The 72,089-nt window shown below is 43.7% G+C and overlaps 1 protein-coding gene across 1 annotated transcript; it reads left to right on the top strand.

Moving 5' to 3' along the window:
• The first annotated feature begins 27,323 nt into the window (after positions 1-27,323).
• On the top strand, positions 27,324-51,854 carry LOC133105502 (nuclear GTPase SLIP-GC-like). The gene is made up of 15 exons (XM_061215682.1): positions 27,324-27,675; positions 30,706-30,771; positions 31,296-31,409; positions 32,442-32,550; positions 32,925-33,150; positions 33,392-33,619; positions 33,742-33,945; positions 34,062-34,240; positions 34,360-34,402; positions 40,736-40,896; positions 41,113-41,248; positions 41,425-41,533; positions 41,622-41,755; positions 50,010-50,103; positions 51,727-51,854. The coding sequence occupies exons 3-15, from the start codon at positions 31,352-31,354 to the stop codon at positions 51,852-51,854; spliced, it is 1,809 nt and encodes a 602-aa protein (XP_061071666.1). The 5' UTR covers positions 27,324-27,675; positions 30,706-30,771; positions 31,296-31,351.
• Positions 51,855-72,089: the final 20,235 nt, after the last annotated feature.

The following is a 72,089-nucleotide window of genomic DNA, read 5'->3' as shown; positions in this document are numbered from 1 at the left end:
ATAACAAAGACCAGTTAATGTAACAATAAACATAAATCAAAACATGACACAACGCGAAACTAAGACGATAACCACTAAACATAACCAGGAATATAATCGTACGAAAACATAACTAGACATGACAAGAAAATAAATCGTAACGAGACATAACTAAACATGACAAGAAAATAAATCGTAATGAAACATAACTAAACAACATGACGAACCTAGACTAACATAATACATGAAGACACTACGTGACTAAGACAACATGAATAAACATAAAACATGGCGAGACAGACCTGAAACGTGACACAACCAACCTCTGCCTTTGGTACCTGCTCCTGCCTGCACAAAGCAGGGGTCAGTGCAAAGTCCTCCAGCACAAAGCCTGAGACATGGAGACCTGACCTCTCCTAACGGGGAATATAATTCATCTGTGATCCTGAGCCAACACAAGTCACATCTGGATACACCCCACAGCACCAAGCACTCATTCACTGAGAAAACATTTTATGTTTTTATGTAAATCCAGACGAGTCAGGTGAATTTCCAAGCGGATAAGTCTGCAAAAATATCATGATAATACTAAATAATAATGAATCTGCACACTGTGCTTTACATTTGTTCACCCCAAAATATAAATGACCCTTTGAGCCTCGTGGAACTTCATCAGACTCCTCCATTTTATGGAGGCCACCTGACTGGGTTTTTGGATGTCTATTCATTGTTATCGTTCCAAAATACTTATCATGTCATGGATATATATAGCTAAGTCCATTCCAGGTTATAAGGCATAGGTAGTTTGGGGTAAAATGCCCAGTTGAGTCAAAACGCCCCCAGCTGTATTTCTCCACAAGACCACCAGGTGTCGCCAGATGTTATTTCAACACATTTCCTGGCGACCACGACTCTTGCTCAACGCAACATCTCTTCAAGGTCAAGTTACTGCACCAAAACGATTTTGAAGTAAGTTGATGTTATTTTTAGTCATCCTGAAAAAGTCGTAGACATGATGTAATGAAATTAGAGTTCTTCATTTATTTTTGGTATGTCATTAGGAAAGGCTTAGGAGAAATAATCCACTTGTTCAGAGAAAAAATCATAATTGTTTTTTAAAAGATAATTTTTTTTTATGTGACTGTGTTTGGGGTTTTGCCCCCTCCGTTGGGGCAAAACATCTCTGGGGCATTTTGCCCCTTTAGCTCTAGTTTTTTTAAATGGTTAGTTAGCCATTAGCGGCGTCTCTGATTCTGGGTGGATTGACAGCAGCCTTTTTGTGCACCTCCTTTGATATATTTGTATGAATCATTAATATATTCTGGCTTAATATGTATATTCTGTCACCTGGCATTTGTTCATCGTTGCAATAGAAAATGATTGATGAATGTCACTTGTATATGTTATGTAATCAATAAAAATAGAAAAGAAAATGCAGAAAATGCAGTGTGCTGGTCAGCTTGCTGGCTTCCTCTGGCAATATGTGGCTGTAAAGTAATTTAACCCCGGAGCATACATCGTTAGCCCCCACCTTTTGGCACCCAGGCCTGTGGGAGTGGGGTTCCTGGAGGAGTCTTCCTGGGCCCCCTGGGGAGCCCCCCTTCTCTCACATTCCTTACAGGGTTAGAGCACAGGAATACTGGAGACGGCATAAAGATGTTTCCTGATAATCCCAGGTCAGAATATAGTAATGTTTGGTGTTATTCTGATTGGTTCAGTGCGGCTGGTGTAATGGTCTAGTTTTTGTAGCAGTCTACCTTAGATATCATAACCGTCCAGGAGCCGAGGGGAAACTGGGCAAAGGCTGTCTCTGTAGAAGCCATTTGTTTTAGCTCCCTGACCAAGGTCTCACTGCCTGGTGGGGGTTTGGCTCTAAATTCCTGATGGTTGATCCATTTTTAGGGTCAAGAACGAAAGCCTGGATTTTGGAGATATGGAGAAGAAACCCAGCAATCTGGGGTTTTGTCTCCTTTCCTTTAATTCACCCAAATCAGGTTTATCCAAAAGGTATATTACCATGAGAGGCACAACACATATTTATTGCATAATACAGTTTTGTTACATAAAACTCTCAAATACATCTCTCTCCAGGTATCTCCAGTAAACTATGATTCGGACTTCCTTTGGGGAATTCAGACCACTGGCTCCCAAGAATCTGGAAAGACTGAGATAAAGGGAAGATGGATCATGATTGGGTGTGTTCTGGGGGCTTTTAGGTCATAGCAGGTCATTCAGCCCTGGGCCGTGACCCACCACCTGGTCATTTACGCTTAATGTATCACGGCGTATAGCACCCGTAGACCTCTGATGGTAAATCACTCGCCTCTGCGTGGTAGTTCATTCATGTCGAGAACAGCCGTATCTTGTTGGTGTTCTTGGATCCCTAGGCTGTTAACAGATATACCCAAAAGTAGCTATTCCTGCAACCTCTGTAATGACTGCAGATATCTAGCCAGCTTGTGAGACATGCACATAACGCCAAAGGTAGATAACTAATCTAAATTATTATTCAAATGAAGGTGAATGTATTGGCCCCATTGTGGAGATTCCTGGTCAGCCCGGACCAGTAAAGAATGGAAGGCACTACTGTCTTTGTATCGTGGTTTATTTATCGGCTGATCTAGATTCTCCGCATAGGGGCCACTAATATTTAAGCCTACTAATATTCTTTCAGCAACATCAGAAGGACAAGCATGCTGATACCTTCGGCCCTCGCTAAATTCCGTTGTTGGGTTAGCGTGGGGTTTTACACCCCCACTGCCCCCTATTCCGCTCCTCCTTGAGGGTGACCCATTTTAGCTTTTCCATATTACATACTACTCGAGATCAACCCTTCCCCCATGGCTTGGAGTCACGACGCCCCAGGCATCAGTCCACCCGGGGGCCCCAAGATCTATCCCTGGGGCCCTGAAAGCCATCCCTCAGGTTCATCCTGGGGCCCCATATATCCTTGCAGAACCCCAAACCACCCGAGCAGGGACTCCACAGGAGCTGCCCCTGCTTCCTGAGCCATTGAAGCCTCAAAGACCATCTCCTCAGTCCCTCCAAGATCCCATACTCCAACCACCACCACCCAGACCTCTCCAAGATCCTATACTCCTGCCCCCACCCAGACCTCTTCAAGATCCTGTACTCCTGTCCCCACCCAGACCTCTCCAAGATCCTGTACTCCTGCCCCCACCCAGACCTCTCCAAGATCCTCTGCTGCAACCCCCAACAAGACCCCTCCAAGATCCCATACTCCAACCCCCAACAAGACCCCTCCAAGATCCCATACTCCAACCCCCAACAAGACCCCTCCCAGATCCCATACTCCAACCCCCACCACCCAGACCTCTCCAAGATCCTATACTGCAACCCGCACCCAGGTCCCTCCCAGACCCAATCCTTCAAGTGCCTTTGGTTCCCTTTGTGGCCCAGTCGGCACCCACCCCCCTGGCAGCGTCTCTTCCCCCTGCCTTCGCCCAGACCTCGCTGACCCTCCCCGCTCGCAGTCACCCCACGTACACCCTGCCATTCCCGCTCCCAGTCGCTGAACTCCACCCCCCTCTCCGCCCTCCAGGGGCTCCCTGCGGTCCCGGAGCCCGCCTGGCTCTCCCAGTTGGAGCCCCCCCCGTCCCCTGCAACCGGTCCCAGGAGGCCCTGCGCTCCTCGCCCAACCCCTTCCTGCCCAGCAGCCAGCCAATCAGCACCAACCCTTTCACCGGCCAGCCCACGGTTGCCAAGCAACGCTCGCTCACACCCGACTTCGCCGCGCAGCAGCAGGCCCTGCCCCCCGTGCCCCTCCTCCAGCCCACCCGGGTAGCGTTCGGCCAGGGTCCGTCCTCATTGGCCACCCCGCCAGGGCCCGCCCCGCCACTCCAGCAGTGGGTGACATTCGATGATGATTCCGCCCTGCCCCCAGAGCGTTCCCCGGCTCTGCACTCGACTCTGACCACACCTGGGCTCCTGCACCCACCTCCGTGTTCCCAGGACCTCCACCTCCTATCCCAGCCAGGGCCAACTCTGGAAACCCCTGGGACCACTGAGCTTCCGCTTCTCCTCAAAGGAGTTGACGGAAAGGTAGATTTTTATTTTCTATGTGAAGTTATAGGATGTATCTCTACGTTTAACTATAACCATGAAATTTGCACACAATCTTGCATCCATTCAGAAAGCGGAATCCAGTTTTCTTGGTGAATTATAAATGGTTGATAACTACTGCAGCATATCGGTCATAAACAGCCCAGGAAAGCACTGATGTCGACATGGCTCAGGCAGTAAGAGCAGTCGTCTGGCAGTCGGAGGGTTGCCGGTTCGATCCCCCGCCCGGGCTGTGTCGAAGTGTCCCTGAGGAAGACACCTAACCCCCAAATGCTCCTGACGAGCTGGGCGGTGCCTTGCATGGCAGCCAATCGCCGTCGGTGTGTGAGTGTGTGTATGAATGGGTGAATGAGAAGCATCAATTGTACAGCGCATTGATAAAGGCGCTATATAAATGCCAACAATTTACCATTTACTCCCCCAGACAAAGCGGAAAGCCAACCGGGTAATTTGCTTACTGGTGGCTTTGTCTGAGGGAAACACCCTCCCCACATAGAGCAGAATGAGTAGGACAAGGGCCACACCACTCCAGCTCCAGATTTTGTTTTGGTCGTGGTGAAGGGCTCCCTCCCAGCTGGTACTCCCTCCTCTCTCGCCTTCCTCTGCCCAACTACCCGAAAGTAGCCCCGCACTTGCTCCTTCACCATCTCCCACCACTCCACCGGGGAGTCAAAGAGATGTTTCAGACTCACCCACTCCAGGTATCTTCTCGAGAAGGAGAGTTGCACCTGGGGGTCTTGGAGGTGGCTCGTGTTCATTCGCCAGAGCCCCTTACCCACGGTTATAGATCTTTCCCCGACCAGGGACACAGTGAAATAAAAGAATATCGTGTCCAAAATAGCATACAATTGTTAATTAAACTAGTGTGATTCATTAAAATAAAGTGTCGGGTGAAGTCAGGTAAGTCATCTGTTGGTTAGTCATCTTTCACACTATGAAAATAGCTATGGACACAATGCTCTCAAATACGTTTCTTATCTATTAAGTCAGGTCTCCGCTATCATTCTGTGTTGGAATTATGTAATAAAAAACAAATGCTTCAGTCCTAGAGCTAGATTTAAGTATCAGATGTTCCCCCCCAAGACAAGGGTACTGTGATCAGGTATAATGGGCCACCTATTCAGCTAAAACATCATTCTGAACAATGAATGTTCTTTCTTTCATTTTTAGTTGAACAAGGCATCATAGAGGTGGATCTGTGGGTGTTTAACAACGGAAAATATTGAAAGACAACAGCAATTACATGAAAACGCATGAATTACATTCAAAAACTAAACTCATTGTCTGAACATGTGTGTGTGCCTGTGTGTGTGAGGAGAGTGAATTTGTGTGTACATCTACACATGTGTGCCTGCATGTGCATGTAGCCTATTTGTGCATGTGTGTGTTTGTATGTGTATATGCATGTTTGTGGCCATATGCATGTGACTGTGTGTATGTGTGTGTGCATGCTGCGTGTGAGTGTGTGTGTGTGTGTACATTTATTTATAAAGGTGTTACGTCTATACAATAGGACTATGACATATCCAAGCTTGAATATTTGGAATAATATTTGAATAGGTTTCAATAAGAGGAACCATCAAAATATCTGCTGAAAGTCAATGCAGAAGGTAACCCATTTTAACTGAAATTACTGGCTAATTTTATCTAACACATTAAGCTACTCTGTATGTGTGTGCATGCTGTGTGTGAGTTTGTGTGTGTGTGTGTGTGTGTGTGTGTGTGGACAATTATTTATAAAGGTGCTTTGTCTACTATTGGACTATGACATATCCAGGCTTGAATCTTTTGAATAATATTTGAATAGGCTTCAATAAGAGGAACCAAACCTGGTTCTTTGTTGTGCAGGTAGCAGTTGAAATTGTACTTCCCTCTAGGGTCTTTCACCACACTTATCCCTGGTTATGGGTATGCACTTTGTTGTATGTCGCTCTGGATAAGAGCGTCTGCCAAATACCATTAATGTAACCATCAACATTTCTGCTAAACGTCAATGCAGAAGATTGCCCATTTTAAATTAAATGACTCATTTTATCTGACACATTAAGGTAAAATGGGCCAGTAACTAAAAGTGCATTTAATAAAATAAATATTGCTATTTTTCTGAAAGAGGCCATCAAGAAACGGATCATAAAACTGTACTTGTCAATGTGCATTTGTTGCTTATACATTTATCAACCTTATCATTGACAGGGCACTCATCATGTTTTTTTCTCCAACAGTCTCTGTATCAAACGTTGCCCCGCCATCTTTAGCAATGTTAGACCAAACAAAACAGCTTCTACATGTCAAATACTATTGTGGCAACCATCAGAGATTATTTGCAGAGATTGACTATTAAATCTTAAAGACACTCCAACCTTATCTGGCCCATTTTAACTGATGGCCAAATGGCCTGACTTCACCCTATGTGATGTATTTCTTATTTTGTTTCACTTCGTTTTTCCATTTCTAGTGTTAGTTTCGTGTTGTTTTAGTTTTTCCATGTATTTTGCATTTATTCTTTTATACACAGAACACAGGGTACACAGAAAACTGAAAATAAATCCTTCTCCCGAAACGGGGAGGAACAGAAACTAACCTGAAGGCGATTTTGAATGAAAACAGAAATAAAGCCAAAACGGCAGTTGAACAAAAAACAACTCTTATAAAACAGGGCGAAACACCAAACCAAACTTAGTGCTTAAAAGGCGAGCACTGACGGTTGCAGACAGAGAAACAAAAGAAAATACAACCTAGCGAAAAATACAAGGCACGAAAAATGAAACTCTTGAGACGCAGCTCAGGAAGAAAAAACAAACCAAAATACATTACCCAGGACAATGTCCCTCTACCACCGGCTCACACGAGCCCAAAATAAAAAGAAAGATACCAAGACCCTTAAGGTAGGCTTCAGTTTACAACCCTTAATACTGGACGCCTTCCTTACCTGTTTTGTTTTGTTTTGTTTCGTAAAGGCACACACCAGCACAGTACCTGACTGACAGAGTCTACCTTGTGCTTATACCGGCTTTGCGCAAGAGCGAACAGTTGGACACAAAAGCGTTGAAAGACTGTCAGTACCGGCCTTAAATACTCTTCCGTAGGAGAATTCCCCTGGCGCTAATGAAGCCCAGGTGAAGAAAATGAGCCCCAGCCCTCTGGTGGTCACACTGGGTCATTACTTCCCACCATGACAGGACCCCCCTACTAAGGAGCGGCCTCAGACGCTCCTTCCGCCCACCGCCTGCGAAGCTCACAAATCAGCTCTGGGTCCAGAATATCCCTCGAGGGGTCCCAACAGCGCTCTTCAGGGCCAAACCCCTCCCAGTCTATGAGAAATTGTTTACCCCTGCCCACGCGACGCTCCGCCAGAATGCGACGCACCATATAGACTGGACCCACGTCAATCGGCCGTGGAGGTGGTGGAGAAACCTCAGCAGGGGCCAACACACTTGTCAACACCGGTTTAAGGCGGGAGACGTGGAATGTGGGGTGGATTCTCATAGAACGGTGTAGTTGGAGGCGCACTGTAACGGGGTTGATCTTTTTGATAATTTTGAATGGCCCTACGTATCGAGGCGCGAGCTTACGTGACTCGACCCGTAAAGGTAAATCACGCGTGGACAACCACACCCGTTGTCCCACCCTATAGCAGGGCGCCGACCGGCGATGCCTGTCGGCCAACCTCGATTGGTTGGCAGTAGCCCTTAAGAGTGCAGCCCGCACCTTACTCCAAGTGTCCCGGCACCGCCGAACAAAGACCTCCGCAGAGGGCACTTCGCCCCCTCTCTCCAATTCCGGGAACAGTGGTGGAGGATACCCGAACTGCACCTCGAAAGGCGAGAGACCTGTGGAAGCATTCTGTACTGAATTATGGGCGTACTCCGCCCACGTGAGTTGGCGGCTCCACAAAGTGGGATTGTCGATTGCCAGGCTCCGGAGTGTGTTTTTGAGTGTTTGATTGGTGCGTTCCGTTCCAGCAGTTTCGCCCATTAGTTTCAGGGTGGAAGCCAGATGAAAGGCTCACCGAAGCTCCCAACAGAGAACAGAACGCCCGCCAGAACCGAGAAGCGAACTGGGGTCTGCGATCGGACACTACGTCCTGAGGCAGACCGTGCAATCTAAATATGTGGTCAACCACCAACCGTGCGGTCTCCACTGCCGATGGTAGTTTCAGCAGTGCCACAAAATGAGGCGCCTTAGAAAAACGATCCACCACCACAAGAATGACCGTTTTACCCTCCGATGGTGGCAATCCTGTAATAAAATCCAATGCTATGTGGCTCCAGGGATGCCTAGGGATAGGTAACGGCCGTAGGCGCCCTGATGGTGGACGGTGGGAGCCCTTACTGCGCGCGCATACCGGACACGCGGCCACAAACTCACGGACATCCTTTTCCATCCCCGGCCACCAGAACCGTCGGGACAACAAATCTTTTGTACGGTGAACCCTGGGATGCCCTGCCAGCCGTGAGGCATGTCCCCACTGTAAGACTTGGGATGCACCTTTTGATCTTGGGGAGACCGTTGAGGTAGACTGGCCCCTACCCCCAGCTCGGATGCCTCAACCTCGACAATAAATGGCAGGAATGGGTTCGGAGTTATCAGGATGGGTTCTGAACAGAACCTACTCTTCAACTCGACGAATGCCGCCTCTGCACGAGGTGTCCACACAAAACACGCCAGGGCATTCTTTCTCGTGAGTGCCGTGATAGGTGCGACTACCGTGCTAAAATTACGAATAAAACGTCGATAAAAATTGGCGAACCCTCGGAATCTCTGCACCTGCTTGATAGATTCCGGGGTGGGCCAATTCTTTACGGCAGCGATTTTTGCCGGGTCCATCTCCGTTTTCCCTGGTGATACGATAAACCCGAGGAAGGAAACCGAGTTTGCATGAAATACGCACTTCTCCGCCTTAACAAAAAGGCGAGCCTCTAAAAGACACGTTAACACCAGTTTCATGTGACGAATGTGCTCAGAGATGGTAGCGGAGAAGATCAGAATACTTCTCCAGCATCTCTCTGAGCACATCGTTGACGAGTCCCTGGAATACAGCGGGGGCGTTGGTAAGGCCGAACGGCATAACTAGATATTCATAATGGCCAGAATGCGTTTTGAAAGTTGTTTTCCACTCGTCGCCTTCTCGTATGCGTACGAGGTTGTACGCATTACGGAGGTCTAATTTAGTGAACACTGATGCCATCTGCAAATGCTCAAACGCAGAGTTCATCAGTGGCAGGGGATATCTATTTTTCACCGTAATAGCATTCAGCCCCCTGTAATCAATGCATGGCCTTAAGCTATGGTCTTTCTTTTTAACAAAGAAAAAACCCGCTCCCGCCGGTGATGACGACGGCCTGATGAACCCATTAACTAAGGCGTCACAAATATATTCTTTCATGGCCCTGCTCTCAGGGACCGCCAAAGAATAAAGTGCACCCCGGGGCGGAACTGTACCGGGATGTAAGTCGATCGCACAATCGTATGACGGATGTGGAGGTAGCGTGGTCGCGCGTTGTGTACGTCCAATTCGGACCCTATGTCAGTCTCTATGGGAGGGACCGAAGAAGTATACATATGATTGGAGTGAGCAGCGCATTGCGGACCCCACCGGGACACCGGATTGCTCCGGTTACCCCAGTTTATATGAGGCTGATGCTTCACTAACCAGACATGGCCTAAAACTATCGGAAAAGCTGGGGATTCCACCAAATAAAAACATATACACTCCCGATGCCCCCGAAACGGGATCCGCATAACCACCCGCTCTGCCTTGTGACATACCACCACGGACCCCAATGGACGACCGTCAAGCGCCGTAATGGACTGGGGCTGTGGCATTGACCGAACCGGCAGGTTTTGTTGTTTAGCCCGCTGACGGTCAATAAAATTATCCACCGCCCCAGAATCGAGAAAGGCGTCCGCCCTCACTACGACCCCCTTCCACGTCAGTTCAACCGAAATCACTGTGCGAAAGCTAATACCCTCAATATGTCCCACTAGTGACTTTCGCTCCTCTAGTGGGACTGTTCTTTTGCTTTAAGGTCGGGGCAGTTTCTTTTCATATGCCCGGATCGTTTGCAGAAGAAACACAGCCCTTCTCTCCAGGGTCGCCTCTTAGGACGCGCCAGAGTAGTACTGTCTAATTGCATCGGCTCCTCCACTTTGTGTACCCCCTGTTTCCCCTCGGCCTCTATAACCCTGCTTAGAGGAGACGGAACAGGCCAATTAAACCCGCCGGTTCTCTCTCTTTCTCGTTCCCGAACCCGGTTATCAATACGGATCGCTGTAGAAATCAGCGACCCTAAATTCCCCGGTGGTTCCAAAGTAGCCAGGGCGTCCCTGACAGGGTCTGATAACGTGCCCGTGAACAGAGTCATCAGTGGTTCGTCAGCCCACCCCGTCTCCCCTGCCAGAGCCTGGAATGCAACGGAGAATTCTGCGACACTCTGGGTTCCCTGCCTCATCCAAGTTAAGCGGGCCGCGGCCTCTTTGCCCGTGACATTATGATCGAACACCTGTGTCATTTCTTGTATGAGGAGCTGGGAGTCACTCATTATGGGCGACTGTGCTCGGATCAGCAGTTCCACCCAGGTCAAAGCTGTCCCGGTCAGTAACGATAAAATAAACGCTACCCGGGAATCCTCAGTCAAGAAACGTGAAGGCTGAGCTTTAAAATAAATCAGACACTGGGAGAGGAATCCCCTACATTTACCCGCCTCTCCACTGGACCTCAGCGGCAACTGTAATTTAGGCTCCCTTACCACTGATGTACTGGGCTGGTCGGTGGACACAGCAGGTTGGGGATGGGTGAGTGATTGAGGGTTGTCAGGGGATGGCGCATTTACATTACATTACAGGCATTTGGCTAGACGCTCTTATCCAGAGCGACGTACAGTTGATTAGACTAAGCAGGAGACAATCCTCCCCTGGAGCAATGCAGGGTTAAGGGCCTTGCTCAAGGGCCCAACGGCTGTGCGGATCTTATTGTGGGATTAGAGCCACTGACCTTGCGTGTCCCAGTCATTTACCTTAACCACTACGCTACAGGCCGCCCCATACAGGCCGGCGCATGTGCTTGCGATGAGCGGAACTCGCTCGCTAATTGCCAAAAACTATCGGCGAGACCCAGCAGCACATCCTGCTGCCTACCTAACCTGGCTAGGATCTCGTCCTGGTGCTGGAACACTAATGTCTGCTGCTTGGCGGTAGTAGCCTGCTGTGCATACAATTCCTGCAGCGCCTGCTCCTGCCTACCTAGAGCAGCCTGCTGGGCGGCTATCACCGCTTCAAGAAGGGAATCTCCCACCTCCATTCCCGCACTCGTCACTGGTCTCTCCATGAAGGCTTTTGTGTTCTGTGAGGTGGGGGCTGGGCGGGGAGCCAGAAGCGACTAAGGGTAAAAACCCTTAAATTCCGGGAGATGAAGGACAGGGGGACACAGAAACGGAAAATAAATCCTTCTCCCGAAACAGGGGGAGGAACAGAAACTAACCTGAAGGCGATTTTGAATGAAAACTGAAATAAAGCCAAAAAAGCTGTTGAACATAAAACAACCCCGGTTGCAGACAAAGAAACGAAAGAAAATACAACCTAGTGGAAATATTAGGCACGAAAAATAAAACCCTTGAGACGCAGCTCAGGAAGAAAAAACAAACCAAAATACATTACCGAATGTATTTTGAGAAAGTGTCAGTGAAAGTGTTAAGAGAGTACTAGAGGTATGGTGACCCATTTGATTTGACTTTGGTGGTGGTGAGGTTGATTAATTTGGGCGAAGAGGGAGGTTGGGCCTGGCTGGGATTTTGGGGGTTTCTTTGGGGTTTGGTTGTACTGTTCTTTTGGCTAGTTTAGTTTGGCGTGATATTGCTGGGTTTGTAGGCTGGGTGGGAAGTTTCTGGGGAACTGTTTCTTTTGGTGAAGACAGTCTTTTGCCCTTTTTTGTTTTAGCTTTTTGTCATGTTGTGATAGTGTCCTCTGAGTCTGTGGTTGGGGAGTCTGACCCCTCCACCATGGTGGGGATGTCGGAGTCAGGCTCCTCCATAATAGTGATGATTGGGGATTGGGTGATCAGGGGAGCTGTGATGTTGGGGGTTGGCTGTGATGTCTTCAAACACCTGGCATGGCTCCTGTTGCCATCCTCCCTCCCCCTCAGGCTAGACCTTAAGAAGATGGAAAAGAAGGACAGACACAATGCTCAGCGGTTGCTGGTGTCCCAAGGGGACCAAAGTGCAACCACAGAAGGAGCTGATCAGAGATCCTCAGCCTCGTCCTTCAAGGAGCCTCCGGTGGACACTGCTGCAGTGCCTGGAAGACCAGAGAGAGAGTGGTGAAGGCCCAGCAAAGGAAGCTGGCGCGGGTCCGGAGAGCAACCCGGTCTGGGGTTCTCTCCAGGCAGCTCTGGAACTCCCCTCTGGTCCTCGGCAAAAGGGCGTTCTGCAGCAGCTATGGCTCCTCCTCCGAATGGCGGGAGACTTCTGGCAGGGGATCCTCGGAGAGCTGTGTTGGCTTCGGCGTTTGGGGTTCAGCAGACCGTGGTCAAGCCACCGGTACCTGCCTAGCCCCAAAATGCTGTCGGTCCACCGAAACCGTGGTCAAGCCACTGGTACTTCAGTTTCCCAACAGAGATAGGGGAGTCGCTTTCTAAGAGATAGGAGACAGGGAGCAAAGAACCAGGTGAGGGCACTGGGTTAATACAAACTGAAGAGAAACCCTACTGCTTAAATGGTTATACAAATAAGTATTTCAATCCAATCTAATGTCATGAGATCTACTGCTTAAATGGTATAACATCTGGCCCATGATGAGGGCCCACATGGATCACGTAGCGGGTCACGTAGTCCAGTATCACAATGATATACCGATGTGCCCGGCTGGGCAAGGGCCCCAGGATGTCCATCACAATCCTCCTGAATGGTACATTGATGACAATCATAACAATCATTTCATAAAAAATAAATTTCAACAAAATCAAGGTTTCAGAATTATTGGCACCCTTCACCTAGTACTTAGTGCAACCACCTCTGGCAAGGATAACAGCATGGAGTCTCTTCCTGTAATTTTTGACAAGATTAAGGAACACATTTGGAGGGATTTTGGCCCATTCCTCTTTGCAAATCCTTTCAAGATCCTTCACGTTCTTGGGGTTTGTGCTTATCAACTGACCTCTTCAACTCAGCCCACAGGTTTTCGATTGGATTGAGTTCTGGTGACTGAGATGGCCATTGCAGAATGTTGATTTTGTTGTCACAGAACCATTTCTGTGTGGATCTTGAGGTGTGTTTTGGGTCATTGTCTTGTCTACGACCAAGTCCCAGACTTCTGGCAGAGGGAACCAGATTTTCAGCCAAAATTGCCTGATACTTGCTGGAATTAATTATGCCATCAATCCTAACCAGTGCTCCTGGACCTCTGGAATTAAAACAGCCCCAAAACATGACTGACCCACCACCATATTTCACTGTGGGTATGAGGTGCTTCTCCTTGTATGCATCTCTGTTCCTACGCCAAACATACCGATGCTGTATCTGACCAAAACGTTCAATTTTGGTCTCATCTGACCAGAGAACCTTGTTCCAGTCATAATGTAAATGACGTTTGGCAAACTCCAAGCGCTTTCTTCTGTGTCTTGTGGTCAGAAAAGGCTTTCTTCTGGCAACACTTCCAATGAGGCTGTGGTTATGGAGGTGGCGTCTGATGGTGCTTTTTGAAACCTGGTGACCCCAAGATGCCACCAAGGCCTGCAATTCTTTCACTGTGATCCTTGGGGATTTTGTTGCTTCTCTCACCATTCTCCTCAGTATCCTGGGGGGGCAAGATGCAGTTGCGTCCTCTACCCATGAGATTTTCAACAGTTCCATATCTTTTGTACTTTTTTATAATTTCTCTGACAGTGCTCAGTGGTATATTCAATCGTTTGTGAATTTTCTTGTAGCCATTACCACGTTTATGAAGGTCTATGACCATCTGCCTCTTTTGAACTGCCAATTCTTTTGTGTTGGATGACAAATGGATATTGCATGTGTGTTACCTCATTTTTATGTAATCAGTCAATACAGTTCCTTAACACATAGATAAACTTAAATAAGTGGAATTTAATACCTGGTTTAATTTTGGTAGGTGTTATTTACAATTATCTTTAAGGGTCCCAATAATTGTGAAACATTGATTTGGAGGCCCTCTGGGACTTTGCCAGTTCGGTGTTGACTGCTTCCATCATCATCCCTCGGGACCCCTCCTCTGGTTCTGCGCCTTGCATCTCGGCCAGGGTTGGTGCAGCAAGTCATCTCCTTCTTCTCTCTTCCTCAGGGGGCATTGCTTCCATTCACTCTCTCAAGCTCAACCGTGTCGGTTGTTCTAACCCGGACTAACTTTCATGGTGTGGCATCAGCTGCCCGCATTCTCCACCATATGTGGGGTGGGTTCTGAGGTGCAGTGGGCGAGTCAGCAAATAGCAGAAAAAATGAATCTTTTTTTTTTTGTTCTTTCTTATGTTTTATTTTTTTTTCACGGGGTATTCGTGATAGCGCCCCCCCAGGGCAAGGAAGCCTCCTTCCTCCTTCCCTCTTGGGCCCTGTCAGGGCTGGGGGAAGCACAGAGGTACAGGGTTAGTGCAAAGTGGGCATTACGAGGCTCACGTGTCCGGCGTCAGCTTCCTGGTTTTTGGGGTTGCCGGCTGGGTCGCGGGGTTGCCTTCAGGATCGGCTCCTAGGGTCCGTACGGCAGGAAGTAGATGAAATAAGATGTAGAGAAAATATTTACTATTTGATTATAGTATATACAATATTTACAATATATAACAATAAGACAGTGACATTCAACAACTGAGGTCAGGGAAAGGAAGGGTTGCCTAAATAATACAGTGGGTGGCAATCCTGTGCTTCTAAACCTAGTGTGTTTAAGCAGATGGTATCAGTGCAGGAGTAAAGAGGCCTCCATCTTACCTAAACCCTGGCGTCAGCGTGTTAACAAACACAATACGTAGACAGACTCGAAGTGACAAACAAAAGACAGGGCAAAACAAACACGAACGGTAAACAATCAGGAGTCGAAAAACAAACCGGGGCAATAAGCAATTGGAGGAGAAAACACAAGATCCGGTCAACAGATGCCAGGGACAGATGCAGTTTAAATAGCAGGAAGTGAAAAATGATTGGTGGATAGAGGGGAGGAGGAGTCTTCAGACAGGTGGAGGCGGAACCAAAGTAACTATGATGGACAGGCGGTGTAGTGAATGGTGTGATGAATGGTGAACCTGGTGATACACAGGGGAAAGGAAGCATACACGAAGGTCGTAACATGCCAATTTAACAAATATGTTATTTAAGTGTTTTGTTGCCAGGTTTAAGCCCTCGTTGTTGCTTGGGGACTGTGTTTGCTGAAAGGTATTCAGCATGCCCTCTATTTCAGCACTGCTCAGTGCTGCCTGGTATTCTGTACTGCTGGTCTGGCCCAACCTGTATGAGGGCTTGTAAGCCAGTCATAAGTAACATTTGACTTCCCGGAGCATACATTGTTAGCCCCCACCTTTTGGCACACATGCCTGTGGGGGAGAGCTAGAGAAGAATTCTTAGAGGCGCCTTCTTGGGCCCTGGGCCCCCCCCTTTTCTCACATTCCTTACAGGTTAGAGCACAGGAATACTGGAGATGGCATAAAGATGTTTCATGATAATCCCAGGTCAGAATACAGTAATGTTTGGTGTTATTCTGATTGGTTCAGTGCGACTGGTGTAATGGTCTAGTTTTTGTAACAGTCTACCTTTGATATCATAACCATTCAGGAGCCGAGGGGAACCTGGGCAAAAGCTGTCTCTGTAGAAGCCATGTGTTTTAGCCCTCTGACCACTGCCTGGTGGGGCTGGCTGTATATGACAGATGGGTGACTCACTTTTAGGGTCAAGAACTAAGGCCTAGATTTTGGAGATAAGGAGAAGAAATCAAGCAATCTGGGGTTGTGTCTCCTTTCCTTTCATTCACCCAAATCAGGTTTATCCAAAAGGTATATTACCATGAGAGGCACAAATAAATATTTACAGCATAATGCAGTTATCATGAAAACTCCCAACTACAGCATTCATAGATATGATGGGGCAGCCTATAGCGTAGTGTTTAAGGTCAGGAAGGGCTGCCATTTGTGAGGGGCTTGAGAGCTGGGGTTTCAATGTTGTTTAAACTAGCTTTGGGGAGTGTCAGGCCAAGGAGATAAGGGGAAGATGTTTTAGTTGAGGGGTCAATAAGTCATGGGAACCGTGACCGACTACCAGGGCACCTCCAAGGGGGAAGACTCCGGACAATGCCACAGTGCCCTCATTTGGGCACTGCTGCCATTACACCGGTGACTGCTCTCCTAGATTAAATATTCAAAACTGCTTTTAAGATAGTAAATAGACCTGGTAAAACCTTGAAAACATTGTCCATGTGATCCTCCGTATTATTGCATTAAGTCTTATGTAATGGTAACAGGGAGTGCATGTAAAATGGATAATCAGGAGGGAAGTTTCATGATAACTGCAATATAATAAAACATAAGGGTAATCTGTTTGGTATGGATGTGATCTGGTAAAATCAAGGAATCGGATGAAATACATTTCATACCAAATGGAGTTTAATAAACCATAGTTTCAGTAACTCAAGGGAAAACCTACACGTCCTCTCTTGGTAATCATCTCATTTTCCCTACTTAACAATCCTCAAAGGTGGGGGTCTAAATTCTAGATTTGACCACCCCTCCCAGGTTGATTTATGGCACTGCCGCCTGGTTCCAAACGTAGGATTTGGCATAAAAGCAAGGGAGACAGACCAATCTGGGAAGATCGTATTCGACTTCCCACACAGCATATTGTACGTGTATGTAAATATCAGGAAGATCGTATTCGACTTCCCACGCAACATGTCTTGGGTATGTATGTATGTATGTATGTGTAGCAGGGGAAGACCGTAACCGGCTTCTCGCACAGCACGTTCCATGTATGTGTAGCAATGGAAGATCGTAATCGGCTTCCCATACACGGCATATTCTATACTCTTTGTTTGTGTGTAGCCAACGCAGGCTAGGTATGATGATTTACTCTACCTCGATTCTTAATTTGTGTATCTGTAATTGACTATTGGCATTCTAAAGCTAATAACCTACCTGTCTGTGAATAAACTATTTTGTTTGTAACTTGTGTGATCTCCATGACTCTAATTCATCTTGTACCTTTTCAGCCTGAATTACAACTGAATACTCTGGGGGAAAGGGTGGCTAAAGACCGACCGATCGGCGGCTTGGTACATCTGTGGTAGTTCTTAGCTCTGAGGCCAGCAAGTTTCTGCCCATTAAAGGATCGGTGACGCACGGCTCTTGTAATCTGGTGCGAAGGGAACCCATGGGCGTTTCGGCGCTGGTTCCTACCAAATTAACTCTAAGGAGCCCAGACAATGCTACGCCAACCTGGGCCAGAAGGACAAGCACGCAAAACCCCCTTTGGCCCCCGTTAAATTCCGTCATTGGGTTAATGTGGGGTTTTACAGGCTCTAAGTTGAACAGTTTTGCTGCAGGATGGTGATCTTTCAAGGCCCGTTCAGTTTTTTTCAGGTATACAGTTACCCTGTCTGAGAGGGATGTTCGTGGCATGTCGGTAAATGCATTAATACATTCTGGGTCCATGTCTGTAATGGCATACCACACTGCTACCCAGCACTGAGCTGTAGGTGTATCTCCCCAGAGAGTCCCCCCTGGTCCTAACAATGTGCAGGCAGTGTGCCAGGCAGTGGGGTACTTGTGGAACAGTACATTGCACCTGACCCTGTTCTCTTCTGGCCCAGAATAATCTGACACCAGTATCTCTGGGAAACTCCTCAGGACTTTGTCCTTGTGTTGCTTTTTTGCCTTAGCCGACTGAATATGCTCAGGGTATTGAATTTCACACATCTCCTGGCTGGGCTGAGGGTTCTGATTGGCTGGCTGGAGCCAAGATTGATACATTTGCTGCAGTTGCTGCTGTTGTTGCTGCAGTTCCAATTTTTCCAACTGTCATTTCACCTGCCACTTTGCTGTCCTCTTTCTTGCCTGATTTTAAGCAGCCTTTTAAAGGGTTTTTTTCTTGAATGATAAACTTCCTATTTTTTATTTTAAAAGATAAATGAGTCAATAAAAGTAAAAAGTAAAAATGTTTTCCAGATGCTTACCTTCACTGCCTCTGTTTCCACGGTTTAATCCTCCTGCCTGAAGTCCTTGTTTCCTCTTTTAAAATTTTAACTCTTTTTTATTTGTATTTTAGTATTCAGAATGTCTTCATTTTCTTCTCTGATTATTTTTAAACATTTATGTACATTTTTTGATCGCAAATCAAACATTTCTCTGTGAAAAACTTTTAAAATTGAAGATATTTTTTTGGAGCTCATTCTCATTCACCCATTCACACTTACACACCAACGGTGATTGGCTGCCATGCAATGCACCAACAAACTCGTCAGGAACATTTGGGGCTTAGGTGTCTTGCTCAGGGACACTTCGACACACCCAGGGCGGGATCAACGACTGCTCTTACTGCCTGAGCCAATGTCACCCACACACGGTGTGCTTTGTTAGGGTTGGAGTGAAAAAAAACCTTAGACATTAGACTGGGAGAGTAAGAAAGCACACTCCTACAGGATGTCCGATAGGATGTTTGCTGGGTTTGGGAGGTGTACTCCACTCCTCGGAGAAATAGAATATAAACATATGATAGAAAATTCCGTTTGGACTGCAGCCAGCAACTGAAAGGTTATTGCCTCTCTGCTGCTAAGTAACTATGAAAATAAATTATGTGTGTATGTGTGTGTGTGTGTGTGTGTGTGTGTGTGTGTGTGTGTGTGTGTATGTGTGTGTGTCTGGGTGTTTGTGTGTGTGTGTGTGTGTGTGTGTATGTGTGTGTGTGTCTGGGTGTTTGTGTGTGGCCGCTGTTGTAGGAGAGGGAACAGTTCCCAAGATGCACCACTCCCCCCATCCTCATCCCAGACTCTTTGAAAGCACGTTCTGACTCTTGTTCTGCCACTGCTAAGCTTGCACAAGGCTTTCAATAATGCCACACCTCCCCCACTAAGAAGCTCAGACTGCCTGCAGGCTGGACGTGTGTGGGTGTGAACTTTCAGTTGGTCTCAGTTGGCATGATAGCAGGTTAGCACGAGCGTGCATACGTGCAGGATGTCTGTCTCATCCGTGAGGCTCTTTATGTACTCAGTGCAATCCTAGTGCCCGGAGTCTGAATCCACAACCGACAACAATTTTCCATTCCTGCTGTAAGATCCAGCTATGACCAGCGTGAAATAACCAGCTGTAAGCGGTTTCAAAACATAGCTTGATCTTGCCAAACCATGTCGAGTATGGAGCTGGTCTGAACTGGTCAACCAGCTACCAGCTGTTTCAAAACCTAGCTTGAGCTGTTTTCTTCAGCAGGGATACTATCCGATTTAAAAATGTATTTACTAAATGAATCTGGGTTAATCGCCACCTATGGATGAATGATATGGCTCACTGAAGAGCACTCCCAAATAGCTAAAGGATCTGTGATTTACTGAAAGTGTAGACGACTTTGGGACAGGAAAATTAAGCGTATACATATATTTTGTTAATACAAAGACCCAAACACAATAAACCAAGGATGGAATTGGTCCTGATCAACCAGGTATATATTGATTTTCCGACCGTAAACATGGTTTTACAGGTTGAAGGCCTCTCCTGGTATTAGCTGTCACAGGGCAGAAGCTGCTGATGTGTGTTTGCATTCGGCCAGCCCAAGTGCCCCTGGCTGACACGCTTATGGTCTGAAGATCAGTACTTTCACACTAATGAGAGGAAGAAAAGCTATACCAACATGTGCATGAACATTAGAAAGCTAGAGGACAAGGCTGTGAGGCCCATACACTAACACACAGACACACGTTCACACACACACGCTCACACACACTAATGCACAGACACACATGTTCACATGCACACACTCCCATACCCTAACGCACAGACACACGCTCACACACACACGCTCCCATACACTAATGCAGACACACACACTCCCATACACTAACGCACACACACATGTTCACGCGCACACACTAACACACACACACGCACGCACACACGGTATAGCAGGGCTTACTCACTGTGTGCAGCAGGCAGCCGCAGGTCTGTAATCCCCCGTCTGCACTCCCCTCTGATTCCCTTCTTCCTCCCAGAGAGACGTCCTCATTTACGTTCCCTCCCTCCCTCTCTTTCTCTGTCTCCCTTGATCTCTCTCACTCCATCTATCTGTCTCTATTTCGTTCTCCTCTCCTCAGATGGATGTGCTGTCGGTCTTAAATTCAGTGGTGAGACAGTATTATACTGGCCTCCCTCTCCCTTGCGCTCTCTCTCTCTCACACACACACACACACTCTCTCTCTCTCTCACACACACACGCACGCACACTTTGGTCTCCAGCCTGAGATGCTTCTTTTGCTGAATAAAGTGATCTGTGGAACTGAGCGGGGGGGGGGGGGGGGGGTTCGAGCCTATCCCAGCATACATTGGGCGAAAGGCAGGAATACACCCTGGACAGGTCACCAGTCCATCGCAGGGCACACACACCAGTCACTCAGACTCATACCTACGGGCAATTTAGACTCTCCAATCAGCCTATCCTGCATGTCTTTGGACTGTGGGAGGAAACCGGAGTACCCGGAGGAAACCCACGCAGACACGGGGAGAACATGCAAACTCCGCACAGAGAGGCCCCGGCCGACGAGGATTCGAACCCAGGACCTCCTTGCTGTGAGGCGGCAATGCTACCCACTGCACCATCCGTGCCACCCATTGAAAAACTATCCAAATCAAAAATATTCAAAATCATAGCAAGCACTGGAATACATCTTTGATTCAGCGGAGAGACAGTATTATACTCTCTTTCTCACACACGTTCTCTCTCTCACACTTTCTCTCTCACACACTTTCTCTCTCTCTGTCTCTCTCATTCTCTCTCTCTCTCTCTCTCTCTCTCTCTCTGTCACGTCCGTGCCCCTTTTTATATTTTTCTTTTCTCTGTATTTTTACTCCAGTCCTCCTTTTCCTCCTCTCTTTCCTCATTACATGTCTCCGCCCTTCACTCCATATTTGGACTTTGTGGGGGAAATTCCAAGGAGGGACGTCTTGCAAGCAACCTTTCTCGTTTAAAAGAACCCAGTTCTTTCACAGCAAGGAGAGTTTAAATAATACAAACTTTATTAACCCTATAACAAAGCACGGAGAATGCCTCACACCAATGTGAGAAAACACTAGATTTTAGCAGACAGGGTGTCTATTCTTATACCATTACACATCCTAAGTTATCGCATGCATACATTACGGTGAAAGCCAATCATCTTCATACAATGTTTCAGTACTTTTCCATCACACGTTGTACTCCTGGGCCCACCTCTGCTCCTTAAGTCATGTAACATTTGTTTTGCAATTAACACACTGCTACAGCAACTACAAAGGTTACATTTAACACCCGTGGTTCCTCCTAGGCTGGTTAAGAAGGAACCGACCTTGGATGCGCTTCCTCCTCATTCTTTTTTATCATAACAAGCACCTGAGCGCACCCAACGATGGGAGGGTGTTCTGCCTCATCTCCTGAAGCTGTGGTCGAGCATTCACCCCTCCCTTACATTTCTGCTGGTTATCTGTCACAAGCACAATTTATTCTTTTTAAGCAGTTTTCTAACTATATGCATTGTACATATCTGGATACATATATCCTAGGTTACATTGTACTACATTATATTTTTCTCCCACAACTTCCTTCCTGTCGTTTGTCAATTGCTCTCACCTGTTCCTCATTTTCTGTTCCCCAGCTCCCACACCTGTTTATTGTTTAGTTCATTTGTTAGTCCATTTAAGCCTGTTTTGTTCTCTTGGGGCTAGTTCGTCAAGTCTGTTCCCCCCTGTTTATGGTTGTGTTGTGTTGTGTTGTGTTGTGTTGTGTTGTGTTGTGTTGTGTTGTGTTGAGGCCTGTTTTCCATCCGTTCATATTCTGTTCTGTTTTGGTTCTAGTTTTGATTTCTGTTTTATGACTCCTGCCTGGTCTTTTGGACTTTGTTTCTCTGGATTGTGATTTTGGTACCTCTGTCCTGTTTTGGACTGACAACCCGGTGTTTTGAACCCTGCCTGATATTTGGATTATGCTCTGTCTGCCCCTTTATCTACCGTTGCAATTAAACCTGCTATTCTCGTTATCCTTGAGTCTGTGCATGGTTCCTCTGGCCCCGCACGTACCAGGGTTACAGTTTTTTTTGTCTTTTTTCACATTCATCTCATATTTCAGTTTAATTTTACTTAGTTACTGCAATGGCTTTGCCAGTTTGCTTTTATTTCACTGACTCATCTCTATTTAATTTTTATATCCAGGTGCATCTCAAAAAAAAATTGTGGAAAAGTTCTTTGTTTTCCGTAATTTAAAAGTGAAACTTTCATATATTCTAGATTCATTACACACAGTGAAATATTTCAAGGCTTTTTCGTTTTAATCTTGATTACAGCTTACATCTCATGAAAATCTAAAATCCAGTATCTCAAAATATTGGAATATTACATAAGTGCATAAATGAACATACTTTTCAGAAGGTCAACATTTCTGTATTATAAATCCTTTTTTTGATCAGTCTAATGTAATATTATAATATTTTGAGGAACTGTTTTTTTTTTTTTTTTTTTTTCATGGGCTCTAAGCCATAATCATCAAGATTAAAACAAGGCTTGAAATATTTCACTTTATGTGTAATGAATCTAGAATATGTTAAAGTTTCACTTTTTGAATTAAATTACAGAAAAAAATTAACTTAGACCACAATATTCAAATTTTTTGAGATGCACCTGGATATATACATATTTTCTATATGTTAGTTTCAGATGACCACAAAAACAGCTATTTTTTACTTTGTTTCACTTTGTTTTTCCACCTCTACCATGAGTTTTATTTAGTTTTTTCATTTATTTTGCGTTAATTCTTTTATTTTAGTTTACACAAATGTTTTTAAAGCAATTGTTATCGTCTTAGTTTCTGTCTTCATTACATTATGTTACATTACATTATTGGCATTTGGCAGATGCTCTTATCCAGAGCAACAAAGTGCAGACCCATAACTGAAAGATCCTAGAGGGAAGTACAATTTCAACTGCTAATAGCACAACAAGGATAAGGACTAGGGCCTAATATCACACCACGCAAATATATGAATAAACAGCTTACCTAGCCAAACAAAACTAGCAAAGGTATCATCCTAGAGGAATAACACAAGTAAAGGGGAGGTAGGGAGGGGCGGGGAGAGATGCATCTTGAAGAGGTGTGTCTTCAGTCTGCGCTTGAAGGTGGTAAGAGATTCTACTGTTCTGACCTCCACAGGGAGTTTGTTCCCTGGCATGTAAACATGCACGCACACACACACACACACACACAGACACACGTACACACACAGCTGGGCGTGGTGTATTGAGAAAAGGAAACTTCCTGAACTGAAGTAGACTATTAAAGAGAGAAACCCGGAAGGCTTGAAAAACAAGTGAAGATCAGATGAGCCTGGCTCTTCATTGAAAGACTGGTGAGTCCCTCAATGGTCAAAGATTTACCGCCTACATAACTATCACACTTTATATATCTATTGCATGTTGTTGTAGTGGCTACATATCATATGAGGAAATTATTGTGGTCTCAGTAACTGGTGGTCAGTAACTGGTCATGTGTATAACCTGGGATGTGTATCCCTCACTGCTCTGAGGCTGTTCATACAGCATCTGGTTCTTTATTTGCACTTCTGGTGGCTCAAGACATTTTTTTTTTTGAGAAATGAAATGGCAGAGATGATGAGAAAATTTTCTGGGGGCTGACCACAGAGTATGCTGAACGACACACTGCTGAAATGCTCTCTTGCTTTCAGTCAAACTCTATGTTCTGAAAGTTATTTTTGATACATAATTTCAAGAATATTTAGCTGTTGACATATGATTGTTTTATTTCAATTTTTTGTGTAAAGTTCAAATTAAGAGAACAGAGCAAAAACAATAAAAATGTGTCACTGTCCAAATAATTATGGACTGCACTGAATATAATACTGCGTACGTTACAGTTGGCAGCGTAAAGCTTTGTGGGAGGGCTCTCAGTCCTTATACGGTTATACGATTGTCTTAGTGATCCTGACTGACTTAAAATCGCCTATGCCATACACCGTTGGACAGCATATACTGTCCTCTGCTGGATGAATTCAAAACAGAGTGGATTGAAAGGTGTTGAAGTGGCTTTTAGTACAAGTTGGTTATTACACATGGCTGATATAATACCTACCACCACTTCCTAGTAGAGTTTTTCTTTCTGGAATGGATAATAAATGTCTTCAATGAGATATTGTCAGTAGAATGGCGTGGTATGGTAACACAAGAATACCTTTTTTAAATTTTGTATTGAAATACTTTTGTCCATCTTTGCATGAATCCTAGAGTTCATGCTCCCAGATACACTCTTGTCCAATGTGTCACACTAGTTGCAGATGAGACTGGGGAGGGGGTGCTTGTAAACTGGCCAAACTATAGTGCCAGTCAAAAGTTTGGACACACTTTGCCTTTTCTGGATTTTTTAATTAATGTTTTATTTCCACTGTTTGTAATCAAGCAAAACATATGTGGTCAAAGTGCAGATTCTCACATTTTATTAAACCATGTTTTTATACATTTTGGTTGCACCATGTAGTAATTACAGAATTTATACATAGCCCCCCCCCCATTTCAATGTTTGAGACACTTTCACATAATGTCAAATAAAATAGTATTTAGTTGCATATATCCATTTCATAGCATGACTTCCTGATGTCTGTGACCTATCAACATCACCAGAGTCTGGATATCTTGTTCTCAGGTTGTCCTACAAGCGATACTATAACTCTTTGCATTTGAATGGATCTCTATGGGAATTGGGAGGTGGGACTAGATTTGGCTGTAAATTATGCTGATACAGTATAGAACACATTTGTTGGCTAAATGGCTTTAAGTCATCAAGGGTCTGAGGTATCAAACCAGCCTCAAACAACCCTGCTGCTACTACATACACAGTAGATACGTCAAGGGTTCTTTCTCCTGAACAATTCTTCCACTGAGCTCAACAGGAAAATGAGTCAGCAGAAAATGTCCCTGTAGTATCTACAGCATATCTGGCAGCAGCAATATGGTTCAAAGCTCATCTGATGTTGAAATATGAGAATCTGCACTTTGACCACATATTAATTGCTTGATTACAAACAGTGGAAATAAAACATTGATCAAAAAATCCAGAAAAAGGCAAGGTGTATCCAAACTTTTGACTGGTACAGTGAAAAACAAATATAGAATATAGAATTTCTGTCCAACTTACCAATGAATCCGGAATATAGTTTGTTAGTAGTTAGGGGGCTAGTGCAAAGGGGTGAAAGTGTCTCAATACCATGTCCACTTCACACAATGTGCTTTTGAAACACGCACCTGAGCACATCAGTTAACCTTTGCACTTCAACCACAAAAACACTTCATATTTCACCCAAAAGTGACTCATGCTGCCGTAACTATAGCATATGCTTTCTCCCAGAACACTACTTTGTCACTCAATGTACAATGAACTACAAAACACAAACAACTTGGAACATTGCTAAATACATATATTATGTGTGTCCCTTTCCTCGATTTTTGCATATATGCAAATACTTCAAGCCAAGCAGCTAAAGAAACTTTTGATCTGTTGGTTTGCCTCTCACAATAGATGTCATGAATGAGTGTGGTTAATGTATGAATGTTTTACTGTATCAGAAACCCAGAATAACATTATATACAATAACTATGATATACTGTAGTTCAGAAAAGAAAAATACAATACAATCAATTACTCAAAATACATTACAATCAATAACAAATACATACCAAATAGCAATATTTTCACTATATACAGCAATTCGCACATATATTGTCTGCCTATCAGTATCATAAGTCTACTGTTGGCCTGGCCCATCCATCCTGTCCTCTGCATTTGGCCATAGATTTTCATATCGAGGAAAAAGTACATATACGGCAGTAATAGTAATAGTAATCACTGTCTGTGATTTACTTTCTGGGTATCAGTATTTTTAGTTTGGCTAGGTAAGCAGTGTTTGGCTAGTTAAGGGGTTGTTCATACATTTGCGTGCTGCGGTTTGAAGAAAAAAAAAACGTATCTTTGTTGTGCAGGTAGCAGTTGAAATTGTACTTCCCTCTAGGGTCTTTCAGGGCACTTATCCCTGGTTATGGACATGCACTTTGTTGTATGTCGCTCTGGATAAGAGTGTCTGCCAAATGCCATTCATGTAATGTAATGTAATGTAGTTGTCACTGAAGAGATTTTTCCACTATTACATTACATCTATATTTTCCATATATACATACACATGTCAATGCAAGTATGATGTATGGATGATAAAAAGTCTGCAAACAAAAAAAATTAAAACTTTCTGCAAAAATCAGAATGATCTGTCTTATGTATTTCAAGCATATAGTTTCATTTGTCTGTCAAAATGCAGCATATTTCCATCCACAGTGATCAGAATTTTGTGGGGTTTTGAACTGAAAGCTAACTGTTTTGAACAGAGTATCTAAATGTCTGTGAAATTCGCTGTATTTGCACAGACTCGTGCTGGTAGTGAACACTGACTGAGAGAGGTATTCATGAATTTTGGAAGAAGTGGTGATTGAATGCCTTTTGTATCAAAGCAATGCAAAAGTATACACAGTTTAGTTCACATAGTCTATTGATATGGTGAAAGTGTGAAGTGTGAAAAAGTGGACATGGTATTGAGACAAGTGTGAAAACGATTGTAAAAAACTAAAACATTGACCCCATCCCCTTTTGTATTCACCACAATATTCAGCCCGTACCTTTTAACATTTCTTACATTTCAGACCATATGAGCATTGGCCAGAAATGTATAAACTTACAATTAGGGTGGTTTCACTGAATCTCATGTATTACATCAAGGAGACTGACTGACACTATAAACTCCTTCAACAAAAAAGTTTCATTCATATCTCTCAGTTAAGACTGCAAAGACAAATAAAGGTGAGTCATGTAATGTTAGCTACATGTGGAATTATAATATCCACTTCCATTCATTCCTCAAACCACTGGAACCTAATTACACCCCATTTTCCCCTCAGAGAAACTGCTCCCTGGAAAGCAGACACCAACATGGGCGTTCATCAGTGTAACTCCCCGGGATGCATCTGCTGCAAGCATATATCAAAGGGATCTCATCAATTTAAGAGCACAGCTACAGGAAAACAATACAAAATCACACAAGACCTGAACTGTAAGACACCAAGTGTCATCTACGTCATCCAGTGTAAAAAATGCAAGGTGCAATATGTTGGGAAGACCTCAACCACACTGCAAAAAAGATTCAAAGACCACAGAAGTTCCATCAGAAAATGTGAACATCGGCCAATCCCTGATCATTTCACCAAGAATGGTCATTGTCTTGATGATCTGATTATCTATCCAATTGAGGAGGTCACTGGTTCCAAAGAATTGAGAAGTGAGAGGGAACTGCACTGGATCAGAGAGCTTGACACAGTTGAAAATGTACTAAATCTGGGGCCATATGAATGTGGTAAGTTTCACTATGCATATTTGCATATGTTTGATTTTATAATATGCTTTCATTTTAATGTTTTATAATGTCCTTTATTGCACTTCATTCATTTTTTTATATTACATTACATTAATGGCATTTGGCAGACACTCTTATTCAAAGCACAACAAACAACAAAGTGCAAAGTGCATACCCATAACCAGGGATAAGTGCGCTGAAATTTCAACAGCTACCTGCACAACAAAGATAAGGACCAGGGCCTATTTGATCGTCGGATTTTTATATTTATTCATTTTTAAATTGTAATACCGCAACACGCAAATGTATGAACAAACCGCTTACCTAGCCAAACACTGCTTACTTAGCCAAACTAAAAATACTGATACACAAAAAAGTAAATCACAGAAAGACAACAATTAAGGTTCACAGGGAGGTAGGGAGGGATGGTGCTGCTTGAAGAGGTGCGTCTTCAGTTTGCGCTTGAAGATGGAAAGAGATTCTACTGTTCTGACCTCCACAGGGAGTTTGTGCCACCACCGTGGAGCCAGAACAGACAGTAGTCGTGAGCGTGAGGTGGAGGTTCGGAGAGGGGGAGGCGCCAGGCGGCCTGTGGAGGCCGAACGAAGTGGTCTGGCAGGGGTGTAGGGTCTGATGATTTTTTGGATGTAAGCTGGGGCAGACATGCGAGTGTTTGGGAAGGTTGAAGACCAGACGAGCTGCTGCATTCTGGATAAGTTGGAGGGGTCTGATGGTGGACGCTGGGAGGCCAGCCAAGAGGGAGTTGCAGTAGACCAAGCGGGACAAATCCATCGCTTGCACCAGGATCTGAGTCGAGTAGGGGGTGAGAAAGGGGCGGATTCTCCGTATGTTGTATAGGAAGAACCTGCATGACCGGGTCACCACCGCAATGTTCTCAGAGAGGGACAGTCTGCTGTCCATCACCACACCGAGGTTCCTTGCACTGGGTGATGGCGTAAGTGTGGTATCCCCTAGGGAAATGGAGAGATCCAAATGGGGAGAGGTACTAGCAGGAATGGATATCACGATTGGCTTACCTGCATTGAGCTTTAAATGGTGGTTGTCTATCCAGCTCTGGATGTCACTCAGGAAAGCAGAGATACGGGCTGAAACCTGTATATCAGATGGTGGGAATGAGATGAAGAGTTGGGTATCATCTGCATAGCAGTGGTAGGATAGACAGGATGTACTCAATTCACTTTTAATTTAATTTCATTGTAAATATTTGTGTGATGCGTCTGATGATAAATGCAAATTCAATTCATTTAAGATGATATGCATTTCTATTGTGTAAGGCCATGGGGAAAAAATGGTGGCACCAAAACAGATGCATGTGTCATCATCTGATTAAATAAAATAAATAAATAAATGGCAAATGGCTGGCATTTATATAACGCCTTCATCCAGAGCGCTGTACAATTGATGCTTCTCATTCACTCATTCATACACACAGTCACACACCAATGACGATTGGCTGCCATGCAATGTACCAACCAGCTCGTCAAGAGCATTTGGGGGTTAGGTGTCTTGCTCAGGTACACTTTGACACACCCAGGGCGGGATAGAACTGGCAACCCTCCGACTGCCAGACGACTGCTCTTGCTGCCTGAGCCAATGTCGCCCCCATATTAGAATTGCATTGAGAATTGAGACGAAGATGTGAAGGAATGTGTTCAAGCTGGCATAACCAGGCCAAACCATCAGAGCTGGCCATCTGAGGAACCTTGTGCCCAGGGCAATTTCTTTTAAGGCACTTTGATTTGCTGTTATGCACTTAATGTATTCTCAAAAGTGTATGAATATAAAATGTTGCACATTATTTATGCTTCTAGTGCCTTGATGTAAAATAGCTTAATGTGCAATGCAACAGAAAAATGTTGTGCCACTAAAGTTTTTGATTGTGCCACCAGAAAGTTAGTGGCACCAGCACCACCAGTTGTCTGGAGCCCTGCTATGTGAGAAAAATATACTGTATTCATATGCTTAAAGGAGCACTGTCACCCTTTTTGTCACAAAATCTTTTAAATCACCGTCAGTGTAGCCGTTTCCTAAATATGAGGCAAAACTTCTCAAAACAGATACGTCCAGTGGCGTCACTGGACACATTTGGCTTGAATCTCCAGCCTGTGTTACCCAGAAGGTAACAGGTGCTCAAACTCCACCCTCGAACACCACCATCCACCCATCCAGGCGATCGCATGACACTCCAACGGAAATATGGTAATGTTAGCGTACAGATATCACGGAACCAACCTTGGCTAGTCTGAGTGATATGACAGACAGACGGAGTGCTCTTTTAAGTGGAGAAGGGCTAAAATGATTTGGTTGTCCAGCAAATTGAATGTAGATACGCATTTCATTGTTTACAAAAATGATGCTTTACTCTATAAAACTTTCAAGAAGCAGGTACAATCAACAGTTATTTGTCATATATAAACATGGCAATAGTCATGTATAGACCATTCTGCGATTCCAGTGTGAACCATATTTGCAGTGAGAATATAATTATTCCATTAAGGTGTTATTCTAACAACTGGTATATTCAATAAAGAGGGGTACCTTCACAAATATATGTGTTGTTAAAGGGCCATTCCAGTGTAAGATTTACTTTGAACAAAAACAACGCTGATTTAGTTCCCCAATCCTTTATTATTTATAATTTGATTACAGTGTTGGTCAATTAAATGCTGGCATTTATGCAGTATTTAAAAAAAGAACAAAAATGGGGCAAGACAAATGATGAATTATAAAACGTTTATAATACCACCATGCAGACATACTGGAGTAAACTAGCAAGGCACTACACCAGATGAATGGGGGACTGTTTACACTGAACAGAATTAACATTATCTCATTTCTTGTAACATAAATAATATATATTTTAAATATAATGTTTTAAAAAATATTTAACCAGTTAGAAGCTCAGCATGAGCATAAAAACAACAAGCACAGTTGTGGTGTTGATATACTTCTATTGATATGATGTAAATGCAAGGCCCTAATATAAAATATGTCAATGTTCTCTTAAAGTAAGACAGCAGACCCAAGATGATGGAGACAAAAGACCAGTGGAACCAACTGAGGGACAAGTGGAAGGTGAGTGTGAGTGTTTGGGGGCCTTCAAATATATTGTGTTTGTGAACATACACACACTGGGCTCTTTCTTAGGAAACGGTAACTTAGATAACCACTCTGTATGAGTGTGGTGAGCAGAAAAGCACCGCAGAATGCACCACATGTAAAACCTTGCAATGGATGGGTTACAACAGAAGAAGACCACATCGGGTTCCACTTCGGTCCGCCAAGAATCATCGCTTGAATGCCACAGCCTATTTGAGTATTGTTGCTGACCATGTGCTGCCCTTCATGGCCACAATGTACCCATCTTCTAATGGCTACTTCCAGCATGATAATGCACCATGTCACAAAGTCATCTCAAACTGGTTTCATGAACATGACAATGAGTTCATTGCTCTTCAGTGGCCTTCCCAGCCGCAGGATCTGAATCCAATAGAACACCTTTGAAATGTGCAGCTGACAGATCTGCAGAAATCGTGTGATGTCATGTCAACATGGAAAAGAGTCATTTTAATAGGTCATGGTCTCACACACTTTTCCAGCTCCTCAGAAAGGTAAAAGAAAGCTCTGTGGGAATGAAGATGTGAAATCAAAGAAGATGAAAATTAACAGACAGTCTGTGTTTTCACATGATACAGAAGAACTTCTCCTAACCCGTAAGTGTCTTACCTTCTTCCTTATAATCTACAGTACCTCATAGTGAACTCAATCAGACAGCCTTTACATGTGATATTAGTAGTAATTCTAGAGACTGAAAGGCTTGTTGATATCCCAATCATTTGTCAAAAATTCTTAACTACATTTTACAAGCAGCCACATTATCTAGATTTTTTCCAACAGTGTTTTGTTTTGTCTAGGAATTTGAAAAATTGATAAAGACATTAAGGTCCTGTTCTTATTGGAGTTTATATGACATAAACATAAGAAAATGTATAATCTCGGACTTTGATATAAATGTATAAAAGGGAAAACACCAACATTTTGGGAAATATACCTTTTTTCCGAGTTACCCAGACTTAGACGAGATGTTTGATTTCATTACACCTCACAGCAACTCCGAAGCTGTCTTATTTACACAAGGTATTGTGTATTTCAAATACAGGTGTGGGGAAAAATGTTAAAAGAGAGACTTTGTTTTCGGAGAAGTTAGACGGTTGGAACTAGAACCGATGAACATACATGTATCCTCTTCCGTCTTCCACTGGCTGAGCGCAGTGATTTGTGCACCTTCTGAAGGTAGTTTCAAAAATATATAACTTCTCGGAATACAATGTCCCCCGTTTTTTGAACCTTTTTTTTCCCCGCTCATATATTTCAAATACACGATACCTTGTAAATAAGACAGCTTCGGAGCTGCATTTCTTCATTTTGAAAGACCCCTATAGGCGTCAAGTCTTTATGCTAAGCTAACATGTTATGCTGACATGGAAATTGAGCTAGTGAATGCACAAAATTAAAATGAAATCGTCTAAAAGTCTGGGTAAGTCAGAAGAAATGCATATTTCCCAAAATATTGGTGGTTTCCTTTAATATTCAAAACATTACCAAAACCACGGCAGCAACTACCAGGACCCACTGTCAGAACACTGTTGTATTTTCATTTATATCTTCACTGGCTGAACCATGCTGTCATGATTTGTAAAATTCAACTGTTTAATGCATGTTCTTCCACAACTGTATCTTAATAGTGAATGACGCATTCGAGGATGGAAAAGAAGCCATATCTCTGCTTGAAATCCAACTCAAAGATGTTTCCAGCAGAGAGGAAAAGACCATGTCATTTCTAGAAGACCTAAAGTAAATGCTATTCAATTTATACTTTACTTGAATCTCCTTTGAGGTGCACTGCAAAATCTTCAGAAAGGTGGCTACTTCAAGATCTGAAGTCAAGCGTGCATGTTTTCAGCGTGTCAATGAGAAGTGATGTTACTGCTCCTTGTTCATTCCAGCTGGACAGTATTTCGTTTTTAAAAATAATATACCTTTAGTGTCATGGTCTGAAAGAATATGTAAGGTAATAAGCTCATATGTGAAAGTCGTTTGCCTTAATGACATTGCTTATTAGGCAGGTGAAGTTAGATCACATGTAATTGCGAAAACATTCAAATATACTTTTTGTGAACACAAGCAACATTCATTGAGCCCATAGTTATTGTATCTGTCCAATGCAGAGAGAAGATCTCAGGTCTCAAAGAAAATAACTGGAAAGAGACTATTCACATCGGACTCTTTGGGAAGACGGGAGCAGGAAAGAGCTCATTGATCAACGCAATTGTCCAAGAAGAACTTCTCCCTGCTTCAGGAGACACAGAAGCCTGCACTTCCACATTCGTGCATGTGCAAGCCAATACTGAATCTAGCAAATACAAAGCTGATATTGAATTCATCAGTATAGAGGTAAGCAGATAAGGATAAAATAAGAATAATAAATAAGAAATGCTGGAGCATAGCAATCCCCATACATTTATGATGGATACAAAACAAAAAGAAATAGAAAATTCAAGCATTAACTTGAAGACAAATGTAACAACTCAACCATGACTGGTTCACCTAAATAGATAATACACCAGCGTCTATGTATTCTCACATGCAGACATAATGATAATACATGTTGATGATGGAAATATTTCTACTACAGGACTGGAAATCAGAACTACATTTCCTGCTAGAGCTACTTGAAAATGAAAATGACCAGCAAAGCACGGAAAAGACTGATGAAGAAGAAGAAATGGTAAAAATGGCAAAAGAAAAGATTACAGCCATTTATGGAGAAGAGGGCCTGGAGAGAAATTACGATGAATTGGTGGGAGCCAGATGGTTTCCTGTGATTCTAGGCACCAGCATGAAGACTCTGACTTTTGACACTGTGAGTGTTCAAATAATACTTCTTAACAGGACATCTTTATGACATGTTATGAGTAGATTTTGGTTTCTCTTAAAATAAAAATGATTGAAATGTATTATAGAGCTCCTAAAACTTATCTACAGGCTGATGAACTGTCTGAAGGCATTGAATGCTACATTCGGAGTGATACAGAATCAGATACAAATGAAGGGAAGCAGATCTGGCCTCTGGTGAAGCGAGTCACCATCTCCTTGCCGAAGTCTCCAGCTCTGCTGGAGGGGATTGTGCTGGTGGACCTGCCTGGAGCCGGAGACGTCAGTAAATGCAGAAGTGACATGTGGAAAGAGGTGATGTCAGTGCTTCAAGCTGTAATCATTTACTGAATTCTGTTTATTATGATGGTGGGTTCCATGGACAATATTGAAACTGACAATGCTGAAAGATTTTCATTAAACTCCCACAGTGTCTCAGCCAGTGCTCCTCTGTCTGGATTGTCAATGAGATGAACCGTGCCCTGTCTGAGAAAGTAGCCGATGAGATCTTTAATACATCATTGAGAACCATTGCTGGAGGAGGGGAGTGTCACAATGTCACCTTCATCTGCACCAAAACAGATGTCATCAAGCCGAAGGAGATCAAAAAGTGAAATTATTGCTATTACTGCTAAATTATTAATTTCGTTAGAAATGTTGAATACACCCGTGTTCAGACCATTCATGTTTTTAATTGAGATTTTTCTGATTATTTTCTGATTTTACCAGGAAGTATCGTCTCAGAGATGAGGATCTTAAAATAGACGTTAAGGTAAGGACAGGTAAAATAAATATGAAATATTTAATAGGACATATTTAATATTTAATATTAATCTCTTTTTTCAGGATCCCCCGAAATATGAGAAGAAAGAAAAACAGGCGTGTATACTGTACCGTAATATGAAACTGAAAGAAAAGATTAGTGAAATCTTCAAAGATAAAACAAAGGTGAGTTTTAGTGTGATAGCTTTAACTGAAATTTGCTTTGTATCTTGCTCTTCCACAAAGACAAATATGAGACAAATTACGCAAGGGGCGTAAATTAAATTTTGAGTAAATGTGTATTATACTAAATGTTTGAGTAAATGTGTATAATACCAAAATGAGTATTATATATGAAAAGTAAGCAATTGAGATCTATCTAGTGGCAAAGGTAGAATTTGCCACCCTTAACTACATTGAAATAAAGACTCATCCCCAAAATCTTGATTCAGTCAAATATTTGTTTTGGCTCTCCTGAAATTTAGGAAAATGGCACTTTTACCTCTTGGGCACCAAACCCTCACTATGTTTTAAGTGAAATGTTTAAGAAAATGTTTGCATTTGCTGAAAGCCTCAAAAGACAGGAAATTAAATAGATCAGCCCTAGCGCTAACATCAGCCTGCTCTCCATCAAGGTGTATCAGCAAGTGACAAGTGTCTGGTTAGCCAACATTAGGTTCTTAGTTATTAAAACTGAACAATGTTAGTTCATAAGAACTTAAGAACATAAGAACACTCCCCTGAAATCAACTAGAAAACGTGTGTAGCTAAATTAACAGTCAACTAAATTAACTGTTATTTGAAGAGGGCCTAAGCATAAAAACAGTAGCATTAGCAAACATGTGGCACCTAATTCATGTTTTTCATGAAGCAGCTTCAAGTTAACTTTTTTAAAGTACCTTTAGTTTAATCAACTAATTTAATCTTATTGTTGGCTGTGCTGTAGCTTAAATACTTCCACTGCTCAGCGGTAGCTTAGTTACTATAATATTTTCACAGTAACTTCCCCACTATTGCAGACCAAAACCTTCTTTAACAATCATGTTTTCTATTTGATTTTAGAAGTTTCTGTTTGGTGATGAAGACCAGTCAACTGAGTTCTTTAATGTGTACACTGTGAGTTGTGACGAATTCAAAGAGCCAGCTGTTCTGGATGCCATTCAAACTGGTAAAAATGAATGAATGAATGAATGAATATACATACACTCAGTGAGCACTTTATTGGGTAGACCTGTACACCAGCTTGTTAATGCAAATATTTAATTAGCCAATCATGTGGAAGCAACTAAAGAATGTGGAAGAAATGCAGAAGAGAATCTCTGAACACAAAATGTGTCAAACGTCTAAGTGGATAGGCTACAGCATTACAATTACTTCTGGTAAAGGTGGTGAAACCCGTTATTAAATGATAATGATAACTTGTCATTAAATCAATGAAACGACAATTTAAAAAAATGCGTTTTGTGTTTACTCAGGTTCCCTTTTTCTAATATTACAGTTTGTCTTAAGGTCTGAAACCATTCTGTCAAATCCTCAATAACAGAAGAAATTAGAGAGCACTTTATTAAGTATTAGACTTATATTTTTGACTTATTGGTTCTTCTGCTGCTGTAGCCTATCCACGTAGAGGTTTGACATGTTGTGTGTTCCGAGATTCTCTCCTGCATACCACTGTTGTAATGTGTGGTTATTTGTGTTACTGCCACCTTCCTGTCAGCTTTGACCAGTCTGGCCATTCTTCTCTGACCTCTCCCCTCTGGGTTCGGTGATGTCGCTGGCGACACCGACAAGATCAGATCAACTTTCCTTTCTATTTGGATGATTCACTCTGTGAGATTTTACCATACTGATGCAACGAGAAACCTTAGAATCTTGACTTTGCAATGCACCTATTGACACATAATGTTAATAGTTTTAAAACATTTTAAATTACATGAATAAGACCACTGCAATTTCTTAATCTAACTCATTAATATGTGAGTTTCGCCTTGCGTGAATTCCAGCCCATCTCATTCAAATTGATATGAGTTCATAATTTGGGGAGGGGCGATGCCATGAACGCTGTTAGCAAAACAAAGTTTTATGTATAAATATTTTTAAGTATATGTGAAGTGGTCCAATACACAAATTTGTCTGTCTCCCAACAACGCCAACTGGAAAGCATGACACAATGGCATACAGAAACATAAGCTATTAACCTACTTTGCGGCAAAAAATGATCATATTGGGAAACATGTGTGCTGTATTGCAACTTCTCTCTGTGTTCGTCTGAATATCCAGTAATGCGCTTTTGTAAGTTACCACTCTGCTCTGAATTTATGAACAATTCTAATGGACATTGGGAAAAAAATAGAACTGTGCTGAAAAGATATGAAACACTTTGGAATCCCTTATATAAAGTCATAAATAAAATGACACAAATGTCAGAACATGGCAGTCACCAGTTTTCCTCATTTTGCCCTTAGACCCCAGAGGGTTAACAATGTGTTTCTGCCTGCAGAACTGCTGTTACTGGATGTTTTTAGTTTTTCGCACCATTCTCTGCAAACTCTAGAGACTGTTGTGTGTGAAAATCCAAGGATTTGTGTAACTGTCACCTTCCTGTCCAGCTTTGACCAGTCCGGCCCTTCTCCTCGGAACTCTCTCATTAACAACGCATTTTTGGCTGCAGAACTGCTGCTCTCTGAATGTTTTCGTTTTTTACGCCATTCTCTGAAACCCTCTAGGGACTGTTGTGCATGAAAATCCCAGTAGATCAGCCATTTCTGAGATACTTAGACCACTCTGTCTGGCACCAACAATCATTCCACGGTCAGAGTCAATTGGATCACAATTCTTCCCCATTCTGACATTTAGTCTGAAAAACAGCTGAACCTCTTGACCATGTCTGCATGCTTTTATGCATTTAGTTGCTGCCACATGATTGGCTGATTCAATATTTCCATTAATAAGCTGGTGTACAGGTCTATCTAATAAAATGCTCATTGACTGTATATATACTGTACATAAGCAAAAGGTGAAGACTAGACGCATGGTTTAAGTGTTAACTAGCTGTTTTTTCCACTATTTACAAAGAATTGCCAGCGCTGATGGAGCACATTAAGAAACTGTACGTCTCCCATTTCGAGAAGAAAGTGAAAGATTATGTATCTGAGGTTTCTGGAATCATTTCATATTTTCAATTTTCAAAGGATCCTCTCAGTTCAAAGGTATGTTTTGACTCCATCAATATGTAAATGTTAATGTGTGTTTTTAAAAATTATAATCCTTTGACAAAGAAAAAACATGATTTTATTGGTGACTCATTGCAAACTTCAGGTGCTGTCTTAAATGTAATATTACAGGGTAACAGTAGATCACACTGTAAATGTGTTTGTACACCTACTTTATAATGAAACTGTAAGGGGTCGGGGACTGGCGGAGAGCCAAGAGCGACGAAGGGTATCCCGGAAGATCAAGGAAACAGAAAATGCCTAGGAGATAACAGCCCACAAAACGGCCACAGGAAAATAAAACGACCCTTAAAAACCAGGGCGAACAACCCAACAAAAATGAGTGCTGAAAACAAGCACTACAACCCCAGACCGGGGACAAAATAAAATAACAACCTAGTAAAAAACACTAGGCACGAAAACAAAGAACCTTGATTAGCAGCTCAGGAAAAAACACGAACCAAAATACATGTACCGGGGACAACGTCCCTCACCCGCAAGCTCACACGAGCTGAAAATGAAATCAAAGGAAAACAAAGAACCTTACGGAAGGCGTCAGCCGTGCACACAGCACCAACAGGCTGAGCGTCTTCCTTACCTTTACTTTTTGTTTTGTTTTTTAAATGAGACAGAAACCCGAACCTGCACGATACCTGACTCAATAAGGCTGAGTCTCACCGCGTGCATACGGGCTTGGTGTCAGAGCGAACAGTAACACCAAAGTGTCGACCGATTGTCAAAGAGGGCTTTAAATACCTTCTGGAGGTAGACACCCCATTGGCACTAATGAGAACCTGGTGAAAATAATAAGCCACGACCGGTACTACCTCCCAACCCTGACAGAAACAATTTTCTGACATTTCTGAAATAATATAATCTGGCAGAAAAACACTGGTAGAAAATAGGGGTACAACGAATAGTTGACGTAGTCGACTAAAATTAGAGGAAGAACCTGCAGGTTCTGGCAGTGGAGGATACATGTGGAGCCAGGGTGAGGCAGTTATCAAGAGTCACCCCAAGATTCTTAGCCGTTTGGGAGGAGGATACTACAAAGTCCTCAACAATCAGTGAGAGGTCGATTTCGGAGAGGACTGAGCAGGGATGTAGAGAAGCTCAGTCTTGGCAAGGTTAAGCTTCAGGTGGTGGGAAGTCATCCATGCAGAGATATCAGCCAAGCAGGCAGAGATCTGTGTGGTGACCTGGGTATTGGGGGCAAGGAAAGAAAGAGTTGGGTGTCATCGGCATAAGAATGGTAAGAAAAGGCATTTTTATTTACTATCAAAAGATAGTAATTGTTTTCTCATTAAAATATTACTTTAACCCTATAGCCAGCTGTTCTTACACATCATTACAACAGGGAATACTGGCAACACCAGATTGGTTAGAGAACATTTTATGTAAATGATAGACACACCTACTCCACCCCAGGACATATTTTTCTAAATTATGCAGTAGGTGGAGCCAGGCTGAATTAGTGAGAGCAGTAGGTGGAGCCAGGCTGAATTAGTGAGCGCAGAAGGTGGAGCCAGGCTGAATTAGTGAGTGCAGTAGGTGGAGCCAGGCTGAAGTAGTGAGTGCAGTAGGTGGAGCCAGGCTGAATTAGTGAGTGCAGTAGGTGGAGCCAGGCTGAATTAGTGAGTGTAGTAGGTGGAGCCAGGCTGAAGTAGTGAGTGCAATAGGCAATTACACTTTCAAAACAATCTGCTGGAATTCTGGTGTTCAGCAACCTAGCTTCCAGATAACTAGCTAGCTTGTAAGAAACATTAGTTTGTGATTTACTGACTTGTTTCATTGTCTCACAAAATTAGAAATGGAACTGATGTCAACAGCAAATGTTTAATCTAGCTATCGACATAAATGCAAGTAAGCATTGTCTTTTTTTCAGAAACAGTCTTCAAATGACAAGGAGTTTGACCGACTTGAAAAGGATCTTGGTGAAACATGCAGAACATTGAATAAAAATCTGAGCCAAGTTCACCAAAAACTCCAGGAAGAACTGGAGACGGGAGCAAAGACAGCAGAGAGAACATGCCTGAAAAATGCCACAGACAGAGTGCTGGAATCAGTGAGTTTGTGTTTTACATTATTGGCATTTGGCAGATGCCCTTATCCAGAGTGATGTACAGTTGATTGGACTAAGCAGCAGACAATCCTCCCCGGGAGCAATGCAGGGTTAAGGGCCTTACTCAAGGGCCCAATGACTGTGTCCCAGTCATTTACCTTAACCACTACGCTACAGTCCATCCCTGTTACAGCAGGTTAATATAGTTAATGTTCTGCATACAGAGATTATAGCAATTGCAAGTTTTCAACTCCCATGTCTAGTTAGGCTTTTTATGAACAGAAAAAGATTAAAAATAAGACAAACTGTTAAATGGATGATGTTAAAAATATACACATTTAAAATGCAAACATTTAATAGATGCTGAATACATTATTTATCTGGGTTTTTATTGCCTAAAACAGGCTAAAGCCAATTACTGCACTTTTTATTACTCAAATAGGCCTATTCGCTGGTGAATAGTGGAAATCGCTTTTACCTTTTCCCAAACTTTTTTATTCATCTTCATCTTTAGCCGATTCAGTTAGTGACCATGTCTCTTTAATCAATCATCAAATCATTATAGAATTTTATCTAAACATTTAAAGGAAAATTCTAGTGTAAATCATTTTGACATTATTAGTAATTTAACCTCCTGAGACCCTGTGTCCCTCAAACGAGGACATTAAATGTTGGCTTCCCTGAGCTCCATACTATATCTCTCTTCACAAAAGGGACATTCATTCATTAAAATGAAATAAAATATATATTTTATAATATATAGAATTTCATTGCAAGATGTTTTTGTCATCCAAGACACAATTTATATTTATATTATATTACAAATATCAGATAACCTGGGAATGAATTTCACATTGCTGTTCACTGACAATGTCAGTGTTTTAGCCTGGAGTTTTCCTTCATGAATGTGCTGGTGAGTAGGCCTACTCTTCTACTCAAATAAAGTCTCATGTAAACCTCATGTCACTTCAGAGCAGCTTGGACAGTGAAAAGGGGATGCCTGGTGCACATTTTGCTCTCCATAGGCTACATTGTGATTTCTCATTTGTATTTCTGTTTTTGTCCACAGTTTTCTGATAACAGAGGCTACCACAAAACACTCAAAGCCTTGTGTAGAAATGATGGATATTTCCGATCTCGCAAAGGAGTGTTAGTTGATCTGAACTACACTCTGTCAGAACCCATGTACAAAAAGATGAATGAAAACAACCTCTTTCTGACAACATTTGGGTGAGTGACTTTTGCATTTATGCATTTTCCTTTGTGCATGTGATGATTCAGAGTGATCAATCATATTTCAGTAATATTTCATCTTCTACTAACCGGGCACTCTGAAGTATAAGTTGCTGCGATGTTAAATCAACAAAACTATTCACAAGGTTGAACTGTTTTCAAGTATAATAAGAGACTCCAATACCAACAAATCATTCTAAAATGTCTCTCAAGGCCTGGATGTACAAGAGCCTCAATCAAAGGGACATTTGAAAGTTTCCAGGAGAACTTCATCCCAAATTACCTTCTGAAAGAACACAAGACACCAAATAAAGACAAATACCTGCGTCTGGTGTACATTAGAACAGAGGTGAGAACCCATTTCAATGACTCTTCTACAGTCGATATCTCCTTTCTTGCAGTCTTACACATTTCATGCTGATGCAAATATTAGAAACTGACCCCAATGCTCCAGTACAACAATGACCTCAATAGTTTTTCAACAAGTGTGCTGAACTAAAACATATTTCCTTTCATATCATCTAGCAAAGAAAAGTGCTCAAGAAACTGGAGAAGGAAATCCTACAGAGAAAGAAGCTGATCTACAATTCCCTCAGTGATTCAATCCGTGACACCATGAAGCAAACATATCAAGGTCGGAACTTGGGCAAGTCATGCCAATTGTGTCGATATGAACATGTTAAATTCTATTGTCAATAGAAGTGTGTGAAATGTATTTTCAGAATGCTATGGAATCACAGGAAAAGACTCTTTCAGAGAGATGAAAGGGACTCTTAAAAGTGCAATTGAGGATTTCAAAAAGACCATGTTCCAAAATGCCATGACGAAGATGCTGGAAGAGTTCAGTGATCTGCAGGTTCGTTTTCAGCTTGCTATCATGGAACACCTAATTATCCAGGGGGTGGTTTATGCAATGTTCATGGTATAATAATGCATGCAAGGCAGTAACACTTTTCATTAGTTAGTAAAAAAAAAACCTCAGCTCAGATAAAACACCTCAATAAAGATCACTTTACAGAAAACAATCAAATTTGTTTTTCAAACCTCTCACAGGAATACCTTGAGCGTCAAATTAAGACACAGATGACAACCGCCTTGAAGCTGGGTCTAAGCCAGATCCCTGAGGACCTGACTGGCCTCCCAGGTAACCAGTGGAAGCCACTCTAGGACTGTGTGAGGATGTGAAAGGGCACTCTGTACTGATCCAAATCTTCAAACTGAGTGTTTTCGACCAGGGCCATGTTTTCCTGAAATGATCTAACACTGAGATCATCAAAGGCTTTCCTCATGAGAATATTCTTTTATATTCAAGGCGTTTCCCAAAACTGTCTTGACTGAAGGAATAACCTGAAACCACTTGAACAGTGGCTGTTGTTAGCTGAATTTAAATCAAAAGCTGGGAAAATGACCACAAAACAGAAACAGGTTCACAGGTTCACAGGTCTCCTAATCTCATCCTCATGGAGATCTAGTGTCTTCTCCTCATCCCTCTCCTTCTCCTCTTTTGAATTTCATGCGGTTTCTGTTACTCTGCCGTGCAAACTGTTTATCATTGTTGTTTATCGCCCCCCGGGTCCTCTGGGGAACTTTTTGGATGAGATGGACATCCTCCTCAGCTCCTCACCTGTCAATGACACCCCCCTGATCCTCCTGGGTGACTTCAACCTCAACTCAGAGTCCACCCAGTCTACCTTTCTCTCCCTCCTCTCTTCTTTTGACCTTACCCTCACTCTTTCCCCTCCCACCCACAAAGCAGGCAACCTTCTTGACCTCATCTTCACAAGGAGCTGCACAACAACCAACCTCTCTGTAACACCACTCCATATATCTGACCACTCCTTCATCTCTTTCTCTCTTCCACTCTCCTCTAACACCCATCCATCTCTCCCACCATCCACTGTCACCTGTCGACGGAACCTACGCCACCTGTCTTCCTCCACCCTCTCATCTACAATCCTCTCCTCCCTACCATCTGCGGAGTCTTTCTCTCGACTGTCTACCGATGATGCGGCTACAACTCTCATGTCCTCCCTCTCATCTTCCTTTGACTCTCTGTGTCCCCTCACCACCAAACTAGCTCGGGCCTCCCCCCCCAGTCCCTGGCTTTCTGATGCTCTACGAGCTGTCCGAACCGAACTGCGGGCGGCGGAGAGAAAATGGAAAAGGTCCTGTCTCCCCAGTGATATGGCTTCCTTCCATGCCCTCTTATCATCTTTCCATTCCTCTGTCTCTCTAGCTAAATCTTCCTTCTTTCACTCGAAAATTAACGCGGCCGCCTCAAATCCCCGCAAACTGTTTTCAACTTTCTCCTCTCTTCTGGCCCCCCCTCCCCCCCCCACCCCCCTCATCACTCACACCTGATGACTTTGTCTCCTTCTTTGAAAAGAAGGTCGATGCTATTCGCAATTCCTTCTCCAAACCCTCCACCCCTGCTGACCCTCCTACCCTCCCCAACTCCCTAACCTCCTTTTCTCCCCTCTCTGACGCCGACACGCTGAAACTCCTTACTTCCCACCGCCCAACCACCTGTCCTCTTGACCCCATCCCCTCTCCCCTCCTACAATCTATATCTGAGGACATTCTCCCTTTTCTCTCCTCTCTAATCAACACCTCCCTCTCTTCCGGCACCATGCCCTCTTCCCTGAAGAGGGCCAGAGTCACTCCCCTCCTCAAAAAACCTACTCTCGATCCCTCTGCCCTGAACAACTACCGGCCTCTCTCTCTTCTTCCCTTTCTCGCTAAAACCCTGGAACGGGCGGTCTGCTCCCAACTGTCCACTTATCTTCTCCACAACAATCTCCATGACCCCAACCAGTCTGGCTTCAAGAGTGGCCACTCCACTGAAACCGCCCTGCTCGCGGTCACTGAGGCACTCCACTCTGCTAAAGCAAAATCCCTCTCCTCTGTCCTCATCTTCCTCGACCTGTCGGCCGCCTTCGATACAGTCAACCATGAGATTCTGCTCTCATCGCTGTCTGGGATGGGTGTCACAGGTTCTGCACTCGCTTGGTTTTCCTCCTACCTCTCTGGTCGCTCCTACCAGGTGACTTGGAGGGGCGCACTCTCCGACCCTCAACCCCTACGAACTGGAGTCCCGCAGGGCTCGGTTCTTGGGCCTCTCCTCTTCTCGCTATACACCATGTCTCTTGGTTCTGTTATCTCTTCCCACGGCTTCTCTTATCACTCCTACGCTGATGACACCCAACTCTTCATTTCCTTCCCCCCCGACACCCAAATCACCACACAGATCTCTGCCTGCTTGGCTGATATCTCTGCATGGATGACTTCCCATCACCTGAAGCTCAACCTTGCCAAAACTGAGCTTCTCTACATCCCTGCTAAGTCCTCTCCATCAATCGACCTCTCACTGACTGTGGAGGACTTTGTAGTTTCCTCCTCCCGTACGGCAAAGAATCTTGGGGTGACTCTTGATAACTGCCTCACCCTGTCTCCACAAGTATCCTCCACTGCCAGAACCTGCAGGTTCTTTCTGTTTAATATACGCCGCATCCGTCATCTCCTGACGGAGAAAGCCACCCAGCTCCTAGTCCAGGCGCTCGTCATTTCCCGCCTGGATTACTGCAACTCCCTCCTAGCCGGTCTCCCAGCGTGCGCCATCAAGCCCCTCCAGCTGGTCCAGAATGCTGCAGCCCGCTTGATCACCAGTCAGCCCAGGTCGGCTCATGTCACCCCGCTTCTCATTGGCCTCCACTGGCTTCCTATTGCCGCACGCATCCGATTCAAGGCCCTAGTGTTGGCATTTCAGGCTGCTAAGGGGACTGCCCCACATTACATACAATCCCTGATCACTCCCTACTTCCCAGCTAGACCACTCCGGTCTACCAGCTCTGGTCGCCTTACGATTCCCTCTCTACGGGCACCTGGCGGTCGAGCTGCACGTTCACGCCTGTTTTCCGTTCTGGTTCCTCAGTGGTGGAATGACTTGCCTACCGCTGTCAGGACAGCAGAATCCCTCCCCCTATTTCGACGCAGACTCAAAACACACCTGTTCAAACTCTACCTTAGTCCCCCCTCCTGATTTACCCCGCCCCCCCCTTCTGATACCCCTATCCCTGTCTAACCCCCCCCCCCCCCAAAAAAAAAAAAAAAAATTGCACTTATGATGACGACTATATGTTTAGAACAGCAGTCCAGGTGTATTTTCCTAGTTCTGGATGTGATGCTTTGACTTGTGGTAGAACCTATGCACTTGTAAGTCGCTTTGGATTAAAAGCGTCTGCCAAATGACTAAAATGTAAATGTAAATGTAATGTATATTGCTGTGTCTACATAGTCAATAACTCCCCCTCCACTTCAGCCTTTTACGTGCATGTAAATCTCTGGTCATGTCATGATCTACGGTACAGCAGCTGCTGTTTGTGTCCTGGTTTGTTCAGTACGGCATACCTGCCTGCATGTGTCTCTCTCAAACAATGTGATTCATTCTTCATTCCAGACGTTTCAGAAGAGATTGGCAAGATGGAGCGATGCTGTGAGTCTTTGGGCCTCCAGGTGTTTTAAGAACCGAAAGAGGATGATGGATCCAGAAGCACCAGAATTATCAAACTGATTTGAGATCACTGTGGCAACCTGTCTGTGGGTGCTGTCAAATATGCATTCTATTGATAACCATTTTTCTTATTATTTCACTGACTATGTAATACTTAATAATGGGGTGGCCTGTAGCGTAGTGGTTAAGGTAAATGACTGGGACACGCAAGGTCGGTGGTTCTAATTCTGGTGTAGCCACAATAAGATCCGCACAGCCGTTGGGCCCTTGAGCAAGGCCCATAACCCTGCATTGCTCCAGGGGAGGATTGTCTGCTGCTTAGTCAAATCAACTGTACGTCGCTCTGGATAAGAATGTCTGCCAAATGCCAATAATGTAATACTTACTGCTTAACTGTACAACAAGGCCAGAGATTAACATCTATGAGTTTTTGTGGAAAGGTGGTCTCAAATACACTTGCAGGATCAATGTTTGCTTTTAATAACTAGTCAACTTATCAGTTCAGTAAAGGGATAATGTATGTTAAACTGTGTGATACTATACTTCTGCTGTCACTCTTTTTAGAATCTTTAAACAGAAAATTTCGTACTTTTTTATTTTTTTTATTTTTAAAAATAACATTTACATACTTAGTATTTTTAGAACCACCTCTATATCAGAACTGCTCTTATCTGCCTTCACTCTCATCGATCTTATTTCTTTGTGTGGGATTTATAGTGGGAAATCAGGTTTGTAGGGATAGGTATAGCCATGTGTGTTTACTTCTTCAATTCAGTTACTTACATACTTACATGCAATATACACTCAGTACCTTTATTAGGTAGACCTGTACACCAGCTTGTCAATGCAAATATTTAATCAGCCAATCAAAATGCATTGTTCATGAAAGTGGTCAGAGGAGAAGGGCCAGGCTGGTCAAATTTGACAGGAAGGTGACAGTAACACAAGCAGACATTACAGCAGCCTCTAAGTGGATCGGCTATAGCAGCAGAAGAACAAAATGGAGAAAAAGTGAATGTCCCACTGAACTGCATTGCTAAATGCTATGCTACTGCATTTCATCATAGACGGCAGCAGCAACAACTTAATTTAAGCAAACAAAGCATTACCACAAAATCACACGGCTCCGTATCATCAGCAAATGATTGACATGCAGCTCTTCATTACTTTATAAAAATATCTTGGTTACAAGCACACGGTCAGATTTGTGTACCAAACACAACAACAAAGATTAAGTTTATCCCTGGCTGGCCACTCTCATGAGAGGCACTAAAACATTCGGCCCCTGGGGTTTTTTTCTCCAACTGTGCTTGACATTGGTTGCAGGCTGCCATCGATAGCCTACTGATTACACAAATGTACTCTATGATTTTTAAATCACACGAGTCAGGACGATAAATGAATACAGACACCACTGCCGGTGGCATTAGGAAGTATCGGCCCCCGAAACATCCACTTTACCTCCCTATAAGTCTAAAAAATAAGTTTAATAAATACCTAATAAAGATCTCACTGAGTGTATAATCATATCAATAATCATCCATGAAGTAGAATGTGCCCAGAATAAAAGGGGAATTATTCTGTACTGTGTGTGTGTGTGTGATTTGTTATTTGAACAGTTGTTGAATAGTTAAACAGCCAAGTTACTTGAACTTCAGTCCAGATTCATTTCTTATGTGGGAAAGCTAGGGCAGAGTGAATGTCCCAGGAAAACGAGCTCTCCTGGGACTGACAATAGGGGAGACACTCTCCTTGGACTGACAGTAGGGGGAGACACTCTCCTGGGACTGACAATAGGGGAGACACTCTCCTGGGACTGACAGTAGGGGAGACACTCTCCTGGGACTGACAGTAGGGGAGACACTCTCCTGGGACTGACAGTAGAGCAGACACTCTCCTGGGACTGACAGTAGGGGAGACACTCTCCTGGGACTGACAGTAGGGGGGAGACACTCTCCTGGGACTGACAGTAGGGGGAGACACTCTTCTGGGACTGACAGGAGGGGGAGACACTCTCCTGGGACTGACAGTAGGGGAGACACTCTCCTGGGACTGACAGTAGGAGGGGGCGGGGCATTTTTACTGAAAAAATTAAGCTCATTATTTCCTCCCATCTGGCCCAATACACCACAACCAACCTCTGCCTTTGGTACCTGCTCCTGCCTGCACAAAGCAGGGGCCAGTGCAAAGTCCTCCAGCACAAAGCCTGAGACATGGAGACCTGACCTCTCTTAATGGGGAATATAATTCATCTGTGATCCTGAGCCAACACAAGTCACATCTGGATACACCCCACAGCACCAAGCACTCATTCACTGAGAAAACATTTTATGTTTTTATGTAAATCCAGACGAGTCAGGTGAATTTCCAAGCGGATAAGTCTGCAAAAATATCATGATAATACTAAATAATAATGAATCTGCACACTGTGCTTTACATTTGTTCACCCCAAAATATAAATGACCCTTTGAGCCTCGTGGAACTTCATCAGACTCCTCCATTTTATGTAGGCCACCTGTCTGGGTTTTTGGATGTCTATTCATTGTTATCGTTCAATAGTCCATTCCAGGTTATAACGCATAGTTTGTGGTAAAATGCCCAGTTGGGGCAAAACGGCCCCGGCTGCATTTCTCCACAAGACCACCAGATGTCGCCAAATGTTATTTCAACACATTTCCTGGCTACCACTACTCTTGCTCAACGCAGGTAAGTTGATGATTCTGGGTGGATTGATAGCAGCCTTTTTGTGCACCTCCTTTGATATATTTGTATGAATCATTAATATATTCTGGCTTAATATGTATATTCTGTCCCCTGGCATTTGTTCTTCATTGTAATAGAAAATGATTGATGAATGTCACTTGTATATGTTATGTATTCAATAAAAATAGAAAAGAAAATGCAGAAACCAAAAAAAAAACAAGCTGATCAGCATTGCCAGATTTGACTGGCAGGTTTCTGCCCAATAATGTTTGAAAACCCACCCATTTCAACAAAAAAACACCCAATAATGATTTGGCTAATAGGAAACCATTTAATTTATGAAGATTGCAGTTCCAACATTGTTTTAAACTTATAATGTCTCTGAGAATACACTAAATACATTATTATGTATTGGAATAATACAGTATTGTGTTTTGGAATAATACGTTGGACCCCTTTACATTAATAATAGGCTTTGCATTAAAAAAACATTGGTGGTTTCATCCAGGTAAACAGAGTAGGCGAAGGAGATTCACCGATATCTTACCTTAACTCCTCTCTGAAGAGCAGTGGCAGGACATACTTAATGATAGCAGTACATTTAGTTCTGTGCATTTTTAATTCGCCAAATTCATCTTGGAAGCTCGTCCACAACGTTGATGGAAGTAGCTATGGCAAGCAACATAGCCTAATAGCGTGGATCTCGCTTTCACTGTACTTGCAATGGGCCTTTGAGGGATTTTGTGGAATGGGTGCAACCCATGTATTGTCAATCAGTATCTGACTCCCACTCCTTCCTATAAAACCTTTTGTATTTACCCCACTTCGACAGAGCTATCCATCCTGAAAAACTGATGGTGTGGGCAACGCTTGATTTTCAAATATATCATTATCAGAGATCGATGCTTCAGTGCAGAAACAATAGCAAGTGAAAACAAACCACTTTATAATATATTTTATATCTGCATTTATTGTTTGATAACAACTTGTTTAAAATGGTAAATGGCAAGCATTTATATAGCCCCTTTATCCAAAGCGCTGTACAATTGATGCTTCTCCATTCACCCATTCATACACACACTCACGCATATCCAGGCTTGAATCTTTTGAATAATATTTGAATAGGCTTCAATAAGAGGAACCAAAAACCCTATGTGATGTATCTTATTTTGTTTCACTTTGTTTTTCCATTTCTAGTGTTAGTTTCGTGTTGTTTTAGTTTTTCCATGTATTTTGCATTTATTCTTTTATTTTATTTTACAAAAATGTTTTTAAAGAAATAGTTTTGGTCTTAGTTTCTGTCTTCATTTCTGATAATAACCCTGGCATGTACAAACACACACACTCACACAAATACTACAAATAAGTCTTTCAACCCACATGAGTTTGGGGTTTTTATTGGTTTTCAATTTATTTACAATAAAATTACTTTCTTTTTTAAAACACATTCAATTCATCAAAAATAATAATTTTAACACAACAACAAACAAAGGGTTGAAGGATTTTACGTACACGTTTAACTAAGGAACACTAAACAAACTTAGACAGAAAGTGTCTTAACAATTAATTACACATTAGAAACTCATAACTTTTCAAAATGTAACATAATCAATACAAAAGCAAAAACACAAATGGTGGATTAAAAATATCAGAGGGCACAAATGTAAAGAAAAAATGGTCCATTTTGCTCAGGTTTAAGGCAGGTGCTGGGGACCAATATGGACTATATGACCAGTTCTTTCCAGTGGTCCACCCCCCATTTCTCTCTTGCCAGGGTCTTGTTTTTATGGAAGTCCAACATCACGCCATCTTGGAGGAGGTCTTGGATCCTCCTTTGGAGAGTGACCAGGTGTACTGTTGTTTTTTGGTAGACCTTGATGTTCCTTGTCTCCCACAGGACCTGCTGGTCACGTCGTCCAGTATCACAAGGATATACCGATGTGCCCGGCTGGGCAAGGGCCCCAGGATGTCCATCACAATCCTCCTGAATGGTACATCGATGACAATCAACAATCATTTCATAAAAAATAAATTTCAACAAAATCAAGGTTTCAGAATTATTGGCACCCTTCACCTAGTACTTAGTGCAACCACCTGTGGCAAGGATAACAGCATGGAGTCTCTGCCTGTAATTTTTGACAAGATTAAGGAACACATTTGGAGGGATTTTGGACCATTCCTCTTTGCATATCCTTTCAAGATCCTTCACGTTCTTGGGTTTGTGCTTATCAACTGACCTCTTCAACTCAGCCCACAGGTTTTCGATTGGATTGAGTTCTGGTGACTGAGATGGCCATTGCAGAACGTTGATTTTGTTGTCACGGAACCATTTCTGTGTGGATCTTGAGGTGTGTTTTGGGTCATTGTCTTGTTGGAAAGTCCACCTACGACCAAGTCCCAGACTTCTGGCAGAGGGAACCAGATTTTCAGCCAAAATTGCCTGATACTTGCTGGAATTCATTATTCTATCAATCCTAACCAGTGCCCCCGGACCTCTGGAATTAAAACAGCCCCAAAACATGACTGACCCACCACCATATTTCACTGTGGGTATGAGGTGCTTCTCCTTGTATGCATCTCTGTTCCTACGCCAAACATACCGATGCTATATCTGACCAAAACGTTCAATTTTGGTCTCATCTGACCAGAGAACCTTGTTCCAGTCATAATGTAAATTACATTTGGCAAACTCCAAGCGCTTTCTTCTGTGTCTTGTGGTCAGAAAAGGCTTTCTTCTGGCAACACTTCCAATGAGGCTGTGGTTATGGAGGTGGCTGATGGTGCTTTTTGAAACCTGGTGACCCCAAGATGCCACCAAGGCCTGCAATTCTTTCACTGTGATCCTTGGGGATTTCTTTGCTTCTCTCACCATTCTCCTCAGTATCCTGGGGGGCAAGATGCAGTTGCGTCCTCTACCCATGAGATTTTCAACAGTTCCAGATCTTTTGAACTTTTTTATAATTTCTCTGACAGTGCTCAGTGGTATATTCAATCGTTTGTGAATTTTCTTGTAGCCATTACCACGTTTATGAAGGTCTACGACCATCTGCCTCTTTTGAACTGCCAATTCTTTTGTTTTCTTCATGGTGTTGGGATATTGCATGTGTGTTACCTCATTTTTATACCCTAGTGAAACAGGAAGTGATGTAATCACTCAATACAGTTCCTTAACACATAAACTTAAATAAGTGGAATTTAATACCTGGTTTAATTTTGGTAGGTGTTATTTACAATTATCTTTAAGGGTGCCAATAATTGTGAAACATTGATTTGGAGGAAATTGATTTTTAATTAAATCAGTAAATTATTTTTGTTGGTTCCATTGAAACATTAATATAGCACAGTATTTATCACAGGTTGGTATTTCGAGTTTGTCTATAAATATATTGTTTAGAATTTTTTTGAGTATTGTTTGTTAATTTTCTGTCAGGGGTGCCAATAATTTTTGAGCCCAATGTAGGTCTGAAATAACGGACAGTCTCTTCCCCTTAACACTGGCACGGGTAGGTTGGGTACCACCCCTGCTCTCACTGAGTACGTCCCCCGTTGGGTGATTAGGTCCACCCACACCGTGGGGTATTTCCTGGTTTTCCACCATGGTCTCCTCGCCTCAGGTCTGCCCTGGCGATTTGGGTCTGGGCAGGGCGGTGGGTGCGTCACGGATTGTCGGCCCGTGGGTTTCGGCGCGGCCCGGTCGGAGCATTTTCTGTGTGACCTGATGTTTTTCGAGGAGGGCCACTAGGAGTTCTACGGAGGTGGGTCCCACCTGGGCTACGTACCGTTTGGCCTCCGTTGGTAGGGCATGGGTGCATCGGTCCAGCACCACCCTTTCCAACAGGGGTGGCCTCTCTCCCTGAGTGAGCTCTTGGTCAGGTGGGTCAGGACGGTGATTTGGGACCGGGCGGGCTGGGAGGCGTCATAGGACCAATTGTGGTAGCGCTGGGCTCTTGTGGGTAAGCTGAACCCGTACCGGGCCAGGATGGCTTTCCTCAACTTGAGGTAGTCGGTGGCGTCAGCCATGGCTATGTCCTGGTAGGCCTATTGGGCCTCCCCCATCAGGAAGGGGGCTAGTATGGCCGGCCAGTCCGCCAGTAGTCATTCTTCGCATTGAGCCGTGCGCTCAAACACATGTAGGTACGCCTCGACGTCATCGTCGCCCATGATCTTCGTCAAGACGTCTCGGGGGTTCGTCTCGGCCCGTCGCATGGGGATCGGCGACAGAGTTCGGCCTCAGCTTCCTGTAGGGCCCTCTGGGACTTTGCCAGTTCGGTGATGACCGCTTCCATCATCATCCCTCGGGACCCCTCCTCTGCTTCTGCGCCTTGCATCTCGGCCAGGGTAGGTGCAGCAAGTCATCTCCTTCTTCTCTCTTCCTCAGGGGGCGTTGCTTCCATTCACTCTCTCAAGCTCAACCGTGTCGGTTCTTCTGCCCAGACCAACTTTCATGGTGTGGCATCAGTTGCCCGCATTCTCCACCATATGTGGGGTGGGTTCTGAGGTGCAGTGGGCGAGTCAGCAAATAGCAGAAAAAATGAATCTTTTTTTTTTTGTTCTTTCTTATTTTATTTTTATTTTTCACGGGGTATTCGTGATAGCGCCCCCCCAGGGCAAGGAAGCTTCCTTCCTCCTTCCCTCTTGGGCCCTGTCAGGGCTGGGGGAAGCACAGAGGTACAGGGTTAGTGCAAAGTGGGCATTACGAGGCTCACGTGTCCGACGTCAGCTTCCTGGTTTTTGGGGTTGCCGGCTGGGTCGCGGGGTTGCCTTCAGGATCGGCTCCTAGGGTCCGTACGGCAGGAAGTAGATGAAATAAGATGTAGAGAAAATATTTACTATTTGATTATAGTATATACAATATTTACAATATATAACAATAAGACAGTGACATTCAACAACTGAGGTCAGGGAAAGGAAGGGTTGCCTAAATAATACAGTTGGGTGGCAATCCTGTGCTACTAAACCTAGTGTGTTTAAGCAGATGGTATCAGTGCAGGAGTAAAGAGGCCTCCATCTTACCTAAACCCTGGCGTCAGCGTGGTAACAAACACAATACGTAGACAGACTCGAAGTGACAAACAAAAGACAGGGCAAAACAAACACGAACGGTAAACAATCAGGAGTCGAAAAACAAACCGGGGCAATAAGCAATTGGAGGGGAAAACACAAGATCCGGTTAACAGATGCCAGGGACAGATGCAGTTTAAATAGCAGGAAGTGAAAAATGATTGGTGGATAGAGGGGAAGTGGAGTCTTCAGACAGGTGGAGGCGGAACCAAAGTAACTATGATGGACAGGCGGTGTAGCGAATGGTGTGATGAATGGTGAACCTGGTGATACACAGGGGAAAGGAAGTACACATACACGAAGGTCACATGCCAATTTAACAAATATATTATTTAAGTGTTTTGTTGCCAGGTTTAAGCCCTCATTGTTGCTTGGGGACTGTGTTTGCTGAAAGGTATTCAGCATGCCCTCTATTTCAGCACTGCTCAGTGCTGCCTGGTATTCTGTACTGCTGGTCTGGCCCAACCTGTATGAGGGCTTGTAAGCCAGTCATAAGTAACATTTGGTCTCATGCGCTGGTCAGCTTGCTGACTTCCCCCTCCCGGAGCATACATTGTTAGCCCCCACCTTTTGGCACACATGCCTGTGGGCGAGAGCTCGAGAAGAATTCTTAGAGGCGCCTTCTTGGGCCCTGGGGGCCCCCCTTTTCTCACATTCCTTACAGGTTAGAGCACAGGAGATGGTGTAAAGATGTTTCATGATAATCCCAGGTCAGAATATAGTAATGTTTGGTGTTATTCTGATTGGTTCAGTGCGACTGGTGTAATGGTCTAGTTTTTGTAACAGTCTACCTTTGGTATCATAACCATTCAGGAGCCGAGGGGAACCTGGGCAAAAGCTGTCTCTGTAGAAGCCATGTGTTTTAGCCCTCTGACCACTGCCTGGTGGGGCTGGCTGTATATGACAGATGGGTGACTCACTTTTAGGGTCAAGAACTAAGGCCTAGATTTTGGAGATAAGGAGAAGAAACCAAGCAATCTGGGGTTGTGTCTCCTTTCCTTTCATTCACCCAAATCAGGTTTATCCAAAAGGTATATTACCATGAGAGGCACAAATAAATATTTACAGCATAATGCAGTTATCATGAAAACTCCCAACTACAGCATTCATAGATATGATGGGGCAGCCTATAGCGTAGTGTTTAAGGTCAGGAAGGGCTGCCATTTGTGAGGGGCCTGAGAGCTGGGGTTTAAACTAGCTTTGGGGAGTGTCAGGCCAAGGAGATAAGGGGAAGATGTTTTAGTTGAGGGATCAATAAGTCATGGGAACCGTGACCGACTACCAGGGCACCTCCAAGGGGGAAGACTCCGGACAATGCCACAGTGCCCTCATTTGGGCACTGCTGCCATTACACCGGTGACTGCTCTCCTAGATTAAATATTCAAAACTGCTTTTAAGATAGTAAATAGACCTGGTAAAACCTTGAAAACATTGTCCATGTGATCCTTGTATTATTGCATTAAGTCCTATGTAATGGTAACAGGGAGTGCATGTAAAATGGATAATCAGGAGGGAAGTTTCATGATAACTGCAATATAATAAAACATAAGGGTCATCTGTTTGGTATGGATGTGATCTGGTAAAATCAAGGAATCAGATGAAATACATTTCATACCAAATGGAGTTTAATAAACCATAGTTTCAGTAACTCAAGGGAACACGTCCTCTCTTGGTAATCATCTCATTTTCCCTACTTAACAACCCTCAAAGGTGGGGGTCTAAATTCTAGATTTGACCACCCCTCCCAGGTTGATTTATGGCACTGCCGCCTGGTTCCAAACGTAGGATTTGGCATAAAAGCAAGGGAGACAGACCAATCTGGGAAGATCGTATTCGACTTCCCACACAGCATATTGTACGTGTATGTAAATATCAGGAAGATCGTATTCGACTTCCCACGCAACATGTCTTGGGTATGTATGTATGTATGTATGTGTAGCAGGGGAAGACCGTAACCGGCTTCTCGCACAGCACGTTCCATGTATGTGTAGCAATGGAAGATCGTAATCGGCTTCCCATACACGGCATATTCTATACTCTTTGTTTGTGTGTAGCCAACGCAGGCTAGGTATGATGATTTACTCTACCTCGATTCTTAATTTGTGTATCTGTAATTGACTATTGGCATTCTAAAGCTAATAACCTACCTGTCTGTGAATAAACTATTTTGTTTGTAACTTGTGTGATCTCCATGACTCTAATTCATCTTGTACCTTTTCAGCCTGAATTACAACTGAATACTCTGGGGGAAAGGGTGGCTAAAGACCGACCGATCGGCGGCTTGGTACATCTGTGGTAGTTCTTAGCTCTGAGGCCAGCAAGTTTCTGCCCATTAAAGGATCGGTGACGCACGGCTCTTGTAATCTGGTGCGAAGGGAACCCATGGGCGTTTCGGCGCTGGTTCCTACCAAATTAACTCTAAGGAGCCCAGACAATGCTACGCCAACCTGGGCCAGAAGGACAAGCACGCAAAACCCCCTTTGGCCCCCGTTAAATTCCGTCATTGGGTTAATGTGGGGCTTTACAGGCTCTAAGTTGAACAGTTTTGCTGCAGGATGGTGATCTTTCAAGGCCCGTTCTGTTTTTTTCAGGTATAGAGTTACCCAGCTATGGTCTGAGAGGGATGTTTGTGGCTTGTCGCTAAATGCATTAATACATTCTGGGTCCATGTCTGTAATGGCATAATCAACCACACTGCTACCCAGCACTGAGCTGTATGTGTATCTCCCCAGAGAGTCCCCCCTGGTCCTAACAATGTGCAGGCAGTGTGCCAGGCAGTGGGGTACTTGTGGAACAGTACATTGCACCTGACCCTGTTCTCTTCTGGCCCAGAATAATCTGACACCAGTATCTCTGGGAAACTCCTCAGGACTTTGTCCTTGTGTTGCTTTTTTGCCTTAGCCGACTGAATATGCTCAGGGTATTGAATTTCACACATCTCCTGGCTGGGCTGAGGATTCTGATTGGCTGGCTGGAGCCTTTACAGAGGTGCAGTATCTGCTTGCCATTTTTATTCACCACACTTTCGTAGCTCTGCCTTTGTGTGGTGACCTGCATGTGGTATAAAGGGGTTTCATTACAGAAATGGATATCCCCTTCTGCACTGACATAGTCAATCTCTCTACCTGTTCTGGCAATGAGATCTCCCATTATCAGTACAGAGCCTAATGCTTGGAAATGGAGGATTTTAGACTGGAGATTTTGGAAACCATCTTCAATATAGTATGGTGATTCAGATGGGGGCATGTAAATTGCACATATATAAATGTCCAAATTTGTGTTGATAATTTCTTTTTTAATTTGAATCCAAATGTGTGTCTGACCTCTCTTTGTGGGGAAATGTAATTAGCGAGTTCCCATTTGTACCAAATGATAATGCCCCTGAATCCCTGCCACCTTTGGCACAGGGGTGTTTTACAGACGGCACTATCAGCTCTCTATAGTCACGTGGACAGGGTGTTGGTACATCTCCACGGCACCATGTTTCCTGGAGAATTATAATATCAGAACTATTTACAGAATGTGCAAAGTCTGGGTCTGTGCTCTTCAGCCCAAAGGTGGAACATCGCAGACCCTGGATATTCCAACTACTAATTGTGAAAGATGACATTGTTGATATCAATTATATTTCACGGAACATATGTTTGACTTGTGGTCAATTGTATCACTGAATATGATATATACTGTATTTTAAATGAAGATTTTATCAGTATCAAATGTAAGCTGAAGACAACATATCTGCAATCATTTAACTGATGAGTTTTGTGCAGGTACAATTTAGCATGTCCCTTATCTGACTCAGGTCCCCAGGTGCTGTGCTTGTGGCTCCTGCTGTCACTGCGCGTAGCTGTGGGGCTGGGCTGGGCGTGGCTGCAGGTTGAGCAAGCTGCCCGTGATGCGCTGCATGGGCGGGCAGGGTCTGGGGGTCGCGTGCGGGGGGTTACCGTGCCGGGGGTGGATGCCTGGTTTCCTCTTCTCGCTGTGGTTGTTGGTAGAGGTCCTGCTCAGCGCAGTGTCCTTTAGGACCTTTGCCACCTTTCATTAAGGTATTTGCCATTGGAGTCACACATAATTATAACTTCAGCCCCAGGGTGCTGTCCTGTGGGTCTGCTGGTTCTGGGAGTGTTAGGAGTGCGGGCGCTGGTATGTGTGTCTACATGAGGAGAGGTAGACTGTGTGGTAGTCTGTGGTAGTGTGTGTCTCAGTGCAGGGGTGGGTGGGGCAGTGTGTGGGGGGGGGGGGGGGTAGCATGTGTGTGTGTGTGTGTGTGTGTGTGTGTGTGTGTGAGTGTGTGTGTGTGGGTGGGAGTTGTATGTTGTGCAGAGTGTGTTTTTGTCCTTAAGGTCTGGTTGTCCTCCTCCAGGTGTCTCATGGCAGCTTGCAGCTCCTGTATCTCACACCTGTGCTGTGTGAGGCTGGCTACCTGGCTGTTAGCCTGCTGTGTGTGGCTGCTACAGTTAGACCTCACTGTTAGCCTGCTGTGTGTGGCTGCTACAGTTAGACCTCACTGTTAGCCTGCTGTGTGTGGCTGCTACAGTTAGACCTCACTGTTAGCCTGCTGTGTGTGGCTGCTACAGTTAGACCTCGCTGTTAGCCTGCTGTGTGTGGCTGCTACAGTTAGACCTCGCTGTTAGCATGCTGTGTGTGGCTGCAACAGTTAGACCTTGCTGTTACCCTGCTGTGTGTGGCTGCTACAGTTAGACCTCGCTGTTAGCCTGCTGTGTGTGGCTGCTACAGTTAGACCTCGCTGTTAGCCTGCTGTGTGTGGCTGCTACAGTTAGCCAGAGTTTCCTCCCTGAACTGAGTGACCTCCTGCTCCAGCACTGCCAGGCTGTCTCAGGGTTCTGATGCTGCTGTACACTTTGGGGGAACTCGGGGTACAGTGGGCAGGGGGAGGCACTGTTGGGTTCAGGCTCAGGCTCCAGGGTCTTGTACTCTGGCTCTTTTTGAAGTTTCTCTGCCTGTCTTTTGAGGGGCTGGAAGCTCAGCTCAAACTGTTCTAGACTGGCCTCTGATCCCTGTACCATGACTGTGCCAGTGTGGTATATGTTCACTGCTAGCCTGGTATTGCTGCTGTCTGAGTCCTCCAGTACAGAGATCTGTCCGCCTTTGCTGATGCCGTTCTTTTTAATGTAGGGATAGATCTGGCAGAGGGATGTGTGCCAGGCAGTGGGGCACTGTGTAGAACAGTACATTCCACCTGACCCTGTTCTCTTCTGGCCCACAATAATCTGACACCAGTATCTCTGGGAAACTCCTCAGGACTTTGTCCTTGTGTTGTTTTTTTGCCTTAGCCGACTGAATATGCTCGGGGTATTGAATTTCAAAGCCCTCTCCTGGCTGGGCTGAAGGTTCTGATTGGCTGGCTGGAGTTGAGATTGATACATTTGTTGCAGTTGCTGCTGCTGGCTCAGTTCCAATTTTTCCAACTGTCATTTCAACTGCCACTTTGCTGTCCTCCTTCATGCCTGATTTTAAGCAGCCTTTTTAAAGGATTTTTTTCTTGAATGAAACTTTCTATTTTCTATTTTAAAAGATGAGTCCATCCATCCATCCATCCATCCATTATCTTAACCCGCTAACCCTGAACAGGGTCGCAGGGGGGCTGGAGCCTATCCCAGCATACATTGGGCGAAAGGCAGGAATACACCCTGGACAGGTCACCAGTCCATCGCAGGGCACACACACCATTCACTCACACACTCATACCCACGGGCAATTTAGACTCCAATCAGCATAACCTTCATGTCTTTGGACTGTGGGAGGAAACCGGAGTACCCGGAGGAAACCCAGGCGAACACAAGGGAGAACATGCAAACTCCACACAGAGAGGCCCCAGCCGACGGGGATTCGAACCCAGGACCTCCTGGCTGTGAGGCAGCAGTACTATAAATTAGTCAATAAAAGTAAAAAGTAAAAATTATTTTCCGGAGGCTTACCTTCACTGCCTCTGTTTCCACTATTTAATCCTCCTGCCTCAAGTCCTTGGTTTCCTCGGTTTCTTTTTTAACTTTTTAAATTTTAACTCCTTTATTTGTTTAGTTTATTTTAGTATTCACAATGTCTTCATTTTCTTCTCTGATTATTTATAAACATTTATGTAAATTTTTTGATCGCAAATCAAACATTTCTCCATGAAAAACTTTTAAAATTGAAGATTTTTTTAGGAGCTCATCTCTCTCGCTCTCGCTCTCCAGGGTGCTGATCTCCCCATCACATCTCTGGGAAAATATATACCTTCGCATACCTCTCCCAATGCGTAACGCTTATATGGCTGCGTACAGGAGCAGGGGCGCCACAATATATAACCCTACCGGCCAGACCAAATTCCTCTACCTGCCATCCAGGACCCCGGACAGCACACATGAGTGAACCACTGTGCAAAAGTACTAACACAGCTGCAACCTTAACACGCAGGGGAAGATATTTAAGGGGCCGTATATATATAACCTTTATTTGACTAGGAAGCCACATTGAGAACCTCTTTTACAAATGAGACCTAGCCAAGACAGGGTCAAATAGCAGCAAAACAGAATCACAATCACAAGACCATTACAGTACTATCCATAAGTATGTAGGTATATACAATTCCAAGTGCATTACAATACACACAGTATGGCAGAACATAACACGTGGTGGTGAAACGAACACATCAGTGTTATTTAAAACAATTGCAGCTAACTGTGAGAACATCCATTATTCTTATTTTAAAATCGTTTCAGTTTTTCAATCAATCAATTTTTATTTGTGTGGTGCTTTTAACAAAGGGCCATAAAGTCATAAAGCAGCTTTACAGAGAAACTGGTCCCCAAGAGTATGCCAAGGGCAACAGTGGCAAGGAAAAACTCCCTGGCTAACTGGCAGAAGCCTTGAGCAGAATCTGACTCAGTAGGGGAACCCATCTGCTGCTGGTTGACACCGGTTTGTTGAAAGAATGGTTTTAAACAGAAAACCAGATGAATAAAATTACATAAATGTCCAATTAAAAAGTTGAAGCAGCGAGGTAGAGGGATGGCAGGAACACCAATGGGTGGCACTGTCAGGCAAGTGCCATCCATTGGGGCCCATTTCACAAAGCAGGATTACCAAGTTAGCTGGATAACTGCACGGAGTAAAACCCACAAAGCAGGATTACTGAGTTAGCTGGGTAACTGCACATAGTAAAACCCGAAACAGCCCTTTTGCTTTAGTTAATACAAATATATTCAAATACAAATGAGCTTTTTAATACAAATGGATGTGTCTAACAATGGAAGCTAGCTGATTAGTTCCTTACCTGTGATTTATTTTTAAAGAACTAATATAACATTGATTAGTTGTATAACAGCCAAATAACTGTCAAATTTTCTTCTCTCTGCGTCTTCACCGTCAACAGCCATTTTTGTTCACCACACACAACCTTTTCAAACTGCTAGCTGACATGTTGATGAACATTAGCTAGGGTTAGCTGCCTTGAACACACGTTAGCTTTGTGGAACGGGCTCCCTGTTTTAGGCTCCCTGTTTTAAGAAGCTGCAGTTCGGTGGTGTAAGAGCAGTCCGTTGTTCAGCAGTCGACCTCCAGGTCCCCGGGGGGCGCTGTGGTGCAGGTGCAGCATGGGCGTTTTGAAGCTGAACGTTGTAGTAGCGGCTGAGTAACATGTGGAGTAATGGTGTAGTAGCGGCAGAGTGACATGGAGCGTAATGGTGTAGTAGTAGCAGAGTAACATGGAGAGTAACGGTAGAGTAAAATGTAGAGTAGCAGCAGAGTAACGGTAACATGTGGAGTAATGGTGGAGTAGTGGCAGAGTAATATGTCGAGTAACAATGGAGTAACAGTAAAGTAACATGTAGAGTAATGGTGGAGTAACAGTGGAGTAGCGGTAGAGTACCATGTAGATCTCCAGCAACAGGGTTAGGCAGCTCTAGCTGTTGAATGAATAGTAAATGGCATTTATATAGTGCCTTTATCCAAACTGCTGTACAATTGATGCTTCTCATTCACCCATTCACATACACACTCACACACCAACGGTGATTGGCTGCCATGCAATGCACCAACAAACTTGTCAGGAACATTTGGGGCTTAGGTGTCTTGCTCAGGGACACTTTGACACACCCAGGAGCGGGATCAATGACTGCTCTTACTGCCTGAGCCAATGTCGACCACACACGGTGTGCTTTGTTAGGGTTGGAGTGAAAACCTACAGGACAGGTAGATCTCCAGGAACAGGTTTGGGCAGCCCTGCTCTAGCTGTTGAATGAAGTGTGCAGTTGGAGTGAAAACCCACAGGATGGTAAATCCCCAGGGTTGTGAACCTCTGATGTGGAGGAACAGTCTTTTTTGTCAGTGCTACAGTAATTTGTCATTTTTATGCTGCTATGACTTGAGCTCCAGGTGTGCACTAATCTTGCTCATATATTAAGCTCTGCCTGTCAGACATTAGACTGGGGGAGTAAGAAAGCACACTCCTACAGGATGTCCTACAGGATGTTTGCTGGGTTTGGGAGGTGTACTCCACTCCTAGGAGAAATAGAATATAAACATATGATAGAAAATTCCGTTTGGACTGCAACCAGCAACTGAAAGGTTATTGCCTCTCTGTTGCTAAGTAACTATGAAAAGTAATTATGTGTGTATGCGTGTGTGTGTGTATGTGTGTGTCTGTGCGTGTGTGTGTATGTGTGTGTGTGTGTGTCTGGGTGTGTGTGTGTGTGTATGTGTGTGTGTGTCTGGGTGTTTGTGTGTGGCCGCTGTTGTAGGAGAGGGAACAGTTCCCAAGATGCACCACTCCCCCCCATTCTCATCCCAGACTCTTTGAAAGCACGTCCTGACTCTTGTTCTGCCACTGCTAAGCTTGCACGAGGCAACTTCAATAATGCCACGCCTCCCCCACTAAGAAGCTCAGACTGCCTGCAGGCTGGACGTGTGTGGGTGTGAACTTTCAGTTGGTCTCCGTTGGCATGTTAGCAGGTTAGCGCGAGCGTGCATACGTGCAGGATGTCTGTCTCATCCGTGAGGCACTTTATGTACTCAGTGCAATCCTAGTGCCCGGAGTCTGAATCCACAACCGACAACCATTTTCCATTCCTGCTGTAACATCCAGCTATGACCAGCTTGAAATAACCAGCTGTAAGCGGTTTCAAAACATAGCTTGATCTTGCCAAACCATGTTGAGTATGGAGCTGGTCTGAACTGGTCAACCAGCTACCAGCTGTTTTAAAACCGAGCTTGAGCTGTTTTCTTCAGCAGGGATAATATCGAATTAAAAAATGTATTTACTAATTTAATCTGGGTTAAGCGCCTTCCTCAAGGGCACAGCAGCATGGAATCAACCTGGCAACCTCTGCACTACAGGTTCAGCTACACACAGGACATCCCCACACGAGAACTCAGTTTTCCACTGACCTACCCGGTTAGACAGAGGTGAAATAAACACAATCGCCACCTATGGATGAATGATATGGCTCACTGAAGAGCACTCCCAAATAGCTAAAGGATCTGTGATTTACTGAAAGTGTAGACGACTTTGGGACAGGAAAATGAAGTGCATACATATATTTTGTTAATACAAAGACCCAAACACAATAAACCAGGGATGGAATTGGTCCTGATCGACCAGGTATATATAGATTTTCCGACCGTAAACATGGTTTTACAGGTGAAGGTGTCTCCTGGTTGTAGCTGTCACAGGGCAGAAGCTGCTGATGTGTGTTTGCATTCGGCCAGCCCAAGTGCCCCTGGCTGACACGCTTACGGTCTGAAGATCAGTACTTTCACACTAATGAGAGGCCCCTGGCTGACACGCTTACGGTCTGAAGATCAGTACTTTCACACTAATGAGAGGCCCCTGGCTGACACGCTTACGGTCTGAAGATCAGTACTTTCACACTAATGAGAGGAAGAAAAGCAAAGCTGAACCAGCATGTACATGGACATTAGAAAGCTAGAGGACAAGGCTATGAGGTAGAGGAAGAAAAGAGGGAACGATGTAGAGAAGAGGTAAAGAGAGAGAGGGAAAGAAGGGATGAATGCTACAGTTGAGAAATAACTGTCTCTCATCCCCTCCTGTCCTTTTTCAAATATATGACTCACACACACGCTCACACACACTAACGCACACACACACACACACACACTCCCATACACTAACGCACACACACACACACACACACTCCCATACACTAACGCAGACACACACACACGGTATAGCAGGGCTTACTCACTGTGTGCAGCAGGCAGCCGCAGGTCTGCCCGTAAACCCCCATCTGCACTCCCCTCTGATTCCCTTCCTCCTCCCGGAGAGACGTCCTCGTTTACGTTCCCTCCCTCCCTCCCTCTCTTTTCTCCATCTCCCTTGATCTCTCTCTCACTCCATCTATCTCTGTCTCTATTTCGTTCTCCTCTCCTCAGACGGATGTGCTGTCGGTCGTAAACTCAGCAGTGAGACAGTATTATACTGGCCTCCCTCTCCCTTGCACTCTCTCTCACTCTCTCTCTCTCTGTCTCTCTCTCTCTCTCTCTCTCACACACACACACACACACACACACACACACACACACACACTTTGGTCTCCTGCCTGAGATGCTTCTTTTGCTGAATAAAGTGATGTGTGGAACTGAGGGGCGGGGGGGATTGATGGAGTTTAATGTCATTTCCGATCGTTAGGATCTTGTTAAGTGTTGGGTGTGTGTCATCCTTCTTTTTTTACATTTAAAAACAAATCAAATCAAAAATATTCAAAATCATAGCAAGCACTGGAATACATCGATTCAGCGGAGACAGTATTATACTCTTTCTCTCTCCCCCTCTCTCTCTCCCCTCTCTCTCTCACACTCTCTCTCACTCTTTCTCACGCTCTCTCTCCGTCACATCCGTGCCCCTTTTTATATTTTTTCTTTTCTCTGTATTTTCACTCCAATCCTCCTTTTCCTCCTCTCTTTCCTAATTACATGTCTCCGCCCTTCACTCCATATTTGGACTTCCTTCCTGTTGTTTGTCAATTGCTCTCACCTGTTCCTCATTTTCTGTTCCTCAGCTCCCACACTTGTTTATCGTTTAGTTAATTTGTTAGTCCATTTCAGCCAGCCTGTTTTGTTCTCTTGGGGCTAGTTCGTCAAGTCTGTTCCCCCCTGTTTATGGTTGTGTTGTGTTGTGTTGTGTTGTGTTGTGTTGTGTTGTGTTGTGTTGTGTTGTGTTGTGTTGTGTTGTGTTGTGTTGTGTTGTGTTGTCCATCCGTTTATATTCTGTTCTGTTTTGGTTCTGGTTTTGATTTCTGTTTTATGACTCCTGCCTGGTCTTTTGGATTTTGTTTCTCTGGATTGCGATTTTGGTACCTCTGTCCTGTTTTGGACTGACCACCCGGTGTTTTGAATGCTGCCTGTTATTTGGATTACGCTCTGTCTGCCCCTTTATCTACCGTTGCAATTAAACCTGCTATTCTTGTTATCCTTGAGTCTGTGCATGGTCCCTCTGGCCCCGCAAGTTCTGACAAGCACATACCAGGGTTACTGTTTTGTGTTTTCAAATTTGTTTTTCTTTTGATACTTTTTTTACCTTTATCTCATATTTCTGTTTAGTTTTACTTAGTTACTGCAATGGCTTTGCCAGTTTATTTTTATTTCACTGACACATCTCTATTTATTTTTTATATACAAGTGCATTTCAAAAAAATATTGTGGAAAAGTTCTTTGTTTTCCGTAATTTAATTCAAAAAGTGAAACTTTCAAATATGCTAGATTCATTACACATAGTGGAATATTTCAAGCCTTTTTTGTTTTAATCTTGATTACAGTTTCCATTTTATGAAAATCTAAAATCCAGTATCTCAAAATATTGGAATATTACACACACACACACACTTTGGTCTCCAGCCTGAGATGCTTCTTTTGCTGAATAAAGTGATGTGTGGAACTGAGGGGGGGGAGGGGGGGGGAGTGATGGAGTTTAATATAATTTCCGATTGTTAGGATCTTGTTAAGTGTCGGGTGTGTGTCATCCTTTTTTTACATTTAAAAACAAATCAAATCAAAAATATTCAAAGTCATAGCAAGCACTGGAATACATTGATTCAGCGGAGACAGTATTATATTCTTTCTCTCTCCCTCTCTCTCTCTCCCCTCTCTCTCTCACTCTCTCACGCTCTCTCTCTCCGTCACGTCCGTGCCCCTTTTTATATTTTTTCTTTTCTCTGTATTTTCACTCCAATCCTCCTTTTCCTCCTCTCTTTCCTAATTACATGTCTCCGCCCTTCACTCCATATTTGGACTTCCTTCCTGTTGTTTGTCAATTGCTCTCACCTGTTCCTCATTTTCTGTTCCTCAGCTCCCACACTTGTTTATCGTTTAGTTAATTTGTTAGTCCATTTCAGCCAGCCTGTTTTGTTCTCTTGGGGCTAGTTCGTCAAGTCTGTTCCCCCCTGTTTATGGTTGTGTTGTGTTGTGTTGTGTTGTGTTGTGTTGTGTTGTGTTGTGTTGTGTTGTGTTGTGTTGTCCATCCGTTTATATTCTGTTCTGTTTTGGTTCTGGTTTTGATTTCTGTTTTATGACTCCTGCCTGGTCTTTTGCACTTGCGATTTTGGTACCTCTGTCCTGTTTTGGACTGACAACCCAGTGTTTTGAACCCTGCCTGTTATTTGGATTACGCTCTGTCTGCCCCTTTATCTACCGTTGCAATTAAACCTGCTATTCTTGTTATCCTTGAGTCTGTGCATGGTCCCTCTGGCCCCGCAAGTTCTGACAAGCACATACCAGGGTTACTGTTTTGTGTTTTCAAATTTGTTTTTCTTTTGATACTTTTTTTACATTTATCTCATATTTCTGTTTAGTTTTACTTAGTTACTGCAATGGCTTTGCCAGTTTATTTTTATTTCACTGACACATCTCTATTTATTTTTTATATACAAGTGCATTTCAAAAAAATATTGTGGAAAAGTTCTTTGTTTTCCGTAATTTAATTCAAAAAGTGAAACTTTCATATATGCTAGATTCATTACACATAGTGGAATATTTCAAGCCTTTTTTTGTTTTAATCTTGATTACAGTTTACATCTCATGAAAATCTAAAATCCAGTATCTCAAAATATTGGAATATTACATAAGACCAATCAAAAAAAGGATTTAGAATACAGAAATGTCGACCTTCTCAAAAGTATGTTCATTTATGCACTCAATACTTGGTCGGGAAATCATGGGGAAGACTGCTGACTTGACAGTCCAGAAGACACTCATTGACCCTCCACAAGGAGAGCAAGCCACAGAAGGCCATTGCTGAAAGGCCTGCTGTATCAAAGCATATTCATGGAAAGTTGACTTAAGCATCTTACTTTAAGTCAACTCAGGAGAAAAATAACTGGACCGTTGCTCAGTGGTCCAAAGTCCTCTTTTCAGATGGAAGTAAATTTTGCATTTCATTTGGCAATCAAGGTCCCAGAGTCTGGACGAAGAGTGGAGAGGCACAGAAACCAAATTGCTTGAAGTCCAGTGTGAAGTTTCCACAGTCAGTGATGATTTGGGGTGCCATGTCATCTGCTGGTCTTGGTCCACTGTGTTTTATCAAGTCCAGAGTCAATGCAGCCGTCTACCAGGAGATTTTAGAGCACTTCATGCTTCAATCTGCTGACAAGCTTCATGGAGATGCTGATTTCCTTTTCCAGCAGGACTTGGCACCTGCTCACAGAGCCAAAACGACTAGTAACTGGTTTGCTGACCATGGTATTACTGTGCTTGATTGGCCAGCCAACTCTCCTGACCTGAGCCCCATAGAGAATCACGTTGATGCACTAATTAATGCAAAGGAGCCCCAGCCAAGTATTGAGTGCAGAGTTTCAGAAGGTTGACACTTCTGTATTATAAATCATTTTTTTGATCGGTCTTATGTAATATTATAATATTTTGAGGAACTGTTTTTTTTTTTTTTTTTTTTTCATGGGCTGTAACCCATAATCATCAAGATTAAAACAAGGCTTGAAATATTCCACTTTATGTGTAATGAATCTAGAAGTTTCACCTTTTGAATTAAATTACAGAAGAAAATGAACTTAGAACATGATATTCAAATTTTTTGAGATGCACCTGCATATATATTTTCTTTATGTTAGTTTCACATGACCACAAAAACGGTTATTTTTGTGATCTATTTATTACTTTGTTTCACTTGTTTTTCCACCTCTACCGTGAGTTTTGTTTAGTTTTTCAATTTATTTTGCGTTAATTCTTTTATTTTAGTTTACACAAATGTTTTTAAAGCAATTGTTTTCGTCTTAGTTTCTGTCTTCATTACATTACATCACATTATTGACATTTGGCAGACACTCTTATCAAGAGCAACAGACCCATAAGGAAGTACAGACCCATAACTGAAAGACCCTAGAGGGAAGTACAATTTCAACTGCTAATAGCACAACAAGGATAAGGACTAGGGCCTAATACCACACCACGCAAATATATGAATAAACAGCTTACCTAGCCAAACAAAACTAGCAAAGGTATCATCCTAGAGGAATCACACAAGTAAAAACAACAGTTAAGGTTTACTGATGTCTGTGATCACCAGAGTCTGGATATCTTGTTCTCAGGTTGTCCAACAAGTGATATCATAACTCTTTGCATTTGAATGGATCTCTATGGGAATTGGGAGGTGGGACTAGATTTGGCTGTAAATTATGCTGATACAGTATAGAACACATTTGTTGGCTAAATGGCTTTAAGTCATCAAGGGTCTGAGGTATCAAACCAGCCTCAAACAACCCTGCTGCTACTAGATACACAGTAGATACGTCAAGGGTAGTTTCTCCTGAACAACAGGGAAATGAGTCAGGAGAAATGTCCCTTGTAGTATCTACAGCATATCTGGCAGCAGCAGGATGGTTTGAGGCTCATCTGATGTTGAAATATGAGAATCTGCACTTTGACCACATATGAATTGCTTGATTACAAACAGTGGAAATAAAACATTGATCAAAAAATCCAGAAAAAGGCAAGGTAAAGGCAAACTTTTCATTGGAACTGTATGTGACAATGGCACTAAGGACAACTAAGTCAAATATAGAATTTCTGTCTCACTTACCAATGAATTCAGAATATAGTTTGTTAGTTGTTAGGGGGCTAGTGCGAAGGGGTGAAAGTGTGAGACAAGTAGACAGATTATCTTGACTGAAGCCCACTTGCCCTTACAGTTTTCTACAATCGTTTTCACACTTGTCTCAATACCATGTCCACTTCTTCAAAACTCTTCACACAGTGTGCTTTTGAAACATGCACCTGAGCACATCAGTTAACCTTTGGTGCAAAATGCACTTCAGCCACAAAAACACTTCATATTTCACCCAAAAGTGACTCATGCTGCCGTAACTATAGCATATGCTTTCTCCCAGAACACTACTTTGTCACTCAATGTACAATGAACTACAAAACACAAACAACTTGGACTATTGCTAAATACATATATTATGTGTGTCCCTTTCCTCTATTTTTGCATTTGCAAATACTTCAAGCCAAGCAGCTAAAGCAACTTTTGATCTGTTGGTTTGCCTCTCAGGCGGCACGGATGGTGCAGTGGGTAGCACTGCCGCCTCACAGCAAGGAGGTCCTGGGTTCGAATCCCCGTCGGCCGGGGCCTCTCTGTGCGGAGTTTGCATGTTCTCCCTGTGTCTGCGTGGGTTTCCTCCGGGTACTCCGGTTTCCTCCCACAGTCCAAAGACATGCAGGTTAGGCTGATTGGAGAGTCTAAATTGCCCGTAGGTATGAGTGTGTGAGTGAATGGTGTGTGTGCCCTGCGATGGACTGGCGACCTGTCCAGGGTGTATTCCTGCCTTTCGCCCAATGTATGCTGGGATAGGCTCCAGCCTCCCTGTGACCCTGTTCAGGATAAGCGGGTTCAGATAATGGATGGATGGATGGTTTGCCTCTCACAATAGATGTCATGACTGAGTGTGGTAAATGTACAGTAAACTGTAAATGAATGAATGTTTTACTTTATCAGAAACCCAGAATAACATTTTTTACTGTGTAATGTAAAACAATATATAATAAAGAAACAAATCCAAAAGAAACAGCATTCTTCACTGGGTTTACTGTATTTTGCCATTTGTTTTCACAGTACAATATAATGTAGTTTAGAAAAGAAAAATACAATACAATCAATTACTCAAAATACATTACAATCAATAACAAATACATACCAAATAGCAATATTTTCACTATCTACAGTAATTTGCACATATATTCTCTGCATATCAGTATCAGAAGTCTACTGTTGGCCTGGCCCATGCAAAGGCTTCACATGCCCAAACAAACACACACGCAAGCACACAGACACACACACACACACACGCACAGTTGGGTGTGGTGTATTGAGAAAAGGAAACTTACAGAACTGAAGTAGACTATTAAAGAGAGAAACCCGGAAGGCTTGAAAGACAAGTGAAGATCAGATGAGCCTGGCTCTTCATTGAAAGACTGGTGAGTCCCTCAATGGTCAAAGATTTACTGCCTATGTAACTATCACACTTTATATATCTATTGCATGTTGTTGTAGTGGCTTCATGCCATATGAGGAAATCATTGTGGTCTCAGTAACTGGTGGTCAGTGACTGGTCATGTGTATAACCTGGGATGTGTATCCCTCACTGCTCTGGGGGCTATTCATACAGTACCTGGTTCTTTATTTGCACTTCTGGTGGCTCAAGTAAGAATTTCTTTGACCACAGAGTATGCTCAATGACACACTGCTGAAATGCACTGTACTGAATATAATACTGTGTACGTTACAGTTGGCAGTGTAAAGCTTTGTGGGAGGGATCTCAATCCTTGTTACATGGTTGTCTTAGTGATCACAACTGAGTTAAAATCACCTATGCCATACACCGTTGGAAAGCGTATACTGTCCTCTGCTGGGTGAAATCAAAAGAGAGTGGATTGACAGGTATTGAAGTGGCTTTTAATACAAGTTGGTTATTACACATGGCTGATATAATACCTACCACCACTTCCTAGTTTTTTTTTCTCGAATGGATAATAAATGTCTTCAATAAGATATTGTCAATAGAATGGCGTGGTATGATTACATAAGAATACCTTTTTTAAATTTTGCTCTTCAGTGTATTGAAATACCTTGTTTGCATGCTCCCAGATACACTCTTGTCCAATGTGTCACACTAGTTGCAGATGAGACTGGGGAGGGGGTGCTTGTAAACTGGCCAAACTATAGTACCAGTCAAAAGTTTGGACACACCTTGCCCTTTTCTGGATTTTTTAATTAATATTTTATTTCCACTGTTTGTAATCAAGCAATTCATATGTGGTCAAAGTGCAGATTCTCATATTTTATTAAACCATGTTTTTATACATTTTGGTTGCACCATGTAGTAAATGGTAAATGGCAGGCATTTATATAGCGCCTTTATCCGAAGCACTGTACAATTGATGCTTCTCCATTCACCCATTCATACACACACTCACACACCGACTGCGATTGGCTGCCATGCAAGGCCCCGACCAGCTCGTCAGGAGCATTTGGGGGTTAGGTGTCTTGCTCAGGGACACTTCGACACAGCCCGGGCAGGGGATCGAACTCCGACTGCCAGATGACTGCTCCTACTACCTGAGCCATGTCGCCCCGTAGTAATTACAGAACTTTTTATGAAAAAAAAACATAACATCTGGCGCATGTGGTGCAAGCCTTGATGAAGCGTCTGGTGTCGGGGATCATGGAACTCCACCAGAATCTTCGCTTAAGCACCGCCAAGGTGCGGGTAAAGCCGGGATGGCAGGAAAGGAGGGATGAATGGGTCCATTGCAGCACCTGTGTCCGAGCGGCTGAGGGAACGTATAGGCGTAATCCGGGGTTGGACCTGGGATCGGGTTCCTCCCGTAGAGCCCTCTGGATCACCGACTCGATTTTCCACGTGACAGACCCAATGGTGCAGGAGGCAGGAAGGATGTTCTCGGGAACCTCACGCTCAGAACAGGTGTTGAATTGACGGGAAAGGGCGTCAGGCTTAACGTTTTTAGAACCCGGGCGGTAAGTCAGAGAGAAATTGAACCTCCCGAAGAACAGTGCCCATCTGGCCTGTCGAGAATTCAGCCTCTTGGCTGTCTGGAGGTATGCCAGGTTCTTGTGGTCGGCCCAAACGATGAATGGCTTCTCGGCCCCCTCCAGCCAATGTCACCACTCCTCCAGCGCCAGGAGGCTCCACCGGAATGGCACCGCAGTGGACGTGAGCTTGGTTAGGGGGGAGACCACTTGACTATAGGATCGGATGAATCTTCAGTAGAAATTGGCGAATCCCAAGAAGCGCTGGAGTTGCTTACGTGAGGTGGGTGTGAGCCAGTCGGTGACCGCCAGAATCTTCTTGGGATCCACCCTGATCCGTCCCCTCTCGAGGATGAACCCAAGGAACTCAACTGTGTCGGAGTGGAAGACGCACTCCTCCGCCTTGATGAATAATCTGTTCTCTAGGAGTCTCTGTAGGACTTGCCTGACGTGGTTCTCATGATCCTTGGCATTAGTGGAGTAAATTAAGATGTCATCCAGGTAGACGAACACATGGCGGCCCAACAAGTCCCGAAGAACATCATTCACCAGGGCCTGGAACACAGCAGGAGCATTGGTGAGGCCAAATGGCATGACCAGGTATTCGAAGTGTCCGAGAGAGGTGTTGAAGGTGGTCTTCCATTCATCGCCCTCACGGATACGGACCAGGTGGTAAGCGTTGCAGAGATCCAACTTGGTGAAGATGGTGGCCTCGTGAAGTGGATGGAACACAGAGTCCATCAAGGGCAGAGGATACTTGTTCCTCACCGTAGCTCCCTGTAGTCGATGCACGGGCGTAAGGAGCCATCTTTCTTCTGAACAAAGAAGAATCCCGCGCCCACGGGAGAGGAAGATATTAGAATTAGTCCGTTAGCCAGGCAGTCACGGATGTATTCTCAGGGT

Source organism: Conger conger, chromosome 1 (assembly GCF_963514075.1).
Source record: "Conger conger chromosome 1, fConCon1.1, whole genome shotgun sequence".
Lineage (NCBI taxonomy): Eukaryota > Metazoa > Chordata > Actinopteri > Anguilliformes > Congridae > Conger > Conger conger.
This window is presented reverse-complemented; position numbering and strand designations above follow the sequence as displayed.

Excerpts from the sequence above, each read along its gene's own strand:
- LOC133105502 (XM_061215682.1), top strand. The coding sequence starts at position 31,352 with ATGAAAATTAACAGACAGTCTGTGTTTTCACATGATACAGAAGAACTT. Across the intron at positions 34,403-40,735 it reads ATCTTAAAATAGACGTTAAG|TTTTCTGATAACAGAGGCTA; the intron begins GTAAGGACAGGT and ends TTTTGTCCACAG. Across the intron at positions 41,756-50,009 it reads AAGAGTTCAGTGATCTGCAG|GACCTGCTGGTCACGTCGTC; the intron begins GTTCGTTTTCAG and ends TGTCTCCCACAG.